Source organism: Pleurodeles waltl, chromosome 9 (genome assembly GCF_031143425.1).
Source record: "Pleurodeles waltl isolate 20211129_DDA chromosome 9, aPleWal1.hap1.20221129, whole genome shotgun sequence".
Lineage (NCBI taxonomy): Eukaryota > Metazoa > Chordata > Amphibia > Caudata > Salamandridae > Pleurodeles > Pleurodeles waltl.
In genome coordinates this window covers 2,972,722-3,043,826 of record NC_090448.1, presented here as the reverse complement: position 1 = coordinate 3,043,826, position 71,105 = coordinate 2,972,722, and positions in this window count along the sequence as shown.

Sequence of the window (71,105 nt, the reverse complement as noted above, 5' to 3'; positions counted from 1 at the left end):
ACCAACTACCTCAAAAATTGGAGCACTAGGTAGTCCCATTTTTACCTCTGAAAACCAATGTGTGGTTGCCTGGACCCCTGAATAGTGTGCCTAGTTTTGCACACTACATAGAGGGCCAGCTCCTACAACCTGGACCTGGTATAAGGTGTAATTGCCTTAGGTACCCACCACACACCAGGCCAGCTTCCTACAACGTGTTGCTTCCGTAGCTGAAGATTCTGGTGGTCAACGGTTTTAGTATGGGACAGGACCGAAGGCGCATATACTGTTGTATACCCATTACGTTCACAAATGCTCCTGTGTCTATTGGGGCCTTCACTGGGGATCCAGCTATCTCAATTACGCACGTTGGTTGTGGCCTCTGGTGTCTCTTCTAGTCTTTTGTGAACAATAACAGGAACAATTCTTCCTCTTTAGGAGATGAGTCATCCACGATACTCTGTGCGGTCCGATAGCATGCGGAGTGTGTTGTTGGGTCTTCTAGGGACAGTTGTTTAATGGTTCTTGGGGTGGCACTCCTTCCTCTCATGCTTTTCCCTCTTGCACTGCTCCTGCAAAATAATTCAGTTTCCCACAGGAGGAGCATGTCTTTCTTTGGGTTGGACACTCTTTTGGGTTGTGTTCGTCCCTCTCCCAGAAGATGCAGTGTCTTTGTTGTTTGTTCAGGGTAGCTGCTTTGGACCTTCCCTTGGTCTGTTGCTCTAAGACCACTTTTACTACTGGGGTTTTTACTGGGGTTTTGTTAGGGCTAAGTCCATTTGAGCCACAAGGGCCACCAATAGGTCATGTGATCGTGCCATAATTAGTATGGCACCCAGGCTGATGTTTGGTTGCCTCAAGATCAGGCCCCTTAGGGCCTGGCTTATACTTTTTACCGCAAAACTGTGCAAATGCAGTTTTGCGGCAAAAAGTATAGCGCTGGCTTGTGTCATTCCACAGTGCCAGCTGGGCTCTATATTTAAGGAATGGCACAAGCCGGCGCTAAACTTGGGCTAGCATCTTAAAAGAAGACGCTAGCCGGGTGGCGGTGGCGGTAGGGAAGGAGGGGGTAGTGTCAAAAAATGACACTAGCCTGGTTAGAGGCAAACAAAATGCCTCTAATCAGACTAGCGCCATTTCCTGGTGCACAACCACCGAAAACATGACTCCTGTCTTAGGAAAGACAGGAGTCATGGCCAGCACACGAGACAAGTGTCCCCTGGCCATGGCCATTGCAAACTGTGACATGAAGGGGTCCCCAAGTTAGGCCCCACCATGGCAAAAAAAATAAAAATAAAAAATACTTACCCAGACTTACCTTGGATGGTGTCCCCCATCCTCCGGTGTCCCTCTGGTGGGGGTGGGGGTGTTCCTCGGGCTTGAGGAGGGCACCTGTGGACCCATTCCATGGTGTTTAACCAGGGACATGGGTCCACAGGTCCCCTAACACCTAGTCTGACCAGGGTAGTAAATAATGGTGCAAAGCAAGCTTTGCACCATTATTTGGCTCCTCCTCCCACTGTGCATCATTTTGGCACGGGGAGATAAATATGGGGCAATGGGGATAGCACCATTTTTTAGATGGGAACGCCTACCTTGCATTGCATTGACGCAAGGTAGGTGCACGCATCCAAAAAATGGTGCAAACTCCAATATTTTGACTTGTCTAACGTCAAAATATAAATATTGAGTTAGGTTTGCGCCAAATTTGCGTAAAAAAAATTACGAAAATTCGGTGCTCCTTAGTGTCTTGTTCCTGTACCCTCGGATGATTTGGGCTAGGATTTCCTTCTGTTGATCATTCTCAGTGAAGGTGCTTGCCAGCTCCCTGAGGTGAGCATAGAATTGGTCAATGGACTCCCCTTCTCTCTGGTGTGCTTGACGGAGTTTGAAACTTTCAAAGTCTGGGTTCAGTTGTTGGTCAAAGCGCATGTTCAGTGCCATGACTGCTGCATCGCAATCGTCACCAGCTCCGGTGTTTGGGAGGTGTCTAAACAGTTTATATATCTCACCCCCCCTGAAGTGCAGACGAAGTGACCGCTTGACTGCACTGTCATGTTCCCGTGTGGTAAAAAAGTAGCTCTCTAGTCTGCCAACCCCAATCTTCCAACGAAGGGATGACGTTGTAGGGTCTACCAGCTTGCTGAATGGCAGGAGAGCGCCGACCGTGGTATGTTGTTTTGGAGGGTGTGATTGGGGGGGGCTTGCAAGTGGTCGTCAGCCATGGCACACTATAGGCAGTCCTTGGTGCAATGGAGCAATGGGCATGGCCTGTGTAGGAGGCTGGCCTGGTTTGTAGTGAGTACCTAAGGTACTTACACCTTATACCAGGTCCAGTTATCCCATATTAGTGAACTGTAGTCAGTGTTTAGAAGCCAGGCTCTCTAGAGGTAGCTGTAGGCAGAGCAGCCAAGGCTGGACTAGGAGACATGCAAAGCTCTTGCAATACCACTATAGTCACACAGTACTTACACACAAGAAAGACAATACTCTGTGTTACCAAAATTAAGGTACTTTATTTTAGTGACACAATGCCAAAAATATCTTAGAGACTATACTCTCTTAGGAGGTTAGTACTAGACACAAAATATACACTAGTAACCAAAATCAAGTAAGTAAACAGTCATCAAATAGTGCAAACAGTGAAAAACACAATAGGTTGCAATGAGCCTAGGGGTAACACAAACCACATACTAAAATAGTGGAATGCGAATGTCGGTTTCCCACCTAGGCAAGTGTTTTGTGTAGAGGGGTGCTAGGAGTGTAAGAAAACACCAAAGGTAAGTAAAATACCCCCCCAGAGCCCAGGAAAGCAGGAGTAAAGTACAGAAAGTTTCCTCAGAACACACCAGAAGTCGTGATAAAGAATAATGCAAACACCAAGCAAGACTGTAAGACACCAACTGTGGGTTCCTGGACCTGCAGACCTGTTGGTAGAGGAGACCAAGTCCAAGAATCGATGAAGAGTCCAGGAAGAACAGGAGCCCCTGCTAACCCAGATGAAGGTGCAAAAGGGAAACCACCAGTTGGAAGAGAAAGTCAGAAATGCACCAAATAAGACAGCTGTGGGGTCCTGCTTGGTGCAGGAGATGTACCACATTGAGTAGATGATTGCAGGCTGGTTTTCGTTGGTGGATTCCACCAGCAAGCCTTGGCTCACGCAAGAAACACATTTGGCAAGAAAAGGCGCTGCCTGGGCCCATGAGGGACCTGGGGGGTCTCAACACAGGATGAGGAGACAGGAAGGACATTCAGCACTCCAGATAGCCCTCAAAAGACCATGCAGCACCCACAGGAGTCCGAAAACATGGGGCAAAGGAGTTGCAAATGGCAGTCATTACAGCACTACACAAAGGGATCCCACGTAGCCGGAGAACAACTCAGAGGGCTGAGCATCACAGGATAGAGTGCTGGGGACCTGTGCTACGTTGTGCACAACATAATTTTTGAAAAAGCATACAGAAGCCCTAGGAGCAGCAAAACATGAAAACCTGTGGTGCACAGGGGGACTTTAGTCTACCTCCTGTGTTACAGGATCCACACTCACCGTCAGGAGAGGGGACCCCGAGTACCGTTAGCCGCCGGCGCTGCCTGGTGTGCGTGAAAAAAAACGACGTACACCAGGCAGCGCCGGCGTAGGGGGATATGGAGCTTGGGCGCCAAAAAATGGGGCAAGTCAGGCGGAGGCAAGTTTTTCACCTCAACCCGATTTGCGCCATTTTTTTCAACTCCCAACCCCCATAGAAATTACTCCTGTCTTAGCAAAGACAGGAGTCATGCCCCCTTGCCCAATGGCCATGCCCAGGGGACTTCTGTCCCCTGGGCATGGTCATTGGGCATAGTGACATGTAGGGGGGCACAAATCAGGCCCCCCTATGCCACAAAAAAAAAAAAAAAACACTTACTTGAACTTACCTTAATGTCCCTGGAATGGGTCCCTCCATCCTTAGGCGACCTCCTCGGGTAGGCAAGGGTGACAGGGGGGGTCCCTGAGGGCATGGGAGGGCACCTCTGGGCTCCTTCCGAGCCCACAGGTCCCTTAACGCCTGCCCTGACCAGGCGCTAAAAAACGGCGCAAAAGCGTCCGTACGTAATTTTTTTTGACCCGCCCACTCCCGGGCGTGAATTTTGCCCGGGAGTGTAAATACGGCGCACATGCCTCGGAGTCAATTTTTTCGACGGGAACGCCTACCTTGCATATCATTAACGCAAAGTAGGTGTCCACGCAAAAAAATAACGCAAACTCCATGGACTTTGGCGCTAGACGCGTCTAACACCAAAGTATAAATATGGAGTTAGTTTTGCGTCGGAATTGCGTAAAAAAAAACGACGCAATTCCGGCGCAAACAGAGTATAAATATGCCCGCAGTCTTCTGTGGATGCACAACTGGGAAGCTGTTGCAGGAGCTGGAGTTACAGAGTTGCAGTAGTAGCCTTGGATACTTTGTTGCAAGTTGTAGAGTTCCTGGAGCAGTTCTGCTGTTGATCTGATGGTAGAAGGTGAAGCAAAAGATGCAGAGGAGTCCTGCTGGAGTATTGCAATCTGAATTTGAGGAAACACCCACAGGAGAGACCCTAATAAACGTCAGAGGGGGATTGGCCACCTAACCAGGTATGGACCTATCAGGAGGGTTCTCTGACGTCACCTGCTGGCACTGGCCAATCAGACGTTTGCAGAGTATCCCAACATCTTGGAATCCAAGATGGCTAACACCAGGGACACTCTGGAGGAGCTCTGGGCACCACCCCTGGGGTGGTGATGGACAGGGGAGTGGTCACTCCCTTTTGCTTTGTCCAGTTTCATGCCAGAGGAGGGGGATGGGGTCCCTGAACCGGTGTAGACTGGATTATGCAAGGAGGGCACCATCTGTGCCCTTCAAAGCACTTCCAGAGGCTCTGGGAGGAAACCCCTCCCATACCTGTAACACCTATTTCCAAAGGGAGAGGGTGTAACACCCCTGTCCCAAAGGAAATGCATTGAGCTGCTCAATCCCCAGGAGGGCAGAAGCCTGTCTGTGAGGCGGCAGCAGCTGGGGCTGCAGTGAAAACCTCAGAAGACTGGTATGGCAGTATTAGGGGTCCATGGTGGAGCCCTCACCGTGCATGGAATTGGCATCCCAATAACAGAATGAGATTGGGGGTACAATTTCCAGTTCCTAGACACCTCACACGGCCATATTCGCAGTTTCCATTGTGAAGCTACATATATATATTGACCTATATGTAGTGCACACTTATAATGGTATCCCCACACTCACAAAGTCCAGAAAAATGGGCCTGGGTGGCGTGGGGGCACCTCTGCTAGTGCAGGGGTGCCCTCACACAGGTACTATGCACCTAGCCTTAAGGGTCTTAAGGTTAGACATATAGATGACTTATAAGTGACCTGGTGCAGTGAAAATGGCTGTGAAATAGTGCATAAACTATTTTACTCAGGCTGCAGTGGCAGCCTGAGCTCCTTATGGGTGGCAAAAGAAATGCTGTAGTCCATAAGGATCTCCTGGATCTCCTGGAACCCCGATGCCCTGGGTGCCTAGGTACCATATACTAGGGGCTTATAATGGGGGTCCAGTATGCCAATTTGGAGTGAAATACTGGGTCACCAGTATGTAAGTACAAATTTGGAATCAGAGAGAGCATAAGCACTGGAGTTCTGGTCAGCAGGACTCCAGTGACACATTCAAGAATACTGACAAAACAGTAAAACATAATTACATTTAAGCCACAAACTATGAGCACTGGGGTCCTGACTAGCAGGATCCCAGAGACACGGTAAAAACACACTGACAAACAGGCCAAAAATGGGGGTAACCATGCTAGAAGAAAGCCACCTTCCTACAGCGTGGTCCGTTGCCTCCATGGAAGTATGCAGTGTTGTGTGAAGATGCCGCTGGGCTGGTAGAATGCAAATGGGAAAGTGGCACAGTACCTGGCAATCATACCACCGGCTGAAAGATTTGTGAGCCACGCGGGCCAGTACTGTAAGCTGCAGTGCAGAGGGTGACAGATGTACACTGGTCTGGGTACACCAGCCTTGCAGTAGAATATGGATGATGCTGGAGCCAAGCAGGGATAGCGCCACTTGAGTCCAGCACAAGTACGTGGCTCGGTAGGCCTTAGGAGTACTTTAGGGTGTGGCTGGTGGGTGGGACTCATCCACAGCACCTTGCATGTGCTGTTACAGGCCTCCTGAGGTGGGAGTAGCTGAAGGCAAGGGCTACAGGCCACCAGCATCCGAGGGCAGGCCTGTGCCTCCTAGACCGCCGCTGGAGTGTAGTTTCAGGTGGCATCCGCGTGGTGCCGGGTGGCAGGCAACTGGAGAACTCGACAGGCGCGGAAGTCAGTTATCAGGCCGTGTCAGAAGCGGAGGGGACAGAGGGCCCATCCTCGTCACCAGTGTGATGGCACGCCCAGCATAGAGCTAGGCTGGCACGCGGCGCAAATAAGATGCAGCACACTACTGTACATTTGGGGGTGGACTGACCCAGACCACCAGTCTCCCCTTTTATATATAGCTCCCTGGCCTCCTGGCCAGAGAAAGTCCATTCCCAGCATTCCGGTCACGGTAATGACCCTACATTACGTTCCTTTGCTTTCAAATTCACCAGCTGCTGCGTCCCCTGCTGCCCCTCCCGCCGCCCTGCTCCTCCTCCTCACCTTCCGTTCCTTTGCTTTCAAATTCTCCAGCCGCTGCGTCCCCTGCGGCCCCACCCCCCCAGCCTTCCCATTCGTCCAGCCCTCACTCCTCCCAGCTGCCACTCCCTCCCTCCCCTCCATTTATGTCAGCCACGGCGCGGACGCGCGCAGGGAGCGCGCTGCTGGCACACCGAAGGCAAGCCCGTCTGCGCATGTCTGCGTCAATACCGCACCCAGCGCCAGTCCCCCAGGCCCCCTCAGACAAACCGACACCCCCCTCATCCTCCACTCACTCAACCAAGGCCCTCGTCCCACCTGCACCCTTTCCAGCCCCACACACACTCATGGCTCCTTCACCTGCCTCACCAGTCATTTCTCCTGCTCCTCATCCCTCACACCACACACCAACCACAGCGACCCCCCGTCAACACTCACAACTCCCTCAACGCAACATACACCTGCTCTGCCCTCACCCCCACCAACCAGCCCCGCAGCATACCACTCCACAACCACAACACCCTCATGCACCACACCAACACCACCCACCACAACCACCTCAACTGCCTGCTCCTCAACAGCCGCTCCCTTCACAAACATGCCATAGAACTCTGGGACCTCATCACATCACACTCACCTGACATCGCCTTCCTCACGGAAACCTGGACCAACCCCTCCTCGGAACCCGACATAGCCATTGCCACCCCCAAGGGATACAAACTCCAACGCAAAGACCGCCTTAACAGGCTAGGTGGTGGAATCGCCATCCTACACAGGGACACCATCAAAGTCACCACCAGCTCCCAAGACACTATCGATAACACAGAACACGTGCACTTCCTAATCCACATTAACAACAACTCCACCCTCAGAGGGAAACTAATCTTCAGACCACCAGGACCACGCCCGCCTTCTGCGACACCATCGTCGACACCATCAGCTTGCACGCCCTCACCTCAACAGACTTCATCCTCCTCAGTGATTTCAACTTTCACATGGAGAATCTACAAGACCACAACTCTACCTCCCTCATAGACAACCTCACCAACCTCGGGCTCAAACAACTGGTCACTGCACCCACCCACTCAGCAGGACACACGCTTGACGCAATTTCCACCTCAAGCCAACACATAGCCTACACCCACACCACCGAACTCCTCTGGACTGACCACCACTGTGTCCACTTCTCCTTCACCAAACCCCCCACACACCACCATCAACACACCACACCCTACCACATGTGGGACAAGATCCCCACAGAACACCTGAACTCCCAACTGGCTCACAACCCCCCCACACCAACGACCCCAACACAGGAGCACACAACCTCTCAAATGGATCACTACCTGCGCAGACACACTAGCCCTCCTCAGAAAACACATCCCCACCCGCAACATCAAGAATGCCCCATGGTTCACCCCCGAACTCAAAGACTCCAAGCGCAAATGCCGCCAAGCGGAGAAAATATGGCGACAAGAACCCTCTACAACCAACTTCTCCACCCTCAAAGCCACCATTCGCACCCATCACCAACTCATACGCACCACCAAAAGAGATCACTACAAGACATGCCTTGACAACAACTCTCAAAACAGCAAACTCTTAACCATCATTAATGAACTAGCCAAACCCAATGCCAGCAACATAGACCCCTCACACACACAGACCCTATGTGACGCCCTCTCCAACCACTTCCACCACAAAATCCTGGACATCCACAACAGCTTCATACCACACACACCCACCGCACACACCCCTCACTCACCCAACTCATCCCCCACTCATGAACCCCCACCACACTCACCACCTGGGCCCCCACCACACACAAAGAAACCAAAAAAAACATGAACTCCATCCACTCCGGATTCCCCTCCGACCCCAGCCCACATCGCATCTACAACAAAGCCAGCCCAACCATCGCCCCCATACTCCGCGACATAATCAACTCCTCTTTCGACTCCACCACCTACCCAGACCCCTGGAAGCACGCAGAAATCACTGCTCTCCTAAAAAAAAACAAAGCCGAACCGGAGACACTCTCCAACTATCGCCCCATCTCCCTCCTCCCTTTCCCCGCCAAGGTTGCTGAGAAACTAGTCAATGCCCGCCTATCCCACTTCCTTGAAGAAAACAACACTCTTGACCCCTCACAATCCGGGTTCCACAAGAACCACAGCACAGAAACCGCCCTCATCGCATGCACTAACAACATCAGGATCAAAGTAGACATAGGCAAGACCGTCGCACTCATCCTCCTAGACCTCTCCGCAGCCTTTGACACGGTCTGCCACCACACACTCCGTACACGCCTCCACAACATAGGAATTCACCACAAAGCCTTGGACTGGCTCACCTCCTTCCTCACTGACCGGACCCAGAGAATCCGCCTTCCACCTTTCCACTCCACCGCTACCAAGATCATCTGGGGAGTCCCCCAAGGGTCCTCTCTCAGCCCCACACTCTTCAACATTTACATGATCTCCCTAGCCAACATCCTCCGATCACACGGAATCACTATCCTCTCCTACTCAGATGACACCCAACTCATCCTCTCCCTCACCCACAACCCCATCACCGCCAAAACCAACCTACACGCTGCTCTCCTCGACATCGCCAACTGGATGACAACTAACCACCTCAAGCTTAACTCCAACAAAACCGAGATCATCATCTTCGGCACCAACAAAACCAAATGGGACGACTCCTGATGGCCCACTACCCTAGCCCCCGCACCCTCCCCCGCAAACCACGCATTCACCCTCAGCATCATCCTGGACCCCTCCCTCTCCATGACACAGCAAATCAATGCTCTAACCCAGTGGTTCCCAACCTTTTGATTTCCGTGGATCCCCTCTTTAACATTAATGGAACCCAGGGACCCCCACTGAATCATCATTGGAATCCGGGGACCACCGCCTGAGTCATTACTGGAAGCTGGGGACCTAATTTGTCAATATTTGTTAATATTTTTAAATTTTCTTAGCAGTCGTGGACCCCCTGAGAAGGCTTTGCGGACCCCCAGGGGTCCCCGGACCACAGGTTGGGAACCACTGCTCTAACCTCCTCCTGCTTCCACACACTCTAAAAAATCCTTCAAATGGATTCTCCCAGAAACCAGGAAGACAGTCACCCATGAACTCATCAGCAGCAGACTAGACTACGGTAATGCCCTCTACGCCGGCACCACACTCAAACTCAAAAGCAAACTCCAGAGAATCCAGAACACAGCCGCATGCCTCGTCCTTGGCCTCCCCCGCCACGAATGAACCTCACCACACCTCAAATCCCTTCACTGGCTCCCCATAGACAAGAGAATCACATTCAAGATCCTCATCCACGCACACAAATCCCTCCACAACACCGGTCCAACCTACCTCAACGACAGAGTGAACTTCCACACTCCCACCCGCAACCTCCGATCAGCCGACCTCGCCCTAGCCACAGTCCCCCTCATCCAACGCACCACCACAGGAGGCAGGTCCCTCTCCTACCTCATCCCCAAAACCTGGAACTCCGTCCCCACCAACCTCTGCAAAACCAAAGACCTCCTGCTCTTCAGAAAGAACCTCAAGACATGGTTGTTCGAACAGTGACCATCCTTGCCCCCCCCTTGCCCACCCACCAAGCGCCTTGAGACCGTCACGGGTGAGTAGCGCGCTCTATAAATTGTTTTTGATTGATTGATTGATTACCATGACCATTGCCCTGTGCGCTCTGCAGGGAGGCCAAGGAATGAATGGCCCTGTATTCTGAACATCTTTTGGACATATTGACAGGCACTGTGGAAATCTTGCAAAGCCCTTATCTTCAGCTCCGGAGTACTCACTCGGAGCCCATTATAAACACCTCACGGTGACTGAAGAAATAACACTGTGTGGTTCTCAGCCCTTTCCTCTTCCTTGGGTGCAACAAACCCCTACACAGAATGTAGTGTAATGCACTGAGTGCAGTCAAGGTACACTCCCCCCATTCTCCTCAGTCTGTGCTACTCTGTGTGCAGTTCAGGACTCGTCCCTCAGTCTATGAACCCCTCAAGTGCACTGTAGGGTGTCCCTCATTGCTGCGAGGTGCATCCGCTCAGAGTGCAGTGCAGGGTGTCCTCGTCGCTGCAAAGTGCATCCGCTCAGAGTGCACTGTGCGTGCAGCGTGTCTCTCATTGCTGCAAGGTGCTTCCACTCAGAGTGGGCTGCAGAGTGATCCTCATTGTTGTGAGGTGCTTCCGCTGACAGTGCACTGTGCACTGCAGGGTGTCCCTTGCTGCTGGAGGTGCAACCGCTCAGAGTGCAGTGCAGGGTGTCTCTCATTCCTGCAAGGTGTTTCTGCTCAGAGTGCGCTGCAGGGTGTCGTTGCTGAGAGGTGCATCCACTCAGAGTGCAGTGCAGGTTGTCCCTCATTGTTGCGAGGTGCATCCGCTGAGAGTGCACTGCAGGGTCTTCCTCATTGCTGCGGGGTGCATCCGCTCAGAGTGCAGTGCAGGGTGTCCCTCATTGCTGTGAGACGCATCCGCTCAGATTGCGCTGCGGGGTGTCATTGCTGCGAGGTGCATCCACTCAGAGTGCACTGCAGGGGGTCCCTCGTTGCTAGAGGTGCATCTGCTCAGAGAGAGCTGCAGGGTGTCTCTTGTTGCTGTGAGGTGCAGCGGCTCCGAGTGCAGTGCATGGTGTCTGTCCCTTGTTGCTACGAGGTTCATCCGCTCAAAGTTGCTGCAGCGTGACATAGCTGCAAGGTGTTTCTGCTCAGAGTGCACTGCAGGGTGTCCCTTATTGCTGCAAGGTGCATCCGCTCAGAATATACTGCCTGAGGTGCATCTGCTCAGAGTGTGCTGCAGTGTGTTGCTGGTTGGTGTGGGTGCATCTGCTCAGAGTGCACTGCAGGGTGATGTTGCTGCGAGCTGCATCTGCGCAGAGTGCACTGCAGGGTGTCCCTCGTTGCTGCGAGATGCATCCGCTCAGAGTGCACTGCAGGGTGTTGTTGCTGTGAGGTGCATCTGCTCAGCAGCACTGCAGGGTGTCCCTCGTTGCTGGAGATGCAGCCGCTCAGAGTGTAGTGCAGGGTGTCGTTGCTGGAGGTGCATCCGCTCAGAGTGCACTGCAAGGTGTCCCTCATTGCTGGGAGGTGCATCCGCTCAGAGTATAGTGCAGGGTCCCTCATTGCTGCGAGGTGCATCCGCTCAGAGTGTGCTGCAGTGTGTCGTTGCAGCGAGATGCATCTACTCAGAGTGCACTGCAGGGGGTCCCTCTTTGCTAGAGGTGCATCTGCTCAGAGTGCGCTGCAGAGTGTCTCCCGTTGCTGTGAGGTGCTTCCGCTCAGAGTGCGCTGCAGGGTGTAGTTGCTGAGAGGTGCATCCACTCGGAGTGCAGTGCAGGTTGTCCTTCATTGTTGCGAGGTGCATCCGCTGAGAGTACACTGCAGGGTTTCCCTCGTTGCTGCGAGGAGCAGCCGCTCAGAGTGCACTGCAGGGTGTCCCTCGTTGCTGCAAGGTGTATCCATGAAGTGTGCACTGCAGGGTTCCCCTCGTTGCTGCAAGGTGCATCCGCTCAGAGTGGGCTGCAGGGTGATTCTCATTGCTGTGAGTTGCTTCTGCTGACAGTGCACTGTGCACTGCAGGGTGTCCCTCGCTGCTGGAGGTGCATCCGGTCAGAGTGCAGTGCAGAGTGTCCCTCATTCTTGCAAGGTGCTTCCGCTCAGCGTGCGCTGCAAGGTGTCGTTGATGAGAGGTGCATCCATTCAGAGTGCAGTGCAGGTTGTCCCTCAATGTTGCAAGGTGCATCCGCTGACAGTGCACTGCAGGGTGTTCTTCAGTGCTGCGGGGTGCATTCTCTCAGAGTGCAGTGCAGGGTGTCCCTCATTGCTGTAAGATGCATCTGCTCAGAGTTCGTTGCAGGGTGTCATTGCTGCGAGGTGCATCCACTCAGAGTGCACTTCAGGGGGTCCCTCATTGCTAGAGGTGCATCCGTTCAGAGTGCGCTGCAGGATGTCTCTCATTGCTGCGAGGTGCATCAGTTCAGAGTGCGGTGCAGAGTGTCTGTCCCTTGTTGCTACGAGGTTCATCAGCTCAGAGTTGCTGCACGGTGTCATTGCTGCGAGGTGCTTCTGCTCAGAGTGCACTGCAGTGTGTCCCTCATTGCTGTGAGGTGCGTCCGCTCACAGTCCGCTGCAGGGTGTCCCTCACTGCTGCGAGGTGCATCTGCTCAGAGTGCACTGCCTGAGATGCATCTGCTCAGAGTGTGCTGCAGGGTGTTGCTGGTTGGTGTGAAGTACATCTGCTCAGAGTGCACTGCAGGGTGTTGTTGCTGCGAGCTTCATCTGTGCAGAGTGCACTGCAGGGTGTCCCTCGTTGCTGCGAGATGCATCCGCTCATCGTGCACTGCAGGGTGTCCCTCATTGCTGTGAGGTGCATCCGCTCAGAGTGCAATGCAGGGTGTCCCTCGTTGCTGCGAGATGCATCTGCTCTGGATGCACTGCAGGGTGTTGTTGCTGTGAGGTGCAGCTGCTCAGAGTGACCTGCAGGGTGTCCCTCGTTGCTGGAGATGCAGCCACTGAGAGTGCACTGCAGGGTGTCACTCGTTGCTGGAGGCGCAGCCGCTCATCGTGCACTGCAGGGTGTCCCTCATTGCTGTGAGGTGCATCCGCTCAGAGTGCAATGCAGGGTGTCCCTCGTTGCTGCGAGATGCATCTGCTCTGAGTGCACTGCAGGGTGTTGTTGCTGTGAGGTGCAGCTGCTCAGAGTGCACTGCAGGGTGTCCCTCATTGCTGGAGATGCAGCCACTGAGAGTGCACTGCAGGGTGTCACTCGTTGCTGGAGACGCAGCCGCTCATCGTGCACTGCAGGGTGTCCCTCATTGCTGGAAGCGCATCCGTTCAGAGTGCACTGTAGGGTGTCCCTCATTGCTGGGAGGTGCATCCGCTCAGAGTACAGTGCAGGGTCCCTCATTGCTGCGAGGTGCATCCGCTCAGAGTGTGCTGCAGTGTGTCGTTGCAGCGAGATGCATCTACTCAGAGTACACTGCAGTGGGTGCCTCTTTGCTAGAGGTGCATCTGCTCAGAGTGCGCTGCAGAGTGTCTCCCATTGCTGTGAGGTGCTTTCGCTCAGAGTGCGCTGCAGGGCGTCGTTGCTGAGAGGTGCATCCACTCGGAGTGCAGTGCAGGTTGTTCCTCATTGTTGCGAGGTGCATCTGCTGAGAGTACACTGCAGGGCGTCCCTCATTGCTGCGGGGTGCATCCACTCAGAGTGTACAGCAGGGTGTCCCTCATTGCTGGGAGGTGCATCCGCTCAGAGTGCACCGCAGGGTTTCCCTTGTTGCTGCGAGGTGCAGCCGCTCAGAGTGTACTGCAGGGTGTCCCTTGTTGCTGCAAGTTGCATCCATGCAGTGTGCACTGCAGGGTGCCCCTCATTGCTGCAAGGTACATCCGCTCAGAGTGGGCTGCAGGGTGATCCTCATTGCTGTGAGGTGCTTCCACTGACAGTGCACTGTGCACTACAGGGTGTCCCTCGCTGCGGGGTGAATTCTGTCAGAGTGCAGTGCAGGGCGTCCCTCATTGCTGTGAGACGCGTCCATTCAGAGTGTGCTGCAGGGTGTCATTGCTGCGAGGTGCATCCACTCAGAGTGCACTCCAGGGGGTCCCTCATTGCTAGAGATGAATCAGTTCAGAGTGCGCTGCAGGATGTCTCTCGATGCAGCGAGGTGCATCAGTTCAGAGTGCGGTGCAGGGTGTCTGTCCCTTGTTGCTACGAGCTTCATCAACTCAGAATCGCTGCACGGTGTCATTGCTGCGAGGTGCTTCTGCTCAGAGTGCACTGCAGCTTGTCCCTCATTACTGCGAGGTGCATCCGCTCAGAGTGCGCTGCAGGGTGTCCCTCACTGCTGCGAGGTGCATCTGCTCAGAGTGCACTGCGTGAGGTGCATCTGCCCAGAGTGCGCTGAAGGGTGTTGCTGGTTTGTGTGAGGTGCATCTGCTCAGAGTGCGCTGAAGGGTGTTGCTGGTTTGTGTGAGGTGCATCTGCTCAGAGTGCACTGTGTGAGGTGCATCTGCTCAGAGTGCACAGCAGGGTGTTTTTGCTGTGCGGTGCATCTGCCCAGAGTCCACTGCAGGGTGTCCCTCGTTGCTGTGAGATGCATCCGCTCAGAGTGCACTGCAGGGTGTTCCTCGTTGCTGCGAGGTGCAGCCGCTCAGAGTGCAATGCAGGATGTTGTTCCTGTGAGATGCAACTGCTCAGAGTGCACTGCAGGGTGTCCCTCGTTGCTGGAGGTGCAGCCGCTCAGAGTGCACTGCAGGGTGTCCCTCGTTGCTGGAGGTGCAGCTGCTCAGAGTGTAGTGCAGGGTGTCGTTGCTGGAGGTGCATCTGTTAGGAGTGCACTGCAGGGTGTCACGCATTGCTGGAGGTGCAGCTGCTCAGAGTGTAGTGCAGGGTGTTGTTGCTGGAGGTGCATCTGCTCAGAGTGTGCTAAAGGGTGTTGCTGCTTTGTGTGAGATGCATCTGCTCAGAGTGCGCTACAGGGTGTTGTTGCTGCGAGGGGCATGTGCACAGAGTGCACTGCAGGGTGTCTCTCGTTGCCGCGAGATGCATTCTCTCAGATTGCACTGCAGGGTGTCCCTCATTGCCGTGAGGTGCACCCGCTCATTGTGCACTGCAGGGTGTCCCTCGTTGCTGCGAGGTGCATCTACTCTGAGTGCACTGCAGGGTGTTCCTCGTTGCTGCGAGTTGCAGCCGCTCAGAGTGCACTGCAGGGTGTTGTTGCTGTGAGGTGCATCTGCTCAGAGTGCACTGCTGGGTGTCCCTCGTTGCTGGCGGAGTAGCCGCTCAGAGTGCACTGCAGGGTGTCCCTCGTTTCTGGCGGTGCAGCTGCTCAGAGTGTAGTGCAGGGTGTCGTTGCTGGAAGTGCATCTGTTCAGAGTGCACTGCAGGGTTTTGCTCGTTGCTGGTGGTGGAGCTGCTCAGAGTGCACTTCACGGTGTCCCTCGTTGCTGGAGGTGCAAACGCTCAGAGTGTTGTGCAGTGTGTCGTTGCTGGAGGTGCATCCATTCAGAGTGCACTGCAGGCTGTCCCTCATTGCTGGGAGGTGCATCGGCTCAGAGTGCACTGCAAAGCTTCCCTCGTTTCTGCGAGGTGCAGCCACTTAGAGTGCGCTGCAGGGTGTCCCTCGTTGCTGCGAGGTGCATCAGCTCAGAGTGCAGTGCAGGCTGTCCCTCTTTGCTGCGAGGTGCATCAGCTCAGAGTGCTCTGCAAGGTGTCCTTCGCTGCCGGAGGTGCATCCGCTGAGAGTGCACTGCAGGGTGTTGTTGCTGCGAGGTGCATCCACTCAGAGTGCACTGCAGGGTGTCCCTCATTGCTGCGAGGTGCATTCTCTCAGAGTGCACTGGAGAGTGTCCCTTGTTGCTGAAGGTGCATCCGCTGAGAGTGCATTGCAGGGTGTCCCTCTTTGCTGGAAGTGCATCTGCTCAGAGTGCAGTGCAGGGTGTCCCTCATTCCTGCAAAGTGATTCCGCTCAGAGTGCGCTGCAAGGTGTCGTTGATGAGAGGTAAATCCATTCAGAGTGCAGTGAAGGTTGTCCCTCATTGTTGCAAGGTGCATCCGCTGAGAGTGCACTGCAGGGTGTTCCTCAGTGTTGCGGGGTGCATTCTCTCAGAGTGCAGTGCATGGTGTCCCTCATTTCTGTGAGACGCATCCATTCAGAGTGCGCTGCAGGGTGTCCCTCACTGCTGCGAGGTGCATCTGCTCAGAGTGCACTGAATGGTGTTGCTGGTTTGTGTGAGGTGCATCTGCTCAGAGTGCGCTGCAGGGTGTTGTTTCTGTGCAGTGCATCTGCGCAGAGTCCACTGCAGGGTGTCCCTCGTTGCTGTGAGATACATCCGCTCAGATTACTCTGCAGGGTCTCCATCATTGCTGTGAGGTGTGTCTGCTCTGAGTGCACTGCAGGGTGTTCCTCATTGCTGCAAGGTGCAGCCGCTCAGAGTGCAATGCAGGGTGTTGTTCCTGTGAGGTTCAACTGCTCAGAGTGCACTGCAGGGTGTCCCTCGTTGCTGGAGGTGCAGCTGCTCAGAGTGTAGTGCAGGGTGTCGTAGCTGGCGGATTAGCCGCTCAGAGTGCACTGCAGGGTGTCCCTCGTTGCTGGAGGTGCAGCTGCTCAGAGTGTAGTGCAGGGTGTAGTTGCTGGAGGTGCAGCCATTCAGAGTGCACTGCAGGGTGTCCCTCATTGCTGGAGGTGCAGCCGCTCAGAGTGTAGTGCAGGGTGTCGTTGCTGGAGGTGCATCTGCTCAGAATGCACGGCAGGGTGTTCTTCGTTGCTGAAGGTGTATCCGCTCAGAGTGCACTGCAGGGTGTTGTTGCTGTGAGGTGCATCTGCTCAGAGTGTGCTGAAGGGTGTTGTTGCTTTGTGTGAGATGTATCTGCTCAGACTGCGCTACAGGGTGTTGTTGCTGCGAGGGGCATGTGCGCAGAATGCACTGCAGGGTGTCTCTCGTTGCTGCGAGATGCATTTCTCTCAGATTGCACTGCAGGGAGTCCCTCATTGCCGTGAGGTGCATACGCTCATCGTGCACTGCAGGGTGTCCCTCGTTGCTGCGAGGTGCATCTACTCTGAGTGCACTGCAGGGTGTTCCTTGTTGCTGCGAGTTGCAGCCGCTCAGAGTGCACTGCAGGGTGTTTTTGCTGTGAGGTGCATCTGCTCAGAGTGCACTGCAGGGTGTCCCTCATTGCTGGCGGAGTAGCCGCTCAGAGTGCACTGCAGGGTGTCCCTCGTTTCTGGAGGTGCAGCTGCTCAGAATGTAATGCAGGGTCTCGTTGCTGGAGGTGCATCTGTTAAGAGTACACTGCAGGGTTTCGCTCGTTGCTGGTGGTGCAGACGCTCAGAGTGTTGTGCAGGGTGTCATTGCTGGAGGTGCATCCATTCAGAGTGCACTGCAGGCTGTCCCTCATTGCTGGGAGGTGCATCGGCTCAGAGTGCACTGCAAAGTTTCCCTCGTTGCTGCGAGGTACAGCCGCTTAGAGTGCGCTGCAGGGTGTCCCTCGTTGCTGCGAGGTGCATCAGCTCACAGTGCAGTGCAGGGTGTCCCTCGTTGCTGGAGGTGCAGCTGCTCAGAGTGTAGTGAAGGATGTTGTTGCTGGAGGTGCATCTGTTAATAGTGCACTGCAGGGTGTCACTCATTGCTGGAGGTGCAGCCATTCAGAATGCAATGCAGGGTGTCCCTCGTTCCTGGAGGTGCAGCCTCTCAGAGTGTAGTGCAGGGTGTCGTTGCTGGAGGTGCATCTGTTAAAAGTGCACTGCAGGGTGTCACTCATTGCTGGAGGTGCAGCCATTCAGAGTGCACTGCAGGGTGTCCCTCGTTCCTGGAGGTGCAGCCGCTCAGAGTGTAGTGCAGGGTGTCGTTGCTGGAGGTGCATCTGCTCAGAGTGTCCTGAAGGGTGTTGCTGCTTTGTGTGAGATGCATCTGCTCAGAGTGCGCTACAGGGTGTTGTTGCTCCGAGGGGCATGTGCGCAGAGTGCGCTGCAGGCTGTCCCTCATTGCTGGGAGGTGCATCGGCTCAGAGTGCACTGCAAAGTTTCCCTCGTTGCTGCGAGGTGCAGCCGCTTAGAGTGCGCTGCAGGGTGTCCCTCGTTGCTGCGAGGTGCATCAGCTTAGAGTGCAGTGCAGGGTGTTCCTCTTTGCTGCGAAGTGCATCAGCTCAGAGTGCTCTACAAGGTGTCCTTCGCTGCTGGAGGTGCATCCGCTGAGAGTGCACTGCAGGGTGTCGTTGCTGCGAGGTGCATCCGCTCAGAGTGCACTGCAGGGTGTCCCTCATTGCTGCGAGGTTCATTCTCTCAGAGTGCACTGGAGGGTGCCCCTTGTTGCTGAAAGTGCATCCGCTGAGAGTGCACTGCAGGGTGTCCCTCTTTGCTGGAGGTGCATCTGATCAGAGTGCAGTGCAGGGTGTCCCTCATTGCTGGAGGTGCAGCCAATCAGAGTGCACGGCAGGGTGTCTCTTGTTGCTGCAATGTGCATCCCCTTAGAGTGCACTGCAGGGTGTCCCTCATTGCTGGAGGTGCATCTGCTCTGAGTACACTGCAGGGTGTCTGTCGTTGCTGGAGGTGAAGCCGCTCAGAGTGCACTGCAGGGTGTCACTCGTTGCTGGAGGTGGATCCGCACAGAGTGCATTGAAGGGTGTCTCTCATTGCTGCGAGATGCATCCGCTCAGAGTGCACTGCAGGGTGCATCTCGTTGCTGTGAGGTGCATCAGCTCAGAGTACACTGCAGGGTTTCCCTCGTTGCTGGAGGTGCATCTGCTGAGAGTGCACTGCAGGGTGTCTCACATTGCTGCGAGATGCATCCTCTCAGAGTGTACTGCAGGGTGTCCCTCATTGCTGCGAGATGCATCCTCTCAGAGTGCACTGCAGGGTGTCCCTCATTGCTGCGAGATGCATCTGCTCAGATTGCACTGCAGGGTGTCCCTCATTGCTGCGAGATGCATCTGCTCAGATTGCACTGCAGGGTGTCCCTCTTTGCTGCGAGGTGCACCCGCTCAGAATGCACGTCAGGGAGTTCTTCGTTGCTGAAGGTGTATCCGTTCAGAGTGCACTGCAGGGTGTTGTTGCTGTGAGGTGCATCTGCTCAGAGTGCACTGCAGGTTGTCCCTCGTTGCTGGAGGAGCAGACGCTCAGAGTGCACTACAGGGTGTCCCTCGTTGCTGGAGGTGCAGCCGCTCAGAGTGTACTGCAGGGTGTCCCTCACGGTTGGGAGGTGCAGCTGCTCAGAGTGCACTGCTAGTTGTCCCTCGTTGCTGGCGGAGTAGCCGCTCAGAGTGCACTGCAGGGTGTCCCTCGTTGCTGGAGGTGCAGCTGCTCAGAGTGTAGTGCAGGGTGTCATTGCTGGAGGTCCATCTGTTCAGAGTGCACTGCAGGGTGTCCCTCATTGCTGCGAGGTGTGTCTGCTCTGAGTGCACTGCAGGGTGTTCCTCGTTGCTGCGAGGTGCAGCTGCTTAGAGTGCACTGCAGGGTGTCCCTCGTTACTGCGAGGTGCATCAGCTCAGAGTGCAGTGCAGGGTGTTCCTCTTTGCTGCGAGGTGCATCAGCTCAGAGTGCTCTGCAAGGTGTCCTTCGCTGCTGGAGGTGCATCCGCTGAGAGTGCACTGCAGGGTGTCGTTGCTGCGAGGTGCATCCGCTCAGAGTGCACTGCAGGGTGTCCCTCATTGCTGTGAGGTGCATTCTCTCAGAGTGCACTGGAGAGTGTCCCTTGTTGCTGAAAGTGCATCCGCTGAGAGTGCACTGCAGGGTGTCCCTCTTTGCTGGAGGTGCATCTGATCAGAGTGCAGTGCAGGGTGTCCCTCATTGCTGGAGGTGCAGCCAATCAGAGTGCACTGCAGGTTGTCTCTTGTTGCTGCAATGTGCATCCCCTTAGAGTGCACTGCAGGGTGTCCCTCATTGCTGGAGGTGCATCTGCTCAGAGTACACTGCAGGGTGTCTGTCGTTGCTGGAGGTGAAGCCGTTCAGAGAGCACTGCAGGGTGTCACTCATTGCTGGAGGTGGATCCGCACAGAGTGCATTGAAGGGTGTCTCTCACTGCTGCGAGATGCATCCGCTAAGAGTGCACTGCAGGGTGTATCTCGTTGCTGTGAGGTGCATCAGCTCAGAGTACACTGCAGGGTTTCCCTCGTTACTGGAGGTGCATCTGCTGAGAGTGCACTGCAGGGTGTCTCTCATTGCTGCAACATGCATCCTCTCAGAGTGCACTGCAGGGTGTCCCTCATTGCTGCGAGATGCATCTGCTCAGGTTGCACTGCAGGGTGTCCCTCATTGCTGCGAGATGCATCTGCTCAGATTGCACTGCAGGGTGTCCCTCATTGCTGCGAGGTGCACCCGCTCAGAATGCACGGCAGGGTGTTCTTCGTTGCTGAAGGTGTATCCGCTCAGAGTGCACTGCAGGGTGTTGTTGCTGTGAGGTGCATCTGCTCAGACTGCACTGCAGGTTGTCCCTCGTTGCTGGAGGAGCAGACGCTCAGAGTGCACTACACGGTGTCCCTCGTTGCTGGAGGTGCAGCCGCTCAGAGTGTACTGCAGGGTGCCCCTCATTGTTGGGAGGTGCAGCTGCTCAGAGTGCACTGCTGGGTGTCCCTCGTTGCTGGCGGAGTAGCCGCTCAGAGTGCACTGCAGGGTGTCCCTCGTTGCTGGAGGTGCAGCTGCTCAGAGTGTAGTGAAGGGTGTCATTGCTGGAGATCCATCTGTTCAGAGTGCACTGCAGGGTGTCCCTCATTGCTGCGAGGTGTGTCTGCTCTGAGTGCACTGCAGGGTGTTCCTCGTTGCTCCGAGGTGCAGCCGCTCAGAGTGCAATGCAGGGTGTTGTTCCTGTGAGATGCAACTGCTCAGAGTGCACTGCAGGGTGTCCCTCGTTGCTGGAGGTGCAGCCGCTCAGAGTGCACTGCAGGGTGTCCCTCGTTGCTGGAGGTGCAGCTGCTCAGAGTGTAGTGCAGGGTGTCGGTGCTGGAGGTGCATCTGTTAGGAGTGCACTGCAGGGTGTCACTCATTGCTAGAGGTGCATCTGCTCATCGTGCACTGCAGGGTGTCCCTCGTTGCTGGAGGTGCAGCCGCTCAGAGTGTAGTGCAGGGTGTCGTTGCTGGAGGTGCATCTGTTAAAAGTGCACTGCAGGGTGTCACTCATTTCTGGAGGTGCAGCCATTCAGAGTGCACTGCAGGGTGTCCCTCGTTGCTGGAGGTGCAGCCGCTCAGAGTGTAGTGCAGGGTGTCGTTGCTGGAGGTGCATCTGTTAGGAGTGCACTGCAGGGTGTTACTCATTGCTGGAGGTGCAGCCATTCAGAGTGCACTGCAGGGTGTCCCTCATTGCTGGGAGGTGCATCGGCTCAGAGTTCACTGCAAAGTTTCCCTCGTTGCTGCGAGGTGCAGCCGCTTAGAGTGAGCTGCAGGGTGTCCCTTGTTGCTGTGAGGTGCATCAGCTCAGAGTGCAGTGCAGGGTGTTCCTCTTTGCTGCGAGGTGCATCAGCTCAGAGTGTTCTGTAAGGTGTCCTTCGCTGCTGGAGGTGCATCCGCTGAGAGTGCACGGCAGGGTGTCATTGCTGCGAGGTGCATCCGCTCAGAGTGCACTGCAGGGTGTCCCTCCTTGCTGCGAGGTGCATTCTCTCAGAGTGCAGTGGAGGGTGTCCCTTGTTGCTGAAAGTGCATCCGCTGAGAGAGCACTGCAGGGTGTCCCTCTTTGCTGGAGGTGCATCTGATCAGAGTGCAGTGCAGGGTGTCCCTCATTGCTGGAGGTGCAGACAATCAGAGTGCACTGCAGGGTGTCTCTTGTTGCTGCAATGTGCATCCCCTTAGAGTGCAGTGCAGGGTGTCCCTCATTGATGGAGGTTCTTCTGCTGAGAGTACACTGCAGGGTGTCTCTCATTGCTGCGAGATGCATCCTCTCAGAGTGCACTGCAGGGTGTCCCTCATTGCTGCGAGATGCATCTGCTCAGATTGCACTGCAGGGTGTCCCTCGTTGCTGCGAGGTGCACCCGCACATAATGCACGGCAGGGTGTTCTTCGTTGCTGAAGGTGTATGCGCTCAGAGTGCACTGCAGTGCGTTGTTGCTGTGAGGTGCATCTGCTCAGAGTGCACTGCAGGTTGTCCCTCGTTGCTGGAGGAGCAGATGCTCAGAGTGCACTGCAGGGTGTCCCTCGTTGCTGGAGGTGCAGCCGCTCAGAGTGTAGTGCAGGGTGTCATTGCTGGAGGTCCATCTGTTCCGAGTGGACTGCAGGGTGTCACTCGTTGCTGTGAGGTGCATCCGCTCAGAGTGCACTGCAGGGTGTCCCTCATTGCTGGGAGGTGCATCCGCTCAGAGTGCACTTCAGGGTTTCCCTCGTTGCTGCTAGGTGCAGCACTCAGAGTGCACTGCAGGGTGTCCCTTGTTGCTGGAGGTGCAGCTGCTCAGAGTGTAGTGCAGGGTGTTGTTCCTGTGAGGTGCAACTGCTCAGAGTGCACTGCAGGGTGTCCCTCGTTGCTGGAGGTGCAGCCGCTCAGAGTGCACTGCAGGGGGTCCCTCGTTGCTGGAGGTGCAGCTGCTCAGAGTGTAGTGCAGGGTTTCGTTGCTGGAGGTGCATCTGTTAAGAGTGCACTTCAGGGTGTCACTCATTGCTGGAGGTGCAGCCATTCAGAGTGCACTGCAGGGTGTCCCTCGTTGCTGGAGGTGCAGCTGCTCAGAGTGTAGTGCAGGGTGTCGTAACTGGCGGATTAGCCGCTCATAGTGCACTGCAGGGTGTCCCTCGTTGCGGGAGATGCAGCTGCTCAGAGTGTAGTGCAGGGTGTCGTTGGGGGAGGTGCAGCCGCTCAGAGTGTAGAGCAGGGTGTCATTGCTGGAGGTGCATCTGCTCAGAGTGTGCTGAAGGGTGTTGCTGCTTTGTGTGAGATGCATCTGCTCAGAGTGCGCTACAGGGTGTTGTTGCTGCGAGGGGCATGTGCACAGAGTGCACTGCAGGGTGTCTCTCGTTGCTGCAAGATGCATTCTCTCAGATTGCACTGCAGGGTGTCCCTCAGTGCCGTGAGGTGCATCCGCTCATTGTGCACTGCAGGGTGTCCCTCATTGCTGCGAGGTGCATCTTCTCTGAGTGCACTGCAGAGTGTTCATCGTTGCTGCTAGTTGCAGCCGCTCAGAGTGCACTGCAGGGTGTTGTTGCTGTAAGGTGCATCTGCTCAGAGTGCACTGCTGGGTGTCCCTTGTTGCTGGCTGAGTAGCTGCTCAGAGTGCACTGCAGGGTGTCCCTCGTTTCTGGAGGTGCAGCTTCTCAGAGTGTAGTGCAGGGTGTCGTTGCTGGAGGTGCAGCTGTTCAGAGTGTACTGCAGGGTTTTGCTTGTTGCTGGTGGTGGAGCCGCTCAGAGTGCACTGCACGGTGTCCCTCGTTGCTGGAGGTGCAGGCGCTCAGAGTGCACTGCAGGGTGTCCCTCGTTGCTGGAGGTGCAGTCGCTCAGAGTGTAGTGCAGGGTGTCATTGCTGGAGGTCCATCTGTTCAGAGTGCACTGCATGGTGTCACTCGTTGCTGTGAGGTCCATCCACTCAGAGTGCACTGCAGGGTGTCCCTCATTGCTGGGAGGTGCATCCGCTCAGAGTGCACTTCAGGGTTTCCCTCGTTGCTGCTAGGTGCAGCACTCAGAGTGCACTGCAGGGTGTCCCTCGTTGCTGGAGGTGCAGCTGCTCAGAGTGTAGTGCAGGGTGTTGTTCCTGTGAGGTGCAACTGCTCAGAGTGCACTGCAGGGTGTCCCTCGTTGCTGGAGGTGCAGCCGCTCAGAGTGCACTGCAGGGGGTTCCTCGTTGCTGGAGGTGCAGCTGCTCAGAGTGTAGTGTAGGGTTTCGTTGCTGGAGGTGCATCTGTTAAGAGTGCACTGCAGGGTGTCACTCATTGCTGGAGGTGCAGCCATTCAGAGTGCACTGCAGGGTGTCCCTCGTTGCTGGAGGTGCAGCTGCTCAGAGTGTAGTGCAGGGTGTCGTAGCTGGCGGATTAGCCGCTCAGAGTGCACTGCAGGGTGTCACGCATTGCTGGAGGTGCAGCTGCTCAGAGTGTAGAGCAGGGTGTCATTGCTGGAGGTGCATCTGCTCAGAGTGTGCTGAAGGGTGTTGCTGCTTTGTGTGAGATGCATCTGCTCAGAGTGCGCTACAGGGTGTTGTTGCTGCGAGGGGCATGTGCACAGAGTACACTGCAGGGTGTCTCTCGTTGCTGCATGATGCATTCTCTCAGATTGCGCTGCAGGGTGTCCCTCATTGCCGTGAGGTGCATCCGCTCATCGTGCACTGCAGGGTGTCCCTCGTTGCTGCGAGGTGCATCAACTCTGAGTGCACTGCAGGGTGTTCCTCGTTGCTGCTAGTTGCAGCCGCTCAGAGTGCACTGCAGGGTGTTGTTGCTGTAAGGTGCATCTGCTCAGAGTGCACTGCTGGGTGTCCCTTGTTGCTGCGGAGTAGCCGCTCAGAGTGCACTGCAGGGTGTCCCTTGTTTCTGGAGTTGCAGCTGCTCAGAGTGTAGTGCAGGGTGTCGTTGCTGGAGGTGCAGCTGTTCAGAGTGTACTTCAGGGTTTCGCTCGTTGCTAGTGGTGGAGCCGCTCAGAGTGCGCTGCACGGTGTCCCTCGTTGCTGGAGGTGCAGACACTCAGAGTGCACTGCAGGCTGTCCCTCATTGCTGGGAAGTGCATCAGCTCAGAGAGCACTGCAAAGTTTCCCTTGTTGCTGCAAGGTGCAGCCGCTTAGAGTGCGCTGCAGGGTGTCCCTCGTTGCTGTGAGGTGCATCAGCTCAGAGTGCAGTGCAGGGTGTCCCTCTTTGCTGCGAGGTTCATCAGCTCAGAGTGCTCTGCAAGGTGTCCTTCGCTGCTGGAGGTGCATCCGTTGAGAGTGCACTGCAGGGTGTCGATAAGGCGAGGTGCATCTGCTCAGAGTGCACTGCAGGGTGTCATTGTTGCGAGGTGTATCTGCTCAGAGTGCACTGCAGGGTGCCTCTCATTGCTGCGAGGTGCATTCTCTCAGAGTGCACTGGAGGGTGTCCCTTGTTGCTGGAGGTGCATCAGCTCAGAGTGCAGTGCAGGGTGTCCCTCATTGCTGGAGGTGCAGCCACTCAGAGTGCACTGCAGGGTGTCTCTTGTTGCTCCAATGTGCATCCCCTTAGAGTGCACTGCAGGGTGTCCCTCATTGGTGGAGGTGAATCTGCTCAGATTGCACTGCAGGGTGTCCCTCATTGCCGTGAGGTGCATCCGCTCATCGTGCACTGCAGGGTGTCCCTTGTTGCTGCGAGGTGCATCTACTCTGAGTGCACTGCAGGGTGTTCCTCGTTGCTGCTAGTTGCAGCCGCTCAGAGTGCACTGCAGGGTGTTGTTGCTGTAAGGTGCATCTGCTCAGAGTGCACTGCTGGGTGTCCCTTGTTGCTGGCGGAGTAGCTGCTCAGAGTGCACTGCAGGGTGTCCCTCGTTTCTGGAGGTGCAGCTGTTCAGAGTGTACTGCAGGGTTTTGCTCGTTGCTGGTGGTGGAGCCGCTCAGAGTGCGCTGCACAGTGTCCCTCGTTGCTGGAGGTGCAGACGCTCAGAGTGCACTGCAGGGTGTCCCTCGTTGCTGGAGGTGCAGACGCTCAGAGTGTAGTGCAGGGTGTCATTGCTGGAGGTCCATCTGTTTAGAGTGCACTGCAGGGTGTCACTCATTGCTGGAGGTGCAGCTGCTCAGAGTGTAGTGCAGGGTGTTGTTCCTGTGAGGTGCAACTGCTCAGAGTGCACTGCAGGGTGTCCCTCATTGCTGGGAGGTGCATCCGCTCAGAGTGCACTGCAGGGTGTCCCTCGTTGCTGGAGGTGCAACCGCTCAGAGTGCACTGCAGGGGGTTCCTCGTTGCTGGAGGTGCAGCTGCTCAGAGTGTAGTGCAGGGTTTCGTTGCTGGAGGTGCATCTGTTAAGAGTGCACTGCAGGGTGTCACTCATTGCTGGAGGTGCAGCCATTCAGAGTGCACTGCAGGGTGTCCCTCGTTGCTGGAGGTGCAGCTGCTCAGAGTGTAGTGCAGGGTGTCGTAGCTGGCGGATTAGCCGCTCAGAGTGCACTGCAGGGTGTCCCTCGTTGCGGGAGGTGCAGCCGCTCAGAGTGTAGAGCAGGGTGTCATTGCTGGAGGTGCTTCTGCTCAGAGTGTGCTGAATGTTGTTGCTGCTTTGTGTGAGATGCATCTGCTCAGAGTGCGCTACAGGGTGTTGTTGCTGCGAGGGGCATGTGCACAGAGTGCACTGCAAGGTGTCTCTCGTTGCTGCAAGATGCATTCTCTCAGATTGCACTGCAGGGTGTCCCTCATTGCCGTGAGGTGCATCCGCTCATCGTGCACTGCAGGGTGTCCCTCGTTGCTGCGAGGTGCATCTACTCTGAGTGCACTGCAGGGTGTTCCTCGTTGCTGCTAGTTGCAGCTGCTCAGAGTGTACTGCAGGGTGTTGTTGCTGTAAGGTGCATCTGCTCAGAGTGCACTGCTGGGTGTCCCTTGTTGCTGCGGAGTAGCTGCTCAGAGTGCACTGCAGGGTGTCCCTCGTTTCTGGAGTTGCAGCTGCTCAGAGTGTAGTGCAGGGTGTCGTTGCTGGAGGTGCAGCTGTTCAGAGTGTACTGCAGGGTTTCGCTCGTTGCTAGTGGTGGAGCCGCTCAGAGTGCACTGCACGGTGTCCCTCATTGCTGGAGGTGCAGACGCTCAGAGTGCACTGCAGGCTGTCCCTCATTGCTGGGAAGTGCATCAGCTCAGAGTGCACTGCAAAGTTTCCCTTGTTGCTGCAAGGTGCAGCCGCTTAGAGTGCGCTGCAGGGTGCCCCTCGTTGCTGTGAGGTGCATCAGCTCAGAGTGCAGTGCAGGGTGTCCCTCTTTGCTGCGAGGTTCATCAGCTCAGAATGCTCTGCAACGTGTCCTTCGCTGCTGGAGGTGCATCCGTTGAGAGTGCACTGCAGGGTGTCGATAAGGCGAGGTGCATCTGCTCAGAGTGCACTGCAGGGTGTCATTGTTGTGAGGTGCATCTGCTCAGAGTGCACTGCAGGGTACCTCTCATTGCTGCGAGGTGCATTCTCTTAGAGTGCACTGGAGGGTGTCCCTTGTTGCTGGAGGTGCATCAGCTCAGAGTGCAGTGCAGGGTGTCCCTCATTGCTGGAGGTGCAGCCACTCAGAGTGCACTGCAGGGTGTCTCTTGTTGCTCCAATGTGCATCCCCTTAGAGTTCACTACAGGGTGTCCCTCATTGGTGGAGGTGAATCTGCTCAGAGTGCACTGCAGGGTGTCTCTCATTGCTGCGAGATGCATCCGCTCAGAGTGCACTGCAGGGTTTCCCTCGTTGCTGGAGGTGCATCTGCTGAGAGTGCACTGCAGGGTGTCTCTCATTGCTGCGAGATGCATCTGCTGAGAGTGCACTGCAGGGTGTCTCTCATTGCTGCGAGATGCATCTGCTCAGATTGCACTGCAGGGTGTCCCTCATTGCTGCGAGGTGCACCCGCTCAGTATACACGGCAGGGTGTTCTTCATTGCTGAAGGTGTATCCGCTCAGAGTGCACTGCAGGGTGTTGTTGCTGTGAGGTGCATCTGCTCAGAGTGCACTGCAGGTTGTCCCTCGTTGCTGGAGGAGCAGACGCTCAGACTGCACTACAGGGTGTCCCTCGTTGCTGGAGGTGCAGCCGCTCAGAGTGCACTGCAGGGTGTCCCTCATTGCTGGAGGTGCAGCTGCTCAGAGTGTAGTGAAAGGTGTCATTGCTGGAGATCCATCTGTTCAGAGTGCACTGCAGGGTGTCCCTCATTGCTGCGAGGTGTGTCTGCTCTGAGTGCACTGCAGGGTGTTCCTTGTTGCTGCGAGGTGCAGCCGCTCAGAGTGCAATGCAGGGTGTTGTTCCTGTGAGATGCAACTGTTCAGAGTGCACTGCAGGGTGTCCCTCGTTGCTGGAGGTGCAGCCGCTCAGAGTGCACTGAGGGTGTCCCTCGTTGCTGGAGGTGCAGCTGCTCAGAGTGTAGTGCAGGGTGTCGGTGCTGGAGGTGCATCTGTTAGGAGTGCACTGCAGGGTGTCCCTCGTTGCTGGAGGTGCAGCCGCTCAGAGTGCACTGCAGGGGGTCCCTCATTGCTGGAGGTGCAGCTGCTCAGAGTGTAGTGCAGGGTTTCGTTGCTGGAGGTGCATCTGTTAAGAGTGCACTGCAGGATGTCACTCATTGCTGGAGGTGCAGCCATTCAGAGTGCACTGCAGGGTGTCCCTCATTGCTGGAGGTGCAGCTGCTCAGAGTGTAGTGCAGGGTGTCGTAACTGGCGGATTAGCCGCTCAGAGTGCACTGCAGGGTGTCCCTCGTTGCTGGAGGTGCAGCGGCTCAGAGTGTAGAGCAGGGTGTCGTTGCTGGAGGTGCATCTGCTCAGAGTGTGCTGAAGGGTGTTGCTGCTTTGTGTGAGATGCATCTGCTCAGAGTGCGCTACAGGGTGTTGTTGCTGCGAGGGGCATGTGCACAGAGTGCACTGCAGGGTGTCTCTCGTTGCTGCAAGATGCATTCTCTCAGATTGCACTGCAGGGTGTCCCTCATTGCCGTGAGGTGCATCCGCTCATCGTGCACTGTAGGGTGTCCCTCATTGCTGCGAGGTGCATCTACTCTGAGTGCACTGCAGGGTGTTCCTCGTTGCTGCTAGTTGCAGCCGCTCAGAGTGCACTGCAGGGTGTTGTTGCTGTAAGGTGCATCTGCTCAGAGTGCACTGCTGGGTGTCCCTTGTTGCTGGCGGAGTAGCTGCTCAGAGTGCACTGCAGGGTGTCCCTCGTTTCTGGAGGTGCAGCTGTTCAGAGTGTACTGCAGGGTTTTGCTCGTTGCTGGTGGTGGAGCCGCTCAGAGTGCGCTGCACAGTGTCCCTCGTTGCTGGAGGTGCAGACGCTCAGAGTGCACTGCAGGGTGTCCCTCGTTGCTGGAGGTGCAGCCGCTCAGAGTGTAGTGCAGGATGTCATTGCTGGAGGTCCATCTGTTCAGAGTGCACTGCAGGGTGTCACTCATTGCTGTGAGGTGCATCCGCTCAGAGTGCACTGCAGGGTGTCCCTCGTTGCTGGAGGTGCAGCTGCTCAGAGTGTAGTGCAGGGTGTTGTTCCTGTGAGGTGCAACTGCTCAGAGTGCACTGCAGGGTGTTCCTCGTTGCTGGAGGTGCAGCCGCTCAGAGTGCACTGCAGGGGGTTCCTCGTTGCTGTTTTAGGTGCAGCTGCTCAGAGTGTAGTGCAGGGTTTCGTTGCTGGAGGTGCATCTGTTAAGAGTGCACTGCAGGGTGTCACTCATTGCTGGAGGTGCAGCCTTTCAGAGTGCACTGCAGGGTGTCCCTCGTTGCTGGAGGTGCAGCTGCTCAGAGTGTAGTGCAGGGTGTCGTAGCTGGCGGATTAGCCGCTCAGAGTGCACTGCAGGGTGTCCCTCGTTGCGGGAGGTGCAGCCGCTCAGAGTGTAGAGCAGGGTGTCATTGCTGGAGGTGGATCTGCTCAGAGTGTGCTGAAGGGTGTTGCTGCTTTGTGTGAGATGCATCTGCTCAGAGTGCGCTACAGGGTGTTGTTGCTGCGAGGGGCATGTGCACAGAGTGCACTGCAGGTGTCTTTCGTTGCTGCAAGATGCATTCTCTCAGATTGCACTGCAGGGTGTCCCTCATTGCCGTAAGGTGCATCCGCTCATCGTGCACTGCAGGGTGTCCCTCGTTGCTGCGAGGTGCATCTACTCTGAGTGCACTGCAGGGTGTTCCTCGTTGCTGCTATTTGCAGCCGCTCAGAGTGCACTGCAGGGTGTTGTTGCTGTAAGGTGCATCTGCTCAGAATGCACTGCTGGGTGTCCCTTGTTGCTGCGGAGTAGCCGCTCAGAGTGCACTGCAGGGTGTCCCTCGTTTCTGGAGTTGCAGCTGCTCAGAGTGTAGTGCAGGGTGTCGTTGCTGGAGGTGCAGCTGTTCAGAGTGTACTGCAGGGTTTTGCTCGTTGCTAGTGGTGGAGCCGCTCAGAGTGCGCTGCACGGTGTCCCTCATTGCTGGAGGTGCAGACGCTCAGAGTGCACTGCAGGCTGTCCTTCATTGCTGGGAAGTGCATCAGCTCAGAGTGCACTGCAAAGTTTCCCTTGTTGCTGCAAGGTGCAGCCGCTTAGAGTGCGCTGCAGGGTGTCCCTCGTTGCTGTGAGGTGCATCAGCTCAGAGTGCAGTGCAGGGTGTCCCTCTTTGCTGCGAGGTTCATCAGCTCAGAGTGCTCTGCAAGGTGTCCTTCGCTGCTGGAGGTGCATCCGTTGAGAGTGCACTGCAGGGTGTCGTTAAGGCGAGGTGCATCTGCTCAGAGTGCACTGCAGGGTGTCATTGTTGCGAGGTGCATCTGCTCAGAGTGCACTGCAGGGTGCCTCTCATTGCTGCGAGGTGCATTCTCTCAGAGTGTACTGGAGGGTGTCCCTTGTTGCTGGAGGTGCATCAGCTCAGAGTGCAGTGCAGGGTGTCCCTCATTGCTGGAGGTGCAGCCACTCAGAGTGCACTGCAGGGTGTCTCTTGTTGCTCCAATGTGCATCCCCTTAGAGTGCACTGCAGGGTGTCCCTCATTGGTGGAGGTGAATCTGCTCAGAGTGTACTGCAGGGTGTCACTCGTTGCTGGAGGTGGATCCGCACAGAGTGCATTGAAGGGTGTCTCTCATTGCTGCGAGATGCATCCGCTCAGAGTGCACTGCAGGGTTTCCCTCGTTGCTGGAGGTGCATCTGCTGAGAGTGCACTGCAGGGTGTCCCTCATTGCTGCGAGATGCATCCTCTCAGAGTGCACTGCAGGGTGTCCCTCATTGCTGCGAGGTGCACCCGCTCAGTATACACGGCAGGGTGTTCTTCGTTGCTGAAGGTGTATCCGCTCAGAGTGCACTGCAGGGTGTTGTTGCTGTGAGGTGCATCTGCTCAGAGTGCACTGCAGGTCGTCCCTCGTTGCTGGAGGAGCAGACGCTCAGACTGCACTACAGGGTGTCCCTCGTTTCTGGAGGTGCAGCCGCTCAGAGTGCACTGCAGGGTGTCCCTCATTGTTAGGAGGTGCATCCGCTCAGAGTGCACTGCAGGGTTTCCCTCGTTGCTGCAAAGTGCGTCCGCTCAGAGAGCAGTGCAGGGTGTCCCTCTTGGCTGCAAGGTGCATCAGCTCAGAGTGTGCTGCAGGGTGCCCCTCGTTGTTGGAGGTGCATCCACTGAGAGTGCGTTGCAAGGTGCCATTTCTGTGAGGTGTATCTGCTCTTAGTGCACCGCAGAGTGTCATTGTTGCGAGGTGCATCCGCCAAGAGTTCACTGCAGGGTGTCACTCATTGCTGTGAGGTGCATTCAGACAGAGTGCAATGGAGGGTGTCCATTGTTGCGGGAGGTGCATCCATTGAGAGTGCACTGCAGGGTGTCCTTTATTGCTGCAATGTGCATCCGCTCAGAGTGCACTGCTGGGTGTCCCTCGTTGCTGGAGGTGCATCTGCTCAGAGTGCACTGCAGGTTGTCTGTCATTGCTGGAGTGCTGCCACACGGAGAGTACAGCAGGATGGCACTCGCTGGAGGTGCATCCGCACAGAGTGCATTGAAGGGTGTCTCTTGTTGCTGCGAGATGCTTCCGCTCAGAGTGCACTGCAGGGGTGTCCCTCGTTGCTGCGAGATGCATCGGTGTAGAGTGCACTGCAGGGTGTCTTTCGTTGCTGCAAGATGCATCTGCTCAGAGTGCACTGCAAGGTGTCCCTCGTTGCTGCGAGATGCCTCCACTCAGATTGCACTGCAGGGTGTCCCTCATTGCTGCGAGATGCATCTGCTCAGAGTGCACTGCAGAAGGTCCCTCATTGCTGCGAGGTGCCTCCGCTCAGAGTGCACTGCAAATTGTCCCTCGTTGCTGCGAGGTGCATCCACACAGAGTGCATTGCAGGGTGTCCCTTGTTGCTTCGAGGTGCATCGGGTCAGAGTTCACTGTGCAGTGCTGGGTGTCCGTTGCTGCGAGGTGCATCCACACAGAGTGCATTGCAGGGTGTCCCTCGTTGCTTCGAGGTGCATCGGGTCAGAGTTCACTGTGCACTGCAGGGTGTTCTTCGTTGCTGGAGGTGTATCTGCTAAGAGTGCACTGCAGGGTTTCGTTGCTGCGAGGATCATCCGCACAGAGTACACGGGAGGGCGTCCCTGTAGGTAAGTACCACCTTGCCTGGCATGTTAGTCCCATTTTTACATGTATATCAGTTTGTTTTTGCCTGTCTCAATGGGATCCTGCTAGCCAGAACAGGGACTGGGGGGTTCCCTGAACCCGTGTAGACTGGCTTATGCAAGGAAGGCACCATCTGTACCCTTCAAAGCATTTCCAGAGGCTGGAAGAGGCTACTCCTCCCCAACCTTTAACAGCTATTTCCAAAGGGAGAGGGTGTAACACCCTCTCTCAGAGGAAATCCTTCATTCTGCCTTCCTGGGACTGGGCTGCCCAGGCCCCAGGGGGGGCAGAAACCTGTCTGAGGGTTGGCAGCAGCGGTAGCTGCAGAGAAAACCCCAGAGAGCTGGTTTGGCAGTACCCGGGGTCCATGCTGGAGCCCCAGGGATGCATGGGATTGGCACCCCAATACCAGATTTGGCATGGGGGACAATTCTATGATCTTAGACATGTTACATGGCCATATTCGGAGTTACCATTATGAAGCTACATATAGGTATTGACCTATATGTAGTGCACACGTGTAATGGTGTCCCCGCACTCACAAAGTCCGGGGAAATTGCCCTGAACTATGTGGAGGCACCTTGGCTAGTGCCAGGGTGCCCTCACACTTAGTAACTTTGCACCTAACCTTCACTAAGTGAAGGTTTGACATATAGGTGACTTATAAGTTACTTAAGTGCAGTGTAAAATGGCTGTGAAATAACGTGTGTGTTATTTCACTCAGGCTGAAGTTGCAGTCCTATGTAAGAATTGTCTGAGCTCCCTATGGATGGCATAAGAAATGCTGCAGCCCATAGGGATCTCCTGGAACCCCAATACCCTGGGTACCTAGGTACCATATACTAGGGGATTATAAGGGTGTTCCAATGTGCCAATTAGAATAGGTGAAAATGGTCACTAGCCTATAGTGACAATTTTAAAGGCAGAGAGGGCATAAGCACTGAGGTTCTGATTAGCAGAGCCTAGGTGACACAGTTAGGCACCACACAGGGAACACATACAGGCCACAAACTATGAGCACTGGGGTCCTGGCTAGGAGGGTCCCAGTGAGACATATAAAACACACTGACAATTAGGGTTTTCACTATGAGCACTGGGGCCCGGACTAGCAGGATCCCAGTGAGACAGTAAAAACACCCTGACATACACTCACAAACAGGCCAAAGGTGGGGGTAACAATGCTAGAAAGAGGCTACCTTCTCACATAACCCCCTCACTCCCCCCAAACGAAGGACAATAAGGCTAACCTTGGCCAGTTGAGTCTTTATTGTCTAAGTGGTGATAAGTGGAGAGTAGCTCTGCAATAGATTGGTTACTTCCTTTATCATCCACTGTGAGGTTACTTCCCTGTGGGGATGTGAACCACCCTGTTTGAAGTTTTTTAGCTAGCCAACAATGTGAAGTTATATTCTCAGAGTTCCTATTAGTAAGTTTTAGTTTAGAGCAGTGGGATTGGTCCACTGGGCCTATATCAAGTGATGAGAATGCCCGACAGGAATGCTGTGTCAATAAAGCCATAGCTGGGCAAAAACCTTGTCCATATGGCTGTAAGAGAGAACAGGGTTGCTGTTTCTCTTGAGTTGGAGCAGGGCAGGGATGCTGTCCTCTGAGCTCCACACTAGGGCAGGGCTGCTGTCCTAAGTGTTCTGAGGCAGTGCAGGGTTGCTGCACTAAAGTTTCTCCAGGTGGGTTGGAGGGATACTCCATGTTAACTAACACTTTTCTCACCAATATTAGTTATCCCACAGAGAGGTACTTTCACCTCAGGGAGTACAGCTATGTTAGCTGATGTTTCCCTTGGAACAGGTGCCACCCCAGGAGAGGTTTCTCCCGCCACAGGAATGGTATCCTGAATGGCAGGGTGGTTAGGGGATACTGTGATACCCTTTTTACCTGTTGTTGGAGAAGGTTCCTGAGTTTTCAGGCCTTTTTCTCTCCTTTGCTTTTTCATTTCAGTAGAAATGAGAGGGAACAATTCCTCAGGGATACCCAGCATGGCTGCATGGGCATAAAACTCTACATCAGCCCAACCTGAGGCCTCTAGGTCATTATCTAAGAGACAGTCTACAGGTAATCTAGGTGACACTACCACCTGCTTAGGGCCAGTAACTCCACCCCAACTAAGCTGAACTATAGCTAAGGGAAGAAACTTAGTGAAGTTATGGACATCAATAATCTTGTACTGTTGTCCAATGATGTGTTGTTCAGGAGCCACTAGGTTTTCAGTCCCCAAAGTGATATTGGCACCTGTGTCCCTGTAGGCCTGGGCCTCAACACCATTTATTGAAACTGTCTGCCTGTACTTATCCATTGTAAGGGGACAAGCAGCCAGTGTGGCAAGGCCAATGCCACCAGGTGTGACAGAAACTGTCTTGAGACTGACTGCCCCAGTTTCTATGATGGACCCATAAGTGAACCCAACTACACCCTTAGTTTGACTGTTGCCAGCAGTCCCACCACTAGTACCACTACTGCTAGGGCCACTAGAGTTTGATGTATTAGTGGTGGTTGGCTCAGGGGGTTTACCTGGACAGGACTTATCCCCTTGCCAATGGCCTTTATTTTTACACACATAGCACCAAGGCTTTTTAATGTGTGTATGTTGTGAAGAAGAGGAAGAATTTGATTTATCCCCACCCCCTGAAGAGTGTTTAGGATGTGAAGAAGGATCTTTGGTTTTACCTTTATCCCAATGCTTCTCCTGGGATTTTTCACCATCTTTCTTCTTGCCATACTTGTCACCCCCGTATGAGCTTTTCTGTTCACTCTTGTTCTGACCCATTTGTCTGCCTTCTTTCCCAATTCTTGGGGAGAGGTCAGATCTGAGTCTACCAAGTACTGGTGCAACAAGTCAGACACACAATTATTCAAAATATGGTCTCTCAAAATAAGATTCTATAGGCGTTCATAGTCAGTCACCTTACTGCCATGTAACCATCCCTCAAAGGCCTTCACTAAACAGTCTACAAAGTCTGTCCAGTCTTGAGAGGACTCTCTTCTGGTATCTCTGAACTGTAACCTGTATTGTTCAGTGGTTAAGCCAAATCCATCTAAGAGTGCATCTTTCAAAACTTTGTAGTTGTTGTCATCGCTTTCTCTAACAGTAAGGAGTCTATCCCTACCCTTTCCAGTGAAAGATAGCCACAAGATAGCAGCCCACTGCCTTTGAGGGACCAACTGTACCATACAGGCCCTCTCAAGTGCAGCAAACCACTTGTTGATGTAATCCCCCTACTTGTAAGGGGGGACAATCTTGTGCAGGTTTCTTGAATCTTGTTCTCTTACAGGATTACTATCAAGAACACTACTGCTGCCACCATGGGGAACTAAATCCAACTTCTGTCTTTCCCTCTCTACATCTAGAGATTCCCTGTCTAAGGCCAGCTGCTGATGTCTCAGCTTCAGTCTGGCCTCTTCTATCCTCAGCTTTCTGAGTTCCCTGTCTAGGGTGTTATCCTCAGGATGGGAGGCTTGGGAATTCTGAGACACAGAGGTGATGTGGGAATGGGCAGAAGTGGACCTGTCTCTAACTGGCTGGACTCTAGTTGCCTAGCCTTTTGGAGTGAAAGGTGCCCTACTAGTGTGTGACCCCCTCCCACTACCAGTTTCACTAGATGGCCTGTTAGCTGACAGGTCTTTGGAGGAACCCTCCCCAAAGTCCTCAGGGCCCTCCCCTGATTCTTCCTGGGTACCCCCCTCCTTTAGCTCCTGATCCTGGGATGGGCCAGACTGGTTCTTGTCACCTTCTAGGAGAAGGCTAAGGAGAAGATCTTTGGTAGGGTTCCTACCAATGCTTAAACCTCTTTCTATGCAGAGACCCCTCAAACCTTTAAAGTTTAAACTACCATCGGTTGCCTGGACAACTGTGGGGGTGTTCTCTACTACAGACATAGTTGTAAGAAAGAGTTTAAGGTAGAGAGAAAAAAGTTTTAGAACTTTTTTAAGGAAAGAAAAAACTTTTTAAAACTTTTGAAAACTTTTTAGAAACTTTTTAGAAAGAGAGTTAAACTGTTTAGGTTAACTGTGTATATTTGTAAGTATTTGGAATTTGTTTTTTGTATGAAAAGCACCAATGAGAAAGTGGTAAAGCAGTTACAAGTACTTATCCCACCGCTGCACCACCAATGTAGGAGGCTGGCCTGGCTTATAGTGAGTACCTGATGGTACTTACACCTTGTGCCAGGTCCAGTTATCCCTTGTTAGTAGATTAGTAGTGTTCTAGCAGCTTAGACTGATAGAGGTAGCTATAGCAGAGCAGCTTAGGCTGAACTAGGAGGAATGCAAAGCTCCTATTATACCACTTATATCATATAGCACCATATCATAAGAATCACAATACTCAGGGCCTGATTACAACTTTGGAGGAGGTGTTAATCCGTCCCAAATGTGACGGATATACCACCAGCCGTATTACGAGTTCCATAGGATATAATGGACTCGTAATACGGCTGGTGATATATCCGTCACTTTACCGTCACTTTTGGGACAGATTAACACCTCCTCCAAAGTTGTAATCAGGCTCTCAGTGTTACCAAAAATAAAGGTACTTTATTTTAGTGACAATGTGCCAAAAATATCTCACAGGATATACTCCCTTAGGAGGTAAGTAAAATACACAAAATATACACACAAACCAAAATCACGTAAGTAAATAGTTAGAAAAGTAGTGCAAACACTGTAGAATACTATAAGATGCAATAGGGCTAGGAGCAACACAAACCATATACTAAGAAAGTGGAATGCGAACCATTTAGGGACCCCTGGCCTATTGTAGTGTGTAGAGGGTCGCTGGGAGTGTAAGAAAACACTAAGGGTGTGCAAGATACCCCACCCCAAGACCCTGAAAAGTAGGAGTAAAGTGATACTACTTTCCCAGAAACACACTAAAGTCGTGATAGGAGATTCTGCAAAGATCACAACAGACTGCAAAGCACTGAAGACATATTCCTGGACCTGAGGACCTGTAAAGGAAGGGGACCAAGTCCAAGAGTCACGAAAGTGTCCAGGGGGGCAGGAGCCCACTAAACCTCGGATGAAAGTGCAAAATGGCTGCCTCTGGCTGGAAGAAGCTGAAGATTCTGCAACAACGAAAGGTGTTAGGAACTTCTCCTTTGTGCAGAAGATGTTTCACTGAGTGCTGGAGGATGCAGAGCTGTTTCTTTGGAGAAAGACGGCAAACAAGCCTTGCTAGCTGCAACAGTCACGGTTGAAGAAAAAGGGTGCTGCCCGGGCCCAGGTAGGACCAGGAGGACGCCACTTGAAAGAGGAGACAGAGGGAGCCCTCAGCAATACAGAGAGCCCATGCACAAGAAGACAGCCCCTTCCAGTGCAGGGTGAAGGCAGACAGCCCTCAGAGCATGTACCACCAGGAAACAGTCAAGAAAGCCGGCAGGATTAGGCGCTACAGTGTCGCTGGTAGTCGTCTTGCTACTTTGTTTTGCGGTTTTGCAGGTGTCCTGGAGCAGTCAGCGGTCCATCCTTGTCAGAAGTTGAAGAGAGAGATGCAGAGAAACTCTGGTGAGCTCTTGCATTTGTTATCTGACGAGAATCACACAGGAGAGACCCTAAATAGCCCTCAGAGGAGGATTGGCTACCTAACCAGGTAAGAGCCTATCAGGAGGGGTCTCTGACGTCACCAGCTGGCACTGGCCACTCATAGGTCTCCATTGTGCCCTCACACCTCTGCATTCAAGATGGCAGAGGTCTGGGACACACTGGAGGAGCTCTGGGCACCACCCCTGAAGTGGTGATGGACAGGGGAGTGGTCACTCCCCTTTCCTTTGTCCAGTTTCCCACCAGAGCAGGGGCTGGGGGATCCCTGAACAGGTGTAGACTGTTTTATGCAAGGAGGGCACCATCTGTGCCCTTCAAAGCATTTTCCAGAGGCCAGGAGAGGCTACTCCTCCCCAGCCCTTAACACCTATTTCCAAAGGGAGAGGGTGTAACACCCTCTCTCAGAGGAAATCCTTTGTTCTGCCTTCCTGGGACTGCGCTGCCCAGACTCCAGGAGGGCAGAAACCTGCCTGAGGGTTGGCAGCAGCGGTAGCTGCAGTGAAAACCCCAGAGAGTTAGTTTGGCAGTACCCAGGGTCCATGCTGGAGCCTCGGGATGTATGGGATTGGCACCCCAATACCAGATTTGCCTTGGGGGGACAATTCCATGATCTTAGACATGTTACATGGCCATGTTCGGAGTTACCATTGTGAAGCTACATATAGGTATTGACCTTTATGTAGTGCACACGTGTAATGGTGTCCCCGCACCCACAAAGTCCGGGGAAATTGACCTGAACAATGTGGGGGCACCTTGGCTAGTAACTTTGCACCTAACCTTCACCAAGTGAGGGTTAGACATATAGGTAACTTATAAGTTACTTAAGTGCAGTGTAAAATGGCTGTGAAATAACGTGGACGTTATTTCACTCAGGGTGCAGTGGCAGGCCTGTGTAATATTGGTCTGAGCTCCCTATGGGTGGCAAAAGAAATGCTGCAGCCCATAGGGATCTCCTGGAACCCCAATACCCTGGGTACCTCAGTACCATATACTAGGGAATTATAAGGGTGTTCCAGTGTGCCAATCAGAATTGGTAAAAATGGTCACTAGCCTTCAGTGACAATTTTAAAAGCAGAGAGAGCATAAGCACTGAGGTTCTGGTTAGCAGAGCCTTAGTGAGACAGTTAGGCATCACACAGGGAACACATTCAGGCCACAAACTATGAGCACAGGGGTCGTGGCTTGCAGGATCCCAGTGACACAGGCAAAAACAAACTGACACACAAGTAAAAATGGGGGTAACATGCCAGGCAAGATGGTGCTTTCCTACATTGCCGCAAAAATGAAAATATTACGCCAATACTTCTCCAGAACGTTTGAGGATTTGTAGTTAGTGTCGGGATGCTCAGAAGTCCTGTTCATGAAATGTTTGTGGCAGGAAACACAATTAATTCTGGCAGCTGCAGTTTAATTTTTAAGATTGTGAGTTTGTAAAGAATGCCAGCATGCACAGCAGCGTGGAATAAATAATTAAAAAGGATTGCCTGAACGTGTCTTAACCCACTAGGATACCTGGAGGTGTCACTCATGGCATGGAGGCACCTGGCAGCTATGCAATGTAAGCAACAACAGAGAAGTGATCACAGTCCCACTGCGAACACAGATGAAAGACTAAGGAATGAAAGAGCTCATAGAATGTTACCCCCAAGCAGCTGCAGGAGGTAGATCGGAGCGCAGGGGCTTCGAGCAGACGTAACTAACCCAACCAGTCCCAGAGCTGCTCTAAGGCTGTTCATATTAAAAAGCATGGCAGCAGTGCCAGGATTGGATGGAGCAGGCTAACCCGGTGCTCTTTCTGAGACTCGGGCCTATGTCTGTCCTCCACCCCGCTACCGAACACAGCTCAGGCTGGAAATGTCTGAAGTGCTCATATCGTGTTGGTCCTCGCAGGACCGCCGGCCAATCTGACATGCGCACTTAAGACTTTAAGCTGAAACGTTTCTGCTGCCAGTCAGCAGGAATGGCTTCGTCCCTCTCACTGGAGCTAGACAAGCGTGCTTTGGAACTTTGCAATAAAATGACAATTTTACCATTTAAATTACTTTTGATACGGTTGCAGCGAGGTGGGCGACGCTCCTCTGCCCTAGAGGAGGAGCCGCCTCTGGTGGCCTTCATGCTCACATGTATGTATAGTTACCGAGGATGTGCTTCATGCTCACATGTATGTATAGTCACCGAGGATGTGCTTCATGCTAGGATATAGTCACCGAGGATGTGCTTCATGCTCACATGTATGTATAGTCACCGAGGATGTGCTTCATGCTCACATGTATGTGAGGATGTGCTTCATGCTCACATGTATGTATAGTCACCGAGGATGTGCTTCATGCTCACATGTATGTATAGTCACAGAGGATGTGCTTCATGCTCACATGTATGTATAGTCACCAAGGATATGCTTCACAGCATGCTGCTATGGACGTTATGGGTCTAATTTTCAAGGATATGTCGGAGCGCAGAGCTGCACCAAGTTACGCTCCGACATTTAAAAAGTGCAGGCATGTGCCATATTTACAACATTACGGTGCACCCCTGTGTGTTCCCTAGTGCTGGTGCTAAGATTAGCTGTGCAGTGCCAACATTGGCACCCTTGCACCATAAGGAAAGAGTGCCTGTGTTGCAGGGAATGATTGTTTATGTGCAGGAAGGTGTCCCTTCCTGCAGATAAACAGGCAACATTGGTGATTTTTTACTTCTATGTGTGCTGCAGAATGCAGCACACATGGAATAAGCAAAACAATGAGAAATAAAAGTATTTCTCCTCGTTGCGCCACTCTGATGCCACCCCTAGGTTGGTGTAAATTTTTGGCGCTGCCTCAGGTTTACGATTTCTTGCAAATCTGGGGCAGTGTCAAAAGCAATGGGTGCTGTGGTGAACGCCCACAGCAACACCCATCGCACGCCCCTCTGCCGCAGAAAACTGCATGGAGCGGCCCATATTTACAAGGAGGCGTTAAGCTATGCAAAGTGGCTTACCGCCGCCTTGTATTATGAAAAAGGGCAGAGCACCCCTGCAGCGCCGCTGAAAGTGAGGCTCCGGTGGCGCTCGGGGCTTGTAAACGAGCCCCTAAGAGGCAGATTTTGTATAATTTTGGGTCCCGTTTGTGTCACTTTTGTGGTGCAGCACCAATGCAAAATCAGTTTTGATATCTACTAAGCGATGCAAAGCCACTTTGCGTGGGTTAGTAAATACAAAGTAACGCTGTGCCGCCCATAGCGCTGCCTTGCGTTACCTTGCGCTGGGAAGGCCACCTGTGTTGGCGCTAGGCAACCTCAACTGCGCCAGCTCACGGAGAGTGAATTCGTAATAAATCCCCAAGTGCGCGCTTCATCGTGCCAGCATGGCATGCAGTTACAAATCCCAAGAGGGGGCTTCATCAAGTGACTAGGGCATGCTGCCAGCCACCGAGGCCATGGTTCACCATGCCACCATGCATACACTTACAGTCACCAGTGGTGTGCTTCATGGTGGCCTGTGGGCCCTTGTATGTGGCCTCTGTGATAGATGTACCTACTCAGGAGTTCAGAATGCAAGACTGACAGGTCTTCAAGATTACCTCAAGAACGGTTCACCTCTGACCTCTCCTATAAAGTCCAGTGTGTGGGTGCAAAGTTCGAACCTGTACCAGGAAATGTGGGGGTTCTCTCAGTTGCACAAAAAGAAGGGCCATTGCCCTTCAATCGTAGTTGATTACGTCTGTAATGGCAGTGAGTAAAAAATGATGGAATGGAATGTTGCTAAGCACAACTGTCAGTTGTCAAGATTTCAGTCCATCAGTGTTTTTTGTCACTCAGAAGATGACATCCTTTCAGCCTTCTTCCTTGGCTTGGTGACAGGTTAAACTTTGCTAGTTAGAGAAATGCTTTGCTACATCAGCCCCTAGAGGACTGCTCAGGGACTCAACCAAAGATCGCCCAGGGGACCCTGAAAAGAGGTTAGTTGTTCTACTGTTTCCTTTACTCCCCGGGGTTTAATTATAGGCAGATGAACTTCATAATTTGACTTCTGAATTACACAAACTCTTGGGTGCTCCCAGCTCTGTTAGCACTTGTCTCCCAGAGGCCTAGTGGCTTACTTCCATTATTTGAATTGTAAACATGTTTTTCATTCTGTTGTAAATGCCGCCTGGGATTGATGGGCGTGGAGACATTTCTGAAGTGAGCTCTTGGTTTTTTGACATTTTTTGCAATCAGCCATCACAATAACACACCTTTGAATATCAGTTTTAAGTGTCTGAGTTGCAACTAATCAGGAGGGGGCCAATACACCTCACTGTATACACTTACCCATGGTATTGGGGTAGTCGATATTGTGCACTGCGTATGGTAGCAGCTAGATGCTAAGACTCAATGGGGCCTATTTACCAGAAACTCGCGCATCAGCACTGAAGCGCCAGTTTTTGTGCATTGCCCCGGCCCCACCGAATGTGCCCGGCACCATGGTTGCGCCGCGTTTACAGTACAGCGCACCATGGCGGTCGTTAGGACAATAGCGTAAAGAAGTTTGACGCTAGTGCAGCAGAGCACGGGGAGGCCCATTGATGTAAACGGGTGCGTCGTTATTAACGCCTGCTCTTAGCAGGTGTTAAAAATGAGGGGAAAAATGTCAGTGTGAAATCTTGTAGATTTCACTGCACTATATTTTCGGGCCTCCCTGCGCCGGTATGCCCACTTTACATACATTATGCCTGGCACAGGTAGAAAGTGGCGCAAGGGGGTGCAAAGTGGAGCATTGCACGCATTGCGCCACTTTGTAAATCTGGCGTGACAAAAATGCCTTCATAACCCCACATTCATGTGTAAACAAAAATGACGCTAATGTGGCGCAAGGAGGCCTTGGGCATATTTATGAGTTTGCAAAGCAGCGCAGCAATTCACTATGTTGCGCTGCGTGCCAGGGAAATGGCAGCCTAGCGCCAACGCAGGAACCCTTTCACCATGGTGCAAGGATGCCTGCGTTGCATGCAGAATAGTTTTTGTGCAGGAAGAGGCACCTTCCTGCAGAAAAGCAATCCCCTGAGGCTCTGGTGCATTACACAGCACACATAGAAAGAGGAAGTAAGAAGAAGAAATAAAAATATTTCCTCTAGTTACGCCTCACCTGGGTAGGCGTAGGATTTTTTGGGCATTCTCAGGTCTGCCACTTCTGGTAAATCTGGGAATGCGTCAAAATCATGATGTTGCGTGGGAACACCCATACAATACCTATGGAAATGCCTGCAGACAGCAGAGTAATGTAACACCGCGCTTCTGTGCTGTGTTGCATTACTTGAGGTTTATGAACGTGACTTTTCGTGGCTTCATAAATCTCATCTTTTGTGTTGCATCACTCTTGCACTACATTGCGTAGTGCAAGAGCGACGCAGAGAGGCTCATAAATATGCCCCTATATTGCAGTAAACACTGGGTATGTTGTGCTTGACGTTATAACAAATAAAATGCCTCTTCACCTTCGGCTCAGCAGCTTGACCATCGGGCAGAAGATCGCCTGCTGGATCCTATTACATTTTTTGTATATTTCTCAGAATGCATCATGAGCCACATTAGGTAGTATAATGCTCACCAACCAGCTGTGCGCATGTGTGCACATAGGGGCAGATTTATGAGCAGTTTGTGTCATGCATGCAGCACACGATATGGTACATGTGTGATGCAAACCTTAAGTCATACTTAAGGGTAGCCCTTCCTGCACAAAAACAATCCTGCATGCAACGGAGGCACTCTTGCACCATAGGGCAAGGGTGCCTGCTTTAGTGCTAGGCAGTCCCTTGCGTGGCAGCGCAGGGGAAAGGACATGAATGCGCCACCGGTTTAGCTATTGGTCTCAGTCACTGTAAGTGTGAGCAGAGGAGTATATGAGTGTGTGTGCATGCACCCACTGTCTAGAGGCACAGCTGAATAACACAGTTACATCCTGCCCTGCTGCATTTACTCAAAATGCTGAAACACCTGCAGCATGTATACTGCCAGCTCATTGTAGTCACATTCCTAGAGCTCTTCAGACCTTTGGACCTGTCTTGTCGTTGGGGCATTAAAAAATAAAGTGATGGACGCAATGCTTGAATTAAACTCAGCCGCTGGGGATCACTCAGGGCTGCAGCCCACTCCATGGTTTATCGCCCACCATGTCACCTCAGTTTGGACCCTGCTGTATACAAATCAATCATGAACCTGCTCCAACAGGAACAGTCGAATTTGAACTGCCAGGCAAGGTGCTCCCTGAACCGAAACACAAGCAATCTAGGACTAGTTTTCCCCCTTATTATGAGTTTCTAAGTCAAGTATAGCTTGATTCCAGCGGCACAATGAGCATGGACCCCAGGTCTGGGCATACCAGTCACTCTTAGAACGTCTAAAAACAAGGTGATGGGTGCAATGCTTATCTCAGCCACTGGCAATAGCCTTGGCCGCATCACAATCCTTCATTTTTTGCCCACCGTGCCACCTCACTTTGGACCCGGCCTTATGCAAATCAATCTTGACCCTGCTCCAATGGTTACTATTGGACAGGGTCAAGACTAATTTGCATATAACTGGGTCCAACATGAGCTGGCAGGGTGTGCAGAATAACAATGGTTTGGAGTGCTACCCAAGTGATTACCACTGTCTGAGATTAATTCAAGCATTCCAGCCATGACTGTTTTGTATGCTTATTGAATCGCCCCAAGTGAGACAGGTATGCCCAGACGTAGGTCCCAAGCACGCTGTCTCCCTGGAACCCAGCTGTACCTGGCTGATGAGCCCATAATTCAGGCATAACGGGTCCTGGATTGGTTGTGTTCGGCGTGAGGGAGGACCGAGCTTGGCACTTCGGGCTGGACTGATCCTACTGGAGCAGGGTCATGACTGATCTTCATATGGTTGGGTCCACACTGAGGTGACATGGTGCGAAGAATAAGAATGGATTTTAGTATGCAGCCCTGAGTGATTACCAGTGGTTGAGATTAAATCAAGCATTCCATTGCACACTATTTTGCATGCTAATTGTGTTATCCTTGGAGCAGCTACTTCATGATGACTGTCAAGAAGCCTACTCCATTGTGGTCCAACTTCAAGGCACAGATGGACATTTAGCTACTGTGGTGCTGTTATAGGGAGGGTTCTATCACATCTCTCCCACCTCTGCTCAATTTTAGGTTTCACCATGTTGTAAAGCCCCCTTTTTGGATGGTCACTCCCACTTTTTTTCTCCTTGATTTTGTTGCTTTTAACCTGAAAGTGCACTGAGGCCTGCTAATCAGACCTCAGTAACAGTGCTCTTTCCCTTAAATTGTACTAAGATGTTTCCAAACCCAATTGGCAAAAACTTTACCACCCCTTTAAGGCCCAATAAATGGTACCAGTGGTACAAAGGCTGGGATGGTAAATGTTTTACCAGACCTGCAGCACTGATTGTGCCACCTTGTGTGACCCGAGTAAAAGTAAACCCTGCAGAGCTGCCATGTCATTCTGCAAGAGCAGCTTGCCTGCTCGAGTACAACTCTGCCCACACCACGTGCAGGCAGAGTTCATTCACTGCCATAGCACAGGTCAGTCCCCTCCTAATGCAGGCCTCCCATAGTCCAGGAGGCAGGGTGCACTGAGTTATGAGTGTGGACATATATGCAAGAGCATATATTTAAAAGTTAATGCTATCACAAGTGACCAGCAGTCACAGGATAACATTGGCTAGCACCCGGGCAGTTCTGAGATGCCCAGCTCCATGATGGCCAGCCGATTTCCCCGGTGTTTGGTGTCAATCACTGTGCTTTTTAACCCTGAGCACGATTCTCATGCTCAGGACTAGCTAGCATGCACCCTGGTGGCATCATTAGAGGATGCCCACCAAAATACCAGCTTTACCCTTGGGGGGCTCTCCTGAGCCATTTGCCCCCAAAACAAGAGTCAGCCCTCCTGGTGGTCGTGTTAACACTTCCCCCAGGATGGAGACAAAGGATGTGTGTCACATCTCCTCCCTCCCAGGAAGGCTAGTTTTTACAGTGATCAAGGTGGTGAGCCTCAAAGACTTCACTGCCCTTGATGTGTAATTTCTTCTCCCCCACTTAAGGACAAAGCCCTTCCCGCCCTGACCAAGCTGGCAGATGACAAAATTAGCTATTCAGGAGGCATACAACCTTCCCCCCCCCAAAAGACTAGCCACACCTTTAGGGTATGTTAGAAGGTTTATACAGCCGAAGAAGAGTTCTGCCATGTTGCCAAACCTTAGGAATAGTGGGTACTGGGTAGAAAAATGACATACTCCCACAGGAAGTCATCACTTCAGGGGCGAGCTAGCTGCAGGGACCAGTAGCTTATTGCCTATTGTCCCCCACACCCTTAAAGCCCCCTAAACCAGTATTTAAGGGCTTCCCTGGCACCAGAACCTCAGTTTTGACTTTGAAATAAAGAAGAGACAAGAAGACGCCATCACCGACAACAGGACTTTGGACTGCACTGCAGTGCAAAGAAAGGACATTTAAGTGCCCTGAGGAGCCCATATACTGGAACTGTGTGATCGACATGAGCCCGTGGTGAAAACTCCCTGCTCACAGCATGAAGGACTCCAGTTAGCTCCATAAGCTAAAAAGACTCCCCTGACTGTTGCTACCAGTCACCTGCAAACTGCAGAAGAATCGTTGTGCTGCAACCCCAAAAGTGCAACCTGTCATGCCCCTCTTGAGTGAGCCCAGAGAAAGTCAGTGATCTGTACCCCAGGAGTGGTAGTGAGGCTTTCACCAAATTTAGAGCTGCTTCCCCCTTCTAGACAACCTCCAGCCAACAAAGTAACTGTGGACTACTTTTGCCGCTGCCAAGGCTTCTCTGTCACCAGCCAGTAACCAACAACTTCTCAGACATCACAGCTCCAGAGCAGTTCCTCAGCCTAGTGACCACCGTCTCCAACAACCCCACTCCTGAGAATCTGCAGTCTAAAGAGGGGACTTCAAGAGGCGAAGCTAAGCATCTCTGGCACGTCCAGTCCCCGTGATTGACAGCTGCAAGGCCACCTCTGATCCTGAAGCTGCTAGATTGGGTGGCGAAGTTCCAGCTGTAAAATCCAGGTACTGGGACCTCAAAGGCCTCTATTTTCAAAGGGTAGAGTGTGAGTCCACTCTGAAGTGTGCTTTTGTCAAGTGCTGCATTTTGATAGCACCCGCGGATCCAGTCAGCACCAAGGACCGCCAGAACAACTCTGCACCAGGACTCCCTGGGCAAGGTAACTAGAAACTGACTGTTGAAGCTTTGTCTAGGGATGACCTTAACTCCAAGTGGGTTCCCCAGAGCTCACCCTACAAGTGACCGATTGCACACTAAGATTTTCCCCATTGACTCAATGGGAGTTGTTTGACTATTAAAAGTACTCTATTTTTCAACACTTTAAAAATTCACAACTCAGTTTGTCTGTAACATAAAAAGTTCATTTTGGTGTCTAAATTAGGAAAATAATCTGCTTTATCTTTCTAAATGGGTGTCAGATTTCTTTTGACTCGTGTCATTTACTTATTGTCCATGTGGATGTTGTGAAATGCTTACACATGTTCCTCTAAGTAGCCTGACTGCTCTTCGCCACACTACCAGGACTGAGCTAAGGTTTATGAGTGTGAACCTGAGGTCCACTTCTGAGCAATGTGTTAGTATTGCATGGTAAGCCTCCCCAGTTATACTACATAATACTGCACCTTGCTACACTGCTGTCAGCGGTGGGATCTTAAACTTGTATATCACTTCACCACTTAGACATAAGTATATTTTTGGGTACACAAGAAATCCTCAATTGTCCTTAGACCCAAAAAGCATTTTTTAGATTTTTTCTAAAATCAGGTTTATTTGGAATTGCTATGGCCCTGTGTTACATCGCCATTCCAATAGGTTTCAAAATGTTTTAAAAGTTCAAAACATATCTAGACAGCTAAAAGCATTTTTAAACAGTTTTAAAAAGTATCCAATTGTATGGATAAGCAGTGCACCATGGAGAGTATCCTGAACCTCGTTTGGCCAATCCTCCCCATCCTCAAGATCAATGATCTGAGGGCTTTGTGCAAAACTAGGGGCATTACTGTAGGAGGCTGGACTGGTTTGTAGTGAGTACCAAGGGGTACTTGCACCTTGCACCAGGCCCAGTTATCCCTTATTAGTGTATAGGGTGTCTAGCAGCTTAGGCTGATAGATAATGGTAGCTTAGCAGAGCAGCTTAGGCTGAACTAGGAGACGTGTGAAGCTACCACAGTACCACTTAGTGTCATATGCACAATATCATAAGAAAACACAATACACAGTTATACTAAAAATAAAGGTACTTTATTTTTATGACAATATGCCAAAGTATCTTAGAGTGTACCCTCAGTGAGAGGATAGGAAATATACACAAGATATATATACACAATAGCAAAAATATGCAGTATAGTCTTAGAAAACAGTGCAAACAATGTATAGTTACAATAGGATGCAATGGGGAAACATAGGGATAGGGGCAACACAAACCATATACTCCAAAAGTGGAATGCGAACCACGAATGGACCCCAAACCTATGTGACCTTGTAGAGGGTCGCTGGGACTATTAGAAAATAGTGAGAGTTAGAAAAATAACCCTCCCCAAGACCCTGAAAAGTGAGTGCAAAGTGCACTAAAGTTCCCCTAAGGACAAAAGAGTCGTGTTAGAGGAATAATGCAGGAAAGACACAAACCAGCAATGCAACAACTGTGGATTTCCAATCTAGGGTACCTGTGGAACAAGGGGACCAAGTCCAAAAGTCACAAGCAAGTCGTAGATGGGCAGATGCCCAGGAAATGCCAGCTGCGGGTGCAAAGAAGCTTCGACTGGACAGAAGAAGCTGAGGTTTCTGCAGGAACGAAAAGGGCTAGAGACTTCCCCTTTGGTGGACGGATCCCTCTCGCCTTGGAGAGTCGTGCAGAAGTGTTTTCCCGCCGGAAGGACACCAACAAGCCTTGCTACACGCAAATCGTTTGTTTGGCGTTTTTGGACGCTGCTGGGGCCCAGGAGGGACCAGGAGGTCGCAAATTGGACCTGCAGAGAGAGGGGACGTCGAGCAAGACAAAGAGCCCTCACTGAAGCAGGTAGCACCCGGAGAAGTGCCAGAAACAGGCACTACGAGGATGCGTGAAACGGTGCTCGCCGAAGTTGCACAAAGGAGTCCCACGTCGCCGGAGACCAACTTAGAAAGTCGTGCAATGCAGGTTAGAGTGCCGTGGACCCAGGCTTGGCTGTGCACGAAGGATTTCCGCCAGAAGTGCACAGGGGCCGGAGTAGCTGCAAAGTCGCGGTTCCCAGCAATGCAGCCCAGCGAGGTGAGGCAAGGACTTACCTCCACCAAACTTGGGCTGAAGAGTCACTGGACTGTGGGGGTCACTTGGACAGCATCGCTGGATTCGAGGGACCTCGCTCGTCGTGCTGAGAGGAGACCCAAGGGACTGGTAATGCAGCTTTTTGGTGCCTGCGGTTGCAGGGGGAAGATTCCGTCGACCCACGGGAGATTTCTTCGGAGCTTCTGGTGCAGAGAGGAGGCAGACTACCCCCACAGCATGCACAAGCAGGAAAACAGTTGAGAAGGCGGCAGGATCAGCGTTACAGAGTTGCAGTAGTCGTCTTTGCTACTATGTTGCAGGTTTGCAGGCTTCCAGCGCGGTCAGCGGTCGATTCCTTATCAGAAGGTGAAGAGGGAGATGCAGAGGAACTCGGCTGAGCTCATGCATTCGTTATCTAAAGTTTCCCCAGAGACAGAGACCCTAAATAGCCAGAAAAGAGGGTTTGGCTACCTAGGAGAGAGGAAAGGCTACTAACACCTGAAGGAGCCTATCACAAGGAGTCTCTGACGTCACCTGGTGGCACTGGCCACTCAGAGCAGTCCAGTGTGCCAGCAGCACCTCTGTTTCCAAGATGGCAGAGGTCTGGAGCACACTGGAGGAGCTCTGGACACCTCCCAGGGGAGGTGCAGGTCAGGGGAGTGGTCACTCCCCTTTCCTTTGTCCAGTTTCGCGCCAGAGCAGGGGCTAAGGGGTCCCTGAACCGGTGTAGACTGGCTTATGCAGAATTGGGCACATCTGTGCCCAACAAAGCATTTCCAGAGGCTGGGGGAGGCTACTCCTCCCCTGCCTTCACACCATTTTCCAAAAGGAGAGGGTGTCACACCCTCTCTCAGAGGAAGTTCTTTGTTCTGCCATCCTGGGCCAGGCCTGGCTGGACCCCAGGAGGGCAGCTGCCTGTCTGAGGGGTTGGCAGCAGCAGCAGCTGCAGTGAAACCCCAGGAAGGGCAGTCTGGCAGTACCAGGGTCTGTGCTACAGACCACTGGGATCATGGAATTGTACCAACAATGCCAGGATGGCATAGAGGGGGCAATTCCATGATCATAGACATGTTACATGGCCACATTCGGGGTTACCATTGTGAAGCTACATATAGGTAGTGACCTACATGTAGTGCACGCGTGTAATGGTGTCCCCGCACTCACAAAGTTCAGGGAATTGGCTCTGAACAATGTGGGGGCACCTTGGCTAGTGCCAGGGTGCCCTCACACTAAGTAACTTTGCACCTAACCTTTACCAGGTAAAGGTTAGACATATAGGTGACTTATAAGTTACTTAAGTGCAGTGTAAAATGGCTGTGAAATAACGTGGACGTTATTTCACTCAGGCTGCAGTGGCAGGCCTGTGTAAGAATTGTCAGAGCTCCCTATGGGTGGCAAAAGAAATGCTGCAGCCCATAGGGATCTCCTGGAACCCCAATACCCTGGGTACCTCAGTACCATATACTAGGGAATTATAAGGGTGTTCCAGTAAGCCAATGTGAATTGGAAAAATTGGTCACTAGCCTGTTAGTGACAATTTGAAAGTAATGAGAGAGCATAACCACTGAGGTTCTGGTTAGCAGAGCCTCAGTGAGACAGTTAGGCACCACACAGGGAACATATACATGCACACCTATGAGCACTGGGGCCCTGTGTGACAGGGTCCCAGTGACACATACATATAGGCCACAAACCTATGAGCACTGGGGTCCTGACCAGCAGGATCCCAGTGACACATAACAACCATACTGAAAACATAGTGTTTTCACTATGAGCACTGAGGCCTGGCTATCAGGATCCCAGTGAGACAGTGAAAACAGTGACAAACACCCTGACATACACTCACAAACAGGCCAAAAGTGGGGGTAACAAGGCTAGAAAGAGGCTACCTTCTCACACAACCCCCCCCCAAACGAAGGACAATAAGGCTAACCTTGGCCAGTTGAGACTTTATTGTCTAAGTGGTGATAAGTAGAGAGTAGCTCTGCAATAGACTGGTTACTCCCTTTATCATCCACTATATGGTTACTTCCCTGTGGGGATGTAAACCACCCTGTTTGAAGTTTTTTAGCTAAGCAACAATGTGAAGATGTATTTTCAGAGTTTCTATCAGTAAGTTTTAGTTTAGAGCAGTGGGAATTGTCCACTGAACCTATTTGTAGTGATGGAAATGCCAGACAGGGATGCTGTCTCAGAAAAGCCAAAGCTGGGCAAAAACTTTGTCCATCTGGCTGGAAGAGAGAACAGGGATGCTGTTTCTCTTGAGTTGGAGCAGGGCAGGGATGCTGTCCTATCAGCTCCACACTAGGGCAGGGATGCTGTCCTAAGTGTTGTGAGGCAGTGCAGAGTTTCTGCACTAAAGTTTCTCTGGGAGGGTTGGAGGGATGCTCCATGTTAACTAAAATGGTGCTCTTTTTCTCACCAATGTTAGTTATCCCACAGAGAGGTACTTCCACCTCAGGGAGTACAGTTTTGCCAACTGATGATTCCCTTGGAACAGGTGCCACCCCAGGAGAGGTTTCTCCCACCACAGGAATGGTATCCTGAATGGTAGGGTGGTTAGGGGATACTGTGATACCCTTTTTACCTGTTGATGGAGAGGGTTCCTGAGTTTTCAGGCCTTCTCTCCTTTGCTTTTTCATTTCACTTGAAATGAGAGGGAACAATTCCTCAGGGATGCCCAGCATGGCTGCATGGGCATAAAACTCTACATCAGCCCAACCTGAGGCCTCTAGGTCATTACCTAAGAGACAGTCTACAGGTAAGCTAGGTGATACCACCACCTGCTTAGGGCCAGTAACTCCACCCCAACTAAACTGAATTATAGCTAAGGGAAGAAACTTAGTGGAGTTATGGACATCAATAATCTTATACTGTTGTCCAATGATGTGTTGATCAGGGTGCACTAGGTTGTCAGTCACCAAAGTGAAACTGGCACCTGTGTCCCTGTAGGCCAAGGCCTCAACACCATTTATTGAAACTGTCTGCCTGTACTTATCCATTGTAAGGGGACAAGCAGCCAGTGTGGCAAGGCCAATGCCACTAGGTGTGACAGAAACTGTCTTGGGACTGATTACATCAGTTTCCACTATGGACCCATAAGTGAACCCAACTACACCCTTTGCTTGACTGTTGCCAGCAGTCCCACCACTAGTACCACTACTGCTAGGGGCACTAGAGCTTGATGTATTAGTGGTGGTAGGCTCAGGGGGTTTACCTGGACAGGACTTATCCCCTGGCCTATGGCCTCTGTTTTTACACACAAAGCACCAAGGCTTTTTAATGTGTGCAGGTTGGGAAGAAGAGGAAGAATTTGTTTTATCCCCACCCTCTGAAGAGTGTTTAAGATTTGAAGTGGGATCTTTGGTTTTACCCTTATCCCCATGCTTATCTTGAGATTTTTCACCATCTTTCTTCTTATTGCCATCTTTGTCACCCCCTGTATGAACTTTTCTGTTCACCCTTGTTCTGACCCATTTGTCTGCCTTCTTTCCCAATTCTTGGGGAGAGGTCAGATCAGAGTCTACCAGGTACTGGTGCAACAAATCAGACACACAATTATTAAGTATATGCTCTCTCAGGATTGTGTTATACAGGCTTTCATAATCAGTAACTTTACTGCCATGTAACCACCCCTCCAAGGCCTTCACTGAATGGTCAATGAAATCAACCCAGTCTTGTGAAGACTCCTTTTTGGTCTCTCTGAACTTTATCCTGTACTGTTCAGTGGTTAAGCCATAACCATCCAGGAGTGCATTCTTAAGAACTGTAAAATTATTGGCATCATTTTCTTTCACAGTAAGGAGCCTATCCCTACCTTTTCCACTAAATGATAGCCATAGGATAGCAGCCCACTGCCTTTGAGGGACATCCTGTACAACACAGGCCCTCTCAAGTGCAGCAAACCACTTGTTAATGTCATCCCCCTCCTTATAAGGGGGAACTATCTTGTGCAGATTCCTGGAATCATGCTCTTTTGCAGGATGACTATGGGGAATACTGCTGCTGCCACCATGGGTATCTAAACCCAACTTCTGTCTTTCCTTCTCTAATTCTAAAGACTGTCTATCCAAATCCAGCTGTTGCTTCTTGAGCTTCAGTCTGGTTTGTTCCACTCTCAATCTATTGAGCTACCTTTCTAACAATCTGTCATCAGGGTGGGTGGGAGGGACATTTCTAGATACAGAGGTATGATGGGAATGAACAGAAGGAGACCTGTCCCTTACAGAGGGCACCCTAACAGCTTGGCTACCAGTATAATGTGAGAGCACACCATCAGTATGGTGTGATTCAACCTCTGTACCAACTATGCTAGACTGTCTAGTAATGGGCAGGCTGAGAAGTTTCTTTCCTGAACCTTTTCCTGGGGGAGTCCCTGGATCAGATTGAGAACCATTAGCTACTTTTTCTACAGATTGGGCACTTATGGCCTTATCCTGTACTCTAAGCATATTAATTAACAGTTCTAAGGAAGGATTCTTCCCCACCCTCAAACCTCTCTCTATGCAGAGACTCCTTGCTCCTTTCCAGCTAAGATGATCATATGCAAGTTTGGACAGTTCAACATTTTTTCCTGTGCCAGACATTTTTTAGAGAGAGTTAAAGTGATAGAGAAAGAGACAAAAGTTTTCAGAACTTTTTGGAAAGACAGAAAAAAACTTTTTAAACTTTTAAGAACTTTTTGAAAGTTTAGGAGTACTTTTCAGCACTTAGAAAAGAGTGAAAAGAGGAAATGCAAAACATTTTGGCTATGTGTATATACACTGACCTTGTTTTGTATATTTTTCTCTTATGAAAAGTACAATGACAAGAGTGGTAAGTAGTCTCAAGCACTTATCCCACCACTGCACAACCAATGTAGGAGGCTGGACTGGTTTGTAGTGAGTACCAAGGGGTACTTGCACCTTGCACCAGGCCCAGTTATCCCTTATTAGTGTATAGGGTGTCTAGCAGCTTAGGCTGATAGATAATGGTAGCTTAGCAGAGCAGCTTAGGCTGAACTAGGAGACGTGTGAAGCTACCACAGTACCACTTAGTGTCATATGCACAATATCATAAGAAAACACAATACACAGTTATACTAAAAATAAAGGTACTTTATTTTTATGACAATATCCCAAAGTATCTTAGAGTGTACCCTCAGTGAGAGGATAGGAAATATACACAAGATATATATACACAATAGCAAAAATATGCAGTATAGTCTTAGAAAACAGTGCAAACAATGTATAGTTACAATAGGATGCAATGGGGAAACATAGGGATAGGGGCAACACAAACCATATACTCCAAAAGTGGAATGCGAACCACGAATGGACCCCAAACCTATGTGACCTTGTAGAGGGTCGCTGGGACTATTAGAAAATAGTGAGAGTTAGAAAAATAACCCTCCCCAAGACCCTGAAAAGTGAGTGCAAAGTGCACTAAAGTTCCCCTAAGGACAAAAGAGTCGTGTTAGAGGAATAATGCAGGAAAGACACAAACCAGCAATGCAACAACTGTGGATTTCCAATCTAGGGTACCTGTGGAACAAGGGGACCAAGTCCAAAAGTCACAAGCAAGTCGTAGATGGGCAGATGCCCAGGAAATGCCAGCTGCGGGTGCAAAGAAGCTTCGACTGGACAGAAGAAGCTGAGGTTTCTGCAGGAACGAAAAGGGCTAGAGACTTCCCCTTTGGTGGACGGATCCCTCTCGCCTTGGAGAGTCGTGCAGAAGTGTTTTCCCACCGGAAGGACGCCAACAAGCCTTGCTACACGCAAATCGTGCGTTTGGCGTTTTTGGAAGCTGCTGGGGCCCAGGAGGGACCAGGAGGTCGCAAATCGGACCTGCAGAGAGAGGGGACGTCGAGCAAGACAAAGAGCCCTCACTGAAGCAGGTAGCACCCGGAGAAGTGCCAGAAACAGGCACTACGAGGATGCGTGAAACGGTGCTTGCCGAAGTTGCACAAAGGAGTCCCACGTCGCCGGAGACCAACTTAGAAAGTCGTGCAATGCGGGTTAGAGTGCCGTGGACCCAGGCTTGGCTGTGCACGAAGGATTTCCGCCGGAAGTGCACAGGGGCCGGAGTAGCTGCAAAGTCGCGGTTCCCAGCAATGCAGCCCAGCGAGGTGAGGCAAGGACTTACCTCCACCAAACTTGGGCTGAAGAGTCACTGGACTGTGGGGGTCACTTGGACAGCGTCGCTGGATTCGAGGGACCTCGCTCGTCGTGCTGAGAGGAGACCCAAGGGACTGGTAATGCAGCTTTTTGGTGCCTGCGGTTGCAGGGGGAAGATTCCGTCGACCCACGGGAGATTTCTTCGGAGCTTCTGGTGCAGAGAGGAGGCAGACTACCCCCACAGCATGCACAAGCAGGAAAACAGTCGAGAAGGCGGCAGGATCAGCGTTACAGAGTTGCAGTAGTCGTCTTTGCTACTATGTTGCAGGTTTGCAGGCTTCCAGCGCGGTCAGCGGTCGATTCCTTATCAGAAGGTGAAGAGGGAGATGCAGAGGAACTCGGCTGAGCTCATGCATTCGTTATCTAAAGTTTCCCCAGAGACAGAGACCCTAAATAGCCAGAAAAGAGGGTTTGGCTACCTAGGAGAGAGGAAAGGCTACTAACACCTGAAGGAGCCTATCACAAGGAGTCTCTGACGTCACCTGGTGGCACTGGCCACTCAGAGCAGTCCAGTGTGCCAGCAGCACCTCTGTTTCCAAGATGGCAGAGGTCTGGAGCACACTGGAGGAGCTCTGGACACCTCCCAGGGGAGGTGCAGGTCAGGGGAGTGGTCACTCCCCTTTCCTTTGTCCAGTTTCGCGCCAGAGCAGGGGCTAAGGGGTCCCTGAACCGGTGTAGATTGGCTTATGCAGAATTGGGCACATCTGTGCCCAACAAAGCATTTCCAGAGGCTGGGGGAGGCTACTCCTCCCCTGCCTTCACACCATTTTCCAAAGGGAGAGGGTGTCACACCCTCTCTCAGAGGAAGTTCTTTGTTCTGCCATCCTGGGCCAGGCCTGGCTGGACCCCAGGAGGGCAGCTGCCTGTCTGAGGGGTTGGCAGCAGCAGCAGCTGCAGTGAAACCCCAGGAAGGGCAGTCTGGCAGTACCAGGGTCTGTGCTACAGACCACTGGGATCATGGAATTGTACCAACAATGCCAGGATGGCATAGAGGGGGCAATTCCATGATCATAGACATGTTACATGGCCACATTCGGGGTTACCATTGTGAAGCTACATATAGGTAGTGACCTACATGTAGTGCACGCGTGTAATGGTGTCCCCGCACTCACAAAGTTCAGGGAATTGGCTCTGAACAATGTGGGGGCACCTTGGCTAGTGCCAGGGTGCCCTCACACTAAGTAACTTTGCACCTAACCTTTACCAGGTAAAGGTTAGACATATAGGTGACTTATAAGTTACTTAAGTGCAGTGTAAAATGGCTGTGAAATAACGTGGACGTTATTTCACTCAGGCTGCAGTGGCAGGCCTGTGTAAGAATTGTCAGAGCTCCCTATGGGTGGCAAAAGAAATGCTGCAGCCCATAGGGATCTCCTGGAACCCCAATACCCTGGGTACCTCAGTACCATATACTAGGGAATTATAAGGGTGTTCCAGTAAGCCAATGTGAATTGGAAAAATTGGTCACTAGCCTGTTAGTGACAATTTGAAAGTAATGAGAGAGCATAACCACTGAGGTTCTGGTTAGCAGAGCCTCAGTGAGACAGTTAGGCACCACACAGGGAACATATACATGCACACCTATGAGCACTGGGGCCCTGTGTGACAGGGTCCCAGTGACACATACATATAGGCCACAAACCTATGAGCACTGGGGTCCTGACCAGCAGGATCCCAGTGACACATAACAACCATACTGAAAACATAGTGTTTTCACTATGAGCACTGAGGCCTGGCTATCAGGATCCCAGTGAGACAGTGAAAACAGTGACAAACACCCTGACATACACTCACAAACAGGCCAAAAGTGGGGGTAACAAGGCTAGAAAGAGGCTACCTTCTCACAATTACCTTTAGGGCTACTGCCAAAAGAGAGGAGACCTTATAGAGGCCCTCGCCTCATTTGAGGAAAACAGAGCTGCGGAAGAGGCGTCCTCCTCAGAAGAACCTCCTGTAGGGTTGGGAGGAGAAGCCCTGGGCCTAGTAAGTGAAAGGGAAGGAGATGAGGGCCCTGGTTCTCCAAATGTCCCCAGACCACCTTCACCTTCATCAATGGGAAGTGTTCAGAGTCACTCTAGCACCCCCCACACACACACTGGAAGGATGAGTAGGACTCTCGAGAACAGGCTTCAGCAGCTCTCCCTGGAGGAGAGGAGGCTTGGGCTGGAAGAGAGGAGACTAGCCTTGGAAGAGAAAAGGGCTAGATGGGGACTAGTTTCTAAGGATGATGACAGCAGAATCAATAGAGAAAGTGAGGGTCCTTGTGACCTTAAGGTCCCTAAAGGGATTGTCCCCACATACAGCGAAGGAGATGACATTGACCAATGATTGTAGCATTTGAGAGATGTTGCAGAAAGAGGCAGGTATGTCCACAGCCCTGGGGCTCTATACTTTGGGAGTTATTCCCAGCTAAAGGCAGAGATGGACTTATCACCCTTCATTAGGAAGTGGCTGTGTCCTATCCCCATATGAAAGAGACCCTCATAGAAGGGTCTGGACTCACTGCAGAGGTGTACAGAGTCAAGTTTAGGGATACGTAAAAAGGTCCAAACCAAACTCGGGTAGACTGTCTTTTTTTAAAACATCTTTTAATTAAATCATAGCTCAGTACAGTATTAGCGAATATAGTCAACGAATATACCATGGTCAGAGGTATTCGTTTTCATTGGAGCAATCATGTCTACATGGTATATCACAACAGTTATCAAACCTTCTATTCTTATCATGCGCTACGGCGCTTTATGAAGCAAGTACCCTTTGGTAGAGTTTCTTGACTCCTCAGTCAGGGCACTGGATGCTGGTTAAAGGGCAGTCATGTGGACTCATATGGAGGGCTGCATGAACGTTTGATGAAAGATCACATCTTCACCAATTGCTCTATAGAGACATTGAAGCAGCCTCTAGTGGGTTCTGGGTTGTCTTCTCCCAGAGAGCTGGGGAAGAAGCAGACAGATGGGTCAGGTGCCGGGTTACCCAGAGCAAGGCTCTTAGTGAAGGCGGCTCCAAGAAGGGTGATCAGACTTCTTAACAGAGGAAGGGGAAGAGCACCGACAAAGGAGAGAGGAAAGAGTCCACTCCACGGCCCCAAAAGAACTCTACGTAGGGTGGGCCTGGAGATTCTTCCTGTCCAAAGGAAAGAGGTATCAGGGTAACATCTGGGATCCCAGGAAGGCTGGAATCCCAGGAAGCCTGGGATCCCAGGAAGGCTGGGATGTGCTTGGACTGGCAGCAGCCAGGGCACAAGAGGGTTGGTGCAGTTTGCCCCAAGAAGCCCCCTACAGAGGGGTAGTCCAAGGGTGTTGTTAGTATTGGGATGGGAGTAGAAGTGCACTCTGGAGAGGTCAGAGGTGAAACTGAGGCTACCTTGGTTTCCCTGAGATGGGTGGACATTGAACCCTTGGCAGTCTTACCTCCAAGTGTGGAGAAGAATAGACAAAGGCTGAGAATCAATGGGACTGAGGTAACGGCTCTGATGGATACATGTGCCAGTGTCACTGTGGTGACAGCCAAACAAGTTACCCCAGACTAAATGATACCTGGGGCCAGCCACCTGATTTCCAATGCTGACAACAAGACTAAGCTTCATCCACTTGCTTTTGTGAACTTAGAGTGGGGAGGAATTATTGGCCCAAAGTAGGTCGTGTCTCCTGCCACACCAGTGGAGTGCCTGTTAGGCAACAACCTGGAGACTTCTGCATGGGCACAGGCTGCACAGCAGGATAAAGGTTAAGAGCTTGAGCCTGAAGCTATGGCCAAGTACTTTAAAAGCAAGAGAAAGGGCAAGAGGACTTCTGACCCAGCCTCTAAGACTAATCAGGCTCAGGGGGAGAACCCCAGGGTGCGGCCCTACTGCCTGAGGAGGGAGCTGCAACTGAAGAAGCCTGGTTTGACCTGGCAGAACTTCTCAGTGCAGGGGGACCCTCCTGAGAGGAACTTTGCCAGGTGCCCTACTCCTGAGAGGAACTTTGCCAGGTGCCCTACTCTTGAGAGTCTCAGGCAGCAAGCTGCCAGGAAAGAAGAGGAAGATGTCAGTGGCACTCACAGGGTTTACTGGGAGGGTGGCTTAATGTACACTGAGGCTAGGGACACCAAACCAGGGGTAGCCATGAGAGTGGTGGTCCAACGAGTGTGCAGGGAGTTCATCCTTACTTTGGCCCATGACATCCCCCTTGTTGGACACCTGGGATAGTCCAAGACTTGGACCGGTTAGTGGAGCATTTCTATTGGTCACAGATGTCTGAGAGAGTGAAGGAGTTTTGTCATTCCTGTGTCACTTCTCAGGTTAGTGGAAAGACGGGTACACAATCAAAGTCTCCCTTAGTACAACTACCTGTGGTTGGGACTCCCTTTGAGAGGGTAGGGGGGTGACATAGTTAGTCCCCCTGACCCACCATCTGCATCTGGGAACAGAGTTATTCTAGCAGTCAATCAATCAATCAAAGGCATTTGTATAGCGCACTGCTCGCCCGGAGGGTCTCAAGGCGCTGGGGGGGGGGAACGCTACTGCTCGAACAGCCAGGTCTTGAGTTGCTTCCTGAAGGTGAGATGGTCTTGCGTTGTCCGGAGGTGGATGGGGAGGGAGTTCCATGTCTTGGCTGCCAGGTAGGAGAAGGATCTTCCTCCGGCGGTGGCTCTGCGGATGCGGGGGACGGTGGCGAGAGCGAGGCTGGCGGAGCGGAGCTGGCGGGTGGGCTTGTGGAAGGTCAGGCGGCTGTTGAGGAACTTGGGGCCCAGGTCGTGGAGGGCCTTGTGTGCATGGGTGAGGAGTCGGAACGTGATTCTTTTGTTGACGGGGAGCCAGTGCAGGTCTCTCAGGTGTTCGGAGATGTGGCTGTGTCGGGGGATGTCCAGGATGAGTCGTGCTGAGGCGTTCTGGATCCGTTGGAGTTTCTTCTGGAGTTTGGCGGCGGTGCCGGCGTAGAGGGCGTTCCCGTAGTCCAGCCGACTGGTGACGAGGGCCTGGGTGACCGTCTTCCTGGTCTCGGTGGGGATCCACCGGAAGATCTTTCGAAGCATGCGCAGGGTGTTGAAGCATGAAGATGAGACGGCGTTGACTTGTCTGGTCATCGAGAGGGAGGAGTCCAGGATGAAGCCTAGGTTGCGAGCGTGGTCCGTTGGCTTGGGGGTGGCTCCCAGGGCGGGGGGCCACCAGGAGTCGTCCCAGGCGGATGGTGATGATCCCAGGATGAGGACCTCCGTCTTGTCTGAGTTCAGTTTCAGGCGGCTGTTCTTCATCCATTCGGCGACGTCTTTCATCCCTTCGTGTAGGCTGGCTCTGGCAGCGTCCGGGTCGCTGGTGAGGGAGAGGATCAGCTGGGTGTCGTCGGCGTAGGTGATGATCTTGAGGTTGTGTTGACGTGCGATGGTTGCGAGGGGGCTCATATAGACGTTGAAGAGGGTGGGGCTGACGGATGACCCTTGTGGAACTCCGCAGATGACTTCGGTGGCCGCTGACCGGAACGGGGGGAGGCGGACTCTCTGGGTTCTTCCGGCGAGGAATGAGGTGATCCACTCCAGGGCCTTCTCCTGGATGCCGGTGTTGTTCAGGCGCTGTACCAGGGTGCGGTGGCAGACAGTGTCGAACGCTGCGGAGAGGTCCAGGAGGATGAGGGCCGCAGTTTCCCCATTGTCCATTAGGGATCTGATGTCGTCTGTGGCTGCGATGAGGGCGGTCTCCGTGCTGTGGTTGGCTCGGAAGCCGGATTGCGAGTGGTCGAGGGATCCGTTGGTCTCGAGGAAGGCAGCTAGCTGTCTGTTGACGGTCTTCTCGATGACTTTGGCAGGAAACGGGAGGAGCGAGATGGGGCGGTAGTTCTTGAGGTCGGAGGGGTCTGCAGTTGGTTTCTTCAGCAGGGCACTGATCTCGGCGTGTTTCCAGCACTCCGGGAAGGTGGCGGTGTTGAAGGAGGCGTTGACGATGTCACGGAGGTGGGGTGCGATGATGTGGTCGGCCGTGTTGAAGATGTGGTGTGGGCAGGGGTCCGTAGGGGATCCGGAGTGGATGGTGTTCATTGTGCGTGTTGTGTCTTCGGTGCTGACTGGGGTCCAGGTGCGGAGGGTGGCGGTGGGGGGCATCGGTTCGGTGGTGGGGTTTGTGGTTGGTGGGCCGAAGCTGTTGTGAATGTTGGCGATCTTGTCGTGGAAGAAGGCTGCGAGGGAGTCGCAGAGGTCTTGCGAGGGAGTGATGTCATTGTTTCCGGCGTCGGGGTTGGAGAGCTCTTTGACGATGCTGAAGAGTTCCTTGCTGTTGTGGGTGTTGTTGTCCAGTCGTTCCTTGAAGGCTGTCTTCTTTGTGGCGCGGATCAGTTGGTGGTGTTTGCGGGTGGCGTGTTTGAGGGCTGTCATGTTGTCTGTGGTCTGGTTGGTGCGCCAGGTGTTCTCCAGGGAGCGGCAGTTCTTCTTGGAGGTGATGAGCTCGTCGGTGAACCAGGAGGCTTTCTTGCTGCTGCGTCTGCTGGGGGGGTTCTTCTTCAGTGGTGCGAGGGCATCTGCGCAGTTGGTGATCCACTGTGTGAGGTTGTTGGCGGCTTCGTTGGGGTCCGTTGAGCTGGTGGGGGGGTTCTGGCTGAGGAAGGTGGTGAGCTGGTCGCCGGTGATCTTGTTCCAGCTCCTGCGCGGGGTTTGTTGAGGGTGGTGGTGGGTCGTCGTTTTACTGAAGCTGAAGTGGACGCAGCTGTGGTCAGTCCACTGGAGATTGGTGGAGTGGCTGAAGGTGACATATTTGCTGGATGAGAAGACTGGGTCAAGCGTGTGGCCGGCGTGGTGGGTAGGGGTGGTTACCAGTTGCTTGAGTCCGAGGTTGGCCAGGTTGGCCAGTAGAGCAGTGGTGTTGCGGTCCTTGTCGTCCTCCAGGTGGAAGTTGAGGTCCCCCAGGAGGATGTAGTCGGTGGAATTGATGGCGTGGGGGCTGACGAAGTCTGTGATGTCTTCGCTGAACTGTGTGCGTGGTCCCGGTGGTCTGTAGATGAGGGTGCCTCTGAGCGTGGTCTTGGGGTTGGTGTGTATCTGGAAGTGGAGGTGTTCGGCGGAGGGGAAGGTGTCATCGGAGTTGGTCGTGATGCGGATGGTGTTCTTGTGGATGATGGCGATGCCTCCTCCTGTCTGGTTGACGCGGTCCCTCCTGGTGATTTTGTAGCCTTCTGGGACGGCGATGGCGACGTCGGGTGCTGAGGAGGCGTTCATCCAGGTTTCCGTCAGGAAGGCGATGTCTGGTGCTGTCGAGTCGAGGAGGTTCCAGAGTTCGACGGCATGCCTGTGAACGGAGCGGGTGTTGAGCAGGATGCACATCAGGTGTTTGTTGCTGGGGCTCGGTTTAGTAGGTGCAGTGTTGGGTCGTAGGCTGGTGAAGCGGTAGGTCAGGCAGGTGAAGGGTCCGTGGGTGCGTCTCGGGGTGGCTCGGTAGCAGGCGGTGTTTCGGCCGGCGTTGAGTGCGTGGAGGGTTCTGGCATCGTAGCTGTGCAGGGTGTGCTGGCGAGGGCGAGGACCAGGGGGTCTGGCGCTGGGCGCGGTCCAGGCACGGACGGGCGCAGACGGGCTTACCTTTGGCGCACCTTCGGCGCTCAGTCGGTGCGGTCGCTCTGGGGGCGTCATAAGTAAGGAGCCGGGAGGGAGGAGCAGCTGGGTGGCGGGAGCGGTCCGGCGAATGGAATCACAGGGGGCCGCAGGGAGGCAGCGGCGGGAAATCCCAGGAGCAGCGAGCGAAGGAATCTGCAGGCAGGAGGCGGCAAAGGCAGGCAGGAGCGGCAGCAGTGAGTGGGGCGACCAAGCCCTGTGGAGCAGTAGTGTACCATGCTACCAGATACCCAGAGGCAATCCCTCTTAGGACTGCAACTGCTCATCCTTGGTATTTTTACCAGAGTGGGGTTTCCTAAGGAAGTGGTGTCCGATAAAGAGACATATTTTATGTCTTCATACCTGAAGAGATGAATGTGGTGTGTGTAGGAAAGTACCATCTTGCCTGGCATGTTACCCCCATTTTTACTTGTGTGTCAGCTTGTTTTTGCCTGTCTCACTGGGATCCTGCTAGCCAGGGCCCCAGTGGTCATAGTTGTGGCCTGAATGTGTTCCCTGTGTGGTGCCTAACTGTGTCACTTAGGCCTCACTATCAAGGCCAGTAAGTGCCAGATAGGGCAGAGTAATATGGTTTACCTGGGCCACCTGGTAGGTGGAGGCCAAGTGAAACCTCTTCATGCCATTCTGGATTGGGAGCCTCGCAAGACACAGACCCAAGCCTGGGGCCTTTCTTGGCCTGACAGGGTACTCTATGGGGGGACTAAATTGCCCTCTACATACACAATGTGCTTCTATACCTGGTCCGACCCTATGAATCTAGCCCCTGTGCACTACGAGTGCTCAAGCTTTTTGGAAAGGCCTCTGGCCTTTTGCCCAACTGGTCCAAGTTGCTTCTTGTTCTGGTCTGTCCAGCATCTTAGTTGGAGAACTGGAGCACTGCTACTCCGGTACGATGACTCAGCTTCCACTACTTAGGAGTTTTGATCTGCTTAGAGCCAAACCTAACCTGGAATCTCAACTTGTGGCCCTTGGTGGTGCATATGAAGGATGACTTCCAGAGGGGGGTGTGGCCAGCCATCTAAGATGGCGGACGCAAGCAGTTAGATCTCCGCACTTGAATCCTAGATTATCCGGTATTGAGTGCGGCGCGCGGGGCCGGCGAAGGCGGCACGGTGTCCGTCCTGCTGCGCTGGGCTCCCTCGGCACGCCAGAGCCTCCGTCCTCGTCCCTACAAGCCTGCATAGTGTGGCAGCGGGGAGCGCGCGGCTGGGCGCGGAGGCCTGTGCCGGGATATCGAGGCGGCACAGCGGCTCCGCCCTGGAGTGCGGAGAAGGCGCGAGGCCTGTGGAGTTGAGGGGGCCTGGAGGGGCCCCAAGGGGCGATATGGAGATCGCGGTGGGAGGGCCGCGTTGAAGACCCCCGTGGCCATGAACTGTGCGGCTGTAAAGGCACTGGGCCTCGGCCTGAGGCATCCGGGAGCACAACGGTGAGGTGAGCCTGATCTGTGGCGCTATTGGTGCCCTGAGAGAAGTTGTGGCCTTGATGGTGGGGCCCCCTGGGCAGTACTGAAGATCAGAGCCCCGAAGAACAGAGGAGTTGCCGGGGCCCAGGCTGCTCATGCTGCTGCTCCATTGAGGCCTAGTGGAGCAGACAGGCGGGCCTGGCCCTGCTGCCCAGTGTGAAGGAGGCGCGGAGGATTGTCACTTGAGGGGCCCCGAGTGACCTCATGGTTGGACGCCTCGTCTTTTGGGGAAGCCCGGTTGCCCGTGGAGCCAGTGGCGGGATTTTGCCACACAGTGAGATGTGGGGACGGACTCTGCTGCCTGGCCTGTGGGAGGTCACCAGTGTGGGAGCTGGCTCTGCACGACTCATCCTATTTGCCCCCAAAAGACAGACTGGTGAGTTGAGAACAGTGGGGATTCCTTGGAGCTGACCTGTGCAGGGTGTGCAGAACTGGCTTCTAGAGCAAATATACACGGGCAGTGGCTATGGTGGGGATTGGTCGCCTCCACACTGGTGTCAGAACTGGTGCAAAGACTACGCAGAAGCCTGCGCCCCAAGACAGCCAAAAGCTGGACGCTGTATTAGCGGCGGTGGAGCGAATAGGTGCCTCTTTGGAATAGGCCAGAACGGCCCTGGAAGGCAAGATAGACAAGGTTGCCAGTGACCTTGCCCTGCTGCATGCGGATCACCGCAAATTGTTGGACAAGACAGGAACTCTTGAGGTACGACTGGACGAGCTGACGCCCACAACAGCTCGACTGGAGAATACAATGGGGGATGTTCTGGCAAATGAGCTTGAAAGACGGGTTGAGGATGGCGAGGGCCGCACCCGCAGGAATAACATTTGTGTCGTTGGGCTACCGGAGGGCGTGGAGAGCCATGATGCTGTTGCATACGCTGAGACCTGGCTCCAAGGGTTGGTACCGGAGGGAACACTGTCTCCCTTCTTCTCAGTGGAACGTGTGCATAGGATCCCTACCAGAGCGCGTCCACCGGGAAACGGTCCTCGCCCCTTCATACTTCGCCTGCTCCACTTTGCGGACAGAGACAACATTCTGAGGTCGGTCAGCTCACCCCCGCCGCCTCGAGTGGAGAACACCCAGGTCAAGTTGTTTCCTGATTACACGCTGGCAGTGCAAAAAGATTGTGCCTCTTATCTGCCATTAAAACGTAAGCTCCGGATCTCAATCTTGAATACTCCCTTCTATTCCCAGCCAAGCTTCATATAATAGCAGACAGCAAATCACACTTCTTTGCCACTCCAGAAGCGGCATGGGAATGGCTGGAGTCCACAGGCAGAATTAGTGGAAGGGAATCGGAAAAGACTCTGACAGCACCAAGGAGCCGGCGCACTTGTGTGAAACGCACCCGCAGGAAAACGATGCCACCCCGGAGAGGGCGAAACATGTTCCCGATCTGGAACAGATCATTCAGAAGCGTCGAGAGGCACTGCAGTCGGCAGCAGCTATTAACTCTCCCTTGACGATTTCGGAGATGGGAACAGAAGCCTCACAACCCAATAGTGAGGAGCTTGCAGCACCAGACCAGCTCTCTAAGGCGGACTCCACAGCGCACCTGGGGGTGACACCGCATACAGCAGATGAGCTGTTCTAGCCCGTCCCTGCGCACATCAAACCCTCTTTGCGCTTCTGCGGCTGCGCGTCCATTGCTCCCCAGTCTCTTTAATGGCCATCCCATGCCTTGAGAACTAAGCGGTATTATATTGCTGGTCTGGTGGGCTGGGGGTGCGCCTATGTGCTGAGTGGGGGGCTCTGTTTCCCTCCGCCCCTCTCCTCCTGCGCTCCTGCTCCTCCCCCTCCCTTAGGGTTAGTAATATAGGCTGGCCCCACGCACGGACATTCGTGCATATCGGGAATGCGCTTCATCGCACAACTGTCTTTTCGGCATATGGCCCACCCCACTCTCCTGCCCGCAGAGATTCATTATACACAGTTGTTTGGTTGACCAACATTGTTATATGGTTTGGGCGGGTGCCTGTTGCGTCTTTGCTCTGATGGTGTTGTATTTGTTCTTGTTTTTTTGGAGATCATATACTAGTAGCCTGATGGAGTGTTGGAACCCTGTTACTTCATACAACACTTTGCATGCGCGGTCCGCATTGCCACTTAGCTGTACTCATTACCTTTACCGGCCATGAGCACCTATACTATTTTTACATGGAACGTGCGCGGCATACACACATGTAGGAGGCTGGCCTGGCTTGTAGTGGGTACCAGAGGTACTTACACTTTGTGCCAGGTCCAGTTTTCCCTTATTAGTGTAGAAGAGGTGTTTCTAGCAGCTTAGACTGATAGAAGGTAGCTATGGCAAAGCAGCTTAGGCTGAACTAGGAGACATGCAAAGCTCCTACTATACCACTTATATCATATGCACAATATCATAAGAAAACACAATACACAGATATACTAAAAATAAAGGTACTTTATTTTTATGACAATATGCCAAAAGTATCTCAGTGAGTACCCTCAGTAAGAAGGTAAGTACTATACACAAGTTATATGTACACAAACCAAAATTAGGTATGTAAGAGCAAGAAAAGTAATGCAAACAGTGTAGAATTACAATAGGTTGCAATAGGCAAGCATCGATATAGGGGCAACACAAACCATATACTCCAAAAGTGGAATGCGAACCACAAATGGACCCCAGACCTAGGTGAGCTTGTAGAGGGTCGCTGGGACTGTAAGAAAACAGTGAGGGTTAGAAAAATACCCCTCCCCAAGACCCTGAAAAGTAGGAGTAAAGTACACCTACTACCCCCAGCGAGCACAATAGTTGTGATAGGGGAATTCTGCAGGAAGAACAAACACCAGCAGTGCACTGACAATGGATTTCCGGACCTGAGTACCGGTAAGACAAGGGGACCAAGTCCAATAGTCGCAACAGTGTCCGGGGGGGCAGGAGCCCAGGAAACCCCGGATGAAGGTGCAAAGAAGCTGCCTCCGGTTGGAAGAAGCTTGGAGTTCTGCAAGAAAGAAGAGGACTAGGAACTTTTCCTTTCGAAGACGGATGTCCCACGTTGCGATGAAGCTTGCAGAGGTGTTCTCACGCAAAAATACCACAAACAAGCCTTGCTAGCTGCAAGGGTCGCAGTAGAGGTTTTTAGGTGCTGCTGAGGACCAGGAAGGACCAGGATGTCGCCTTTTGGAGGAGGAGACCGAGGGGCACTCAGCAACTCAGAGAGCCCTCACAGAAGCAGGCAGCACCCGCATAAGTACCCCAATGGGCACTTGGAAGAAGAGTGAAACGGAGTCCACGTGAAGTTACAAAAGGGGGTCCCACGACGTTGGAGGACAACTCAGAAGGTTGTGCACTGCAGGACGGAGTGCTGGGGACCCAGGCTAGGCTGCGCACAAAGGAAATCCTGGACGAGTGCACAGGAGCCGGAGCAGCTGCAAATCACGTGGTACACAGGTTTGTAGTCTAGCGTGGGGAGGCAATGACTTACCTCCACCAAACTTGGACTGAAGAGTCACTGGACTGGGGGAGTCACTTGGACAGAGTTGTTGTGTTCCAGGGACCACGCTCATCAGGATGAGAGGGGACCCAGAGGACCAGTGATGCAGTCTTTTGGTGCCTGCGTTTGCAGGGGGAAGATTCCGTCGACCCACAGGAGATTTCTTCAGAGCTTCTGGTACAGGGTGAAGGCAGGCTACCCCCAGAGCATGCACCACCTGGAAACAGTTGAGAAGGCCGGCAGGATTAGGCGCTACAATGATGCTGGTAGTCGTCTCGCTACTTTGTTGCAGTTTTGCAGGCGTCCTGGAGCAGTCAGCGGTCGATCCTTTGGTAGAAGGTGAAGAGGGAGATGCAGAGGAACTCTGGTGAGCTCTTGCATTTGTTATCTGAATGAAGCAGAGACCCTAAATAGCCAGAAAAGGAGGTTTGGCTACCAGGTTAGGAGGATTGGCTACCAAGAGAGGTAAGACCCTATCAGAAGGAGCCTCTGATGTCACCTGCTGGCACTGGCCACTCAGAGCAGTCCAGTGTGCCCCCAACACCTCTGTTTCCAAGATGGCAAAGGTCTGGGACTCACTGGAGGGGCTCTGGGCACCTCCCCTGGGAGGTACTGGTCAGGGGAGTGGTCACTCCCCTTTCCTTTGTCCAGTTTCACGCCAGAGCAGGGCTGGGGGATCCCTGAACTGGTGCAGACTGGCTTATGCAGAGATGGGCACCATCTGTGCCCATCAAAGCATTTCCAGAGGCTGGGGGAGGCTACTCCTCCCCAGCCCTTCACACCTATTTCTAAAGGGAGAGGGTGTAACACCCTCTCTTAGAGGAAATCCTTTGTTCTGCCTTCCTGGGCCAGGGCTGCCTGGTCCCCAGGAGGGCAGAAACCTGTCTGAGGGGTTGGCAGCAGCTGCAATGGAGACCCCAGAAAGGCAGTTTGGCAGTACCCGGGATCTGTGCTAGAGACCTGGGGGATCATGGAATTGTCCCCCCAATACCAGAATGGTATTGGGGTGACAATTCCATGATCTTAGACATGTTACATGGCCATGTTCGGAGTTACCATTGTGACGCTATACCTATGTATAGTGCCCGCATGTTATGGTGTTCCCGCACTCACAAAGTCCAGGGAATTTGCCCTGAACGATGTGGGGGCACCTTGGCTAGTGCCAGGGTGCGCATACACTAAGTAACTTTGCACCTAACCTTCACTAGATGAAGGTTAGACATATAGGTGACTTATAAGTTACTTATGTGCAGTGGTAAATGGTTGTGAAATAACGTGGACGTTATTTCACGCAGGCTGCAGTGGCAGGCCTGTGTAAGAATTGTCAGAGCTCCCTATCGGCGGCAAAAGAATTGCTGCAGCCCATAGGGATCTCCTGGAACCCCAATACCCTGGGTACCTTAGTACCATATACAAGGGAATTTTATGGGTGTACCAGTATGCCAATGTGAATTGGTAAATATAGTCACTAGCCTGTTAGTGACAAATTTGGAAAGCAGAGACAGCATAACCACTGAGGTTCTGGTTAGCAGAGCCTCAGTGAGACAGTTAGGCATCACACAGGGAAAGCATACAGGGCACATACTTATGAGCACTGGGGCCCTGTCTGGCAGGGTCCCAGTGACACATGGACTAAAACAACATACATACAGTGAAATATGCCAAATAAGATGGTACTTTCCTACAACACACCAAAGAGAAGGTACTTAGTATACTCCTATCTTAAAAGACATTCGGCACACATCGCTTTCCTGCAGGAAACCCACTTGGCGCTCCCTGAGGTGCCCCACTTGCGGCGTAGATGGAGAGGTCAGTTTTATGTGACAGGATATTCCTCCTTTGCAAGGGGCGCTCTGATTTGGATCAGACCAGGTATACCCTTTGTGGAAGAGGGCAAGATAATAGATGAACAGGGGCGGTACGTGCTGGTGCGGGGATGACTAGCAGGTCGGGCATTAGTGCTGGACTCCATCTGTGTGCCGAATTTGAAGCAGGCCTCCTTTCTCCACACTTTGTCACGCCAGTTGTCAGGATGGAGCGACTACCCCTGGCTCCTGGGAGGGGGCTTTAACAGTGTGCTGGACCCGGATCTTGACCGTTCATTTCCACCATTACCCACGGCTCCTACTCGGGCGGCAGTGCAAGCGTTAAACACCTGGGCCACAAACTGGCACCTGCTGGACATATGGCGTCACCGTAAAACCCTTTACTGCTCGGTCACGCACCCGGGCAGTCAAGCCTGTGCGAAATACCTCTCGGCTATTACACTACCCCGACTGACAGCGGAGCAATCTGCCGCACTAGAGGAGCCTCTTGAGCTCTCTGAAATATGGGCTAGCATCCATGACCTCTCAGCGGGCAGAGCTCCTTGCCCGGATGGCCTCCCTGCTGACTTCTATGAGACCTTTGCTGCTGTCCTTGTGCCTCACCTTCTCTGAGTGTATGATGAGTCGGTGCAGAGGGGCTTGTTGTCGACATCACAGAATGAGGCGCTATTGGTGTCGCTCCCTAAGCCGAGAAAGGACCCACTGGAGCTTGCCTCGTATTGTCCGTTAGCGATTCTTAATACAGACTATAAAATACTAGCCAAGATGCTGGCAGTGCGAGTAGCACCGATGGTGCCGGACCTTGTACACGCTGATCAGAACGGCTTTGTGCCTGCGCGGGACACATCGCACAATATCAGGCAGCTGTTCTGTGTTATGCATTACTCGACACAGGAGTGGCCAAAGGCGGGCTGTTTGGTTCTGGACCTGGAGAAGGCCTTCGATTCGTTGGAATGGCCATACCTCTTTGGAGTGCTGAGGCACTTTGGCATTGGCCCCCTTTTTCTCCGCATGATCAAATTGTTGTATACGAGTCCCCGAGTCCAGGTCAAAACGAGTGGAGGTATCTCGGAGTTGGTGGAGGTGCACCAGGCAGGGCTGTCCCCTTTCACTGCTGTTGTTCTCTCTTGCCATGGAGCCTCTAGCTGAGATGTTCCGCAGCCGTGGCCCTCATTGGGGCATTCCATTGGGAGATGGTATCCATACATTGTCGCTGTATGCTGACGACCTCTGACTGACTGTATTTTAGGGATGTCACCTGAGTCCTTTCGGAAGTTGGGGCAATTTTGCAGCAATTTGCCTCTTTATACGGGCTGCGGGTCAGCTGGGCAAAATCCTGTCTTTTTCCCTTTGACCCTACACTCCCAGACCCGCAGCTGCATCTTTCTGGAGTGGTAGTTCCCTGGCAACCACACACGTTTAGATACCTAGGCATCCAAGTCTATCATCGAAAGGAGGACCTGTTCGATGGAAACCTTAAAAGTTTGGTGTCCTCCATCAGATCCCAGATGGCCTTCTGGCAAATACTGCCATTTTCAGTGGCAGGTAGAATTGCCCTTCTGAAAATGATTGTGCTACCACGTGTTATATTACTTTTCCAA